Source organism: Lycium ferocissimum, chromosome 11, assembly GCF_029784015.1.
Source record: "Lycium ferocissimum isolate CSIRO_LF1 chromosome 11, AGI_CSIRO_Lferr_CH_V1, whole genome shotgun sequence".
Lineage (NCBI taxonomy): Eukaryota > Viridiplantae > Streptophyta > Magnoliopsida > Solanales > Solanaceae > Lycium > Lycium ferocissimum.
The window spans coordinates 38156082-38228170 of NC_081352.1; the positions used below are offsets into that span (position 1 = coordinate 38156082).

Consider the following 72089-nt stretch of genomic DNA (forward strand, 5'->3'; position numbering starts at 1 on the left):
TTAAATGGTCATAACTTTGCGCTCGGATGTCCGATTTACTCAATTTTTTTTGACTCAGGGTATTTTTTCGAGATCTATGCAGACAAACTGGCAAGGCTGTTTGGCCAAGCCGATTTTCCAAAAATCGCCCATTATCTCATTCAATTTGAATTTTGCTCCAAATTTGTGTAAAAATTTCATGCATCTTTAGTAAAAATCTAATGATAAAAAATCTATTTCGAGATGCTAATCCCGTGGTAATGATGTTTTGAACGTCAATTTCGAGGTTCGAAATTCAATTTATAAAAACGAGTTAGATAGCATTAGTGAACATTATAAAAAATAACAAGTGTCTACTTTATTGCATTCACCAATTTGGCTTGGTGGTTTAGCCTCTCTTTTTTACTTACTTCTTTTTTATGCCAACAACATGGGATCAAACCTTGGTGGGAGCATTGAATGAGATATATTATACCTTGGTTGAACCTCTCGTATTGGATGAATTATTTTTTAATATAATATTTTTATTTCAAAACACTTAAATCAAAATCCTATAAAATATGACACTTAGATCTAAAGTTGACAAGTTTCCAAGCAAACAAAACTTACTTCGGGGCACTTTACAACCCCTAAAACGATGATCCAAACGTTTAGGTATACTTAATGTAATGAGCCGACGTTATTGTGCGCAAAAAAATATATTAAGTTCTATATAAAATATTAATATTTCGGGGTTTTGAAACACGACTAATCTTTGCCCAAAGTATGAAAAAAACGTGATTTTGATAGCTCAAAAAAGAAAAAATACCCTTTCTTTCATGCACAGATACGTATGGTGAAAGGACCAAACTCAAAAGTTACGCTTTGGTCCTTTCACGCATAGATTACAGGCGTAAAGCCTAGTTTGATTCTTTTTTTTTTTAAAGGGTTAGTTTGGTTCCAAAAGTTTTTTTCTTGGATTAAAAAAATTCCGGGTCCGTTTCATGTTTTAAATCGTCCAATTTTCTGACATGTCCAACGAATTACTATATTTTTATGGTTGATTTGACACTCCAACTGGGTGTAGAAGCGAGATTTTTTATCCTCTTTGAATGGAAGAAAATTATTTTTTTAGATTTTTTGTGTATTTTTTTATATTCAAAATTTTTATGTGTAAAAAATAAAAATCTCTTACAATTTTTTTTTTTTTGTAAAGGAATATAAAATCATTTGTCACAAGCCTATCTCTTTTAGCTTCTCTTCATTTCGTTTTTCTTTTTGGGTAACAAACTAACAATGGCTCTTCAAAAATTGACGAAATCTTCCATGTCTTATTCTATGATCTTTACCCACAAGTCCTAAAGGACAGTAATTAGTTTTTCAGTTCTAATTTATATGATATATATTTTACACGACATATAATTTAAAATATTAATTTGACTTATTCAAAGACATGCATTAGTAATAGTAGAAGAAAATATTTAATATTTGTTAAAATTAGTTTGATAGAAAAAGTTTCACATTAAAGTTTAAAATTTATAAGTATTTGAAAAATGAATTGTTATTCATGTAAGTTCTACAAAATTGAAATAGTGTCAAACATTCCATCCCAAAAAGAAAAAAAGAAAAATTGGAATGAGGGAAGTTCTTACTTTGGATATTGTTACCATCCATTAATTAAGGTGGTGAATCTATAGATTTCTTTATTCACTTGAAATGTTTAGATTGTCCATGCAAGTTAATAGTAATGGTTTATGCGAGCCAACCTTTTCACTTAACAAATGTCTTCCATCTTGTCTATACAATTGCTAGATCTCTTACCCAATTTTATGTGATAATACCATTTGATTTTATATCAATTTAATTTATTATGTTGGCTTTAATATCCCATCCCCTAACACCATCCCCCCCCCCTCCTTCTTCCTCCCATCCCATTTGTTTGAGATCATTTGAATCTTGTAAAAATTATAGACTTTTAAGTGGAATTAATTAGTTAAGTGCTCGTAATATAGCATGATCAAAAGCAATGAACTCTTCAAAGGTGTTGAAGTTTTTTACATTTAAATGAAGGTATCGGCATTAACTTACCTAAACAAATAAGCCGTAAGCAGACAGATTTGGCACCTTTCCATTTTCCCAAGTTGTACTTTGGATTAAGGACGCGCAACATGAATTAGAATTAATGGTTAAGATTTAATTGACTAATGCAAAGCTTTAACTATGATTTAGATAATTAATAACATGTTCATAAATGTTAAAAACTTTTCTCTCTATTCCTACTTTTTTGTGTCCTACATAGTATTTATTTGCTTCCTTATCGAATTATTTCTCCCATTTATGTTTTTCCTATGCAGACTCCCTCTAATTGTAATTTGTTTAATATGAATACAAGTGAATAATATAATCATAGTTTTCTTATGATTAAGGCAGGTGGTTATAAAAATACTGAACTGCTTTAATCCCTGCAACAGCTAATTTTAAAGAGAAAGTTCCAAAGAAAAAGTGCAATTAAAAAATTAATAACCCAAAAAGAAATTGGAAGAGAGACAGTAAGTCATCAATTCAAAAATATTGAAAGAGAGATTTTGAACCATGCTATGTGGACAATCGATGTTTATTCACAGTATTTCCGATGATGACTTGTTGGACTTGTGTGTGGCGGATATTATTGACTGGGACACGAGAACTTGGAATACTCACATGTTAGAGACACTCTGCTCCGCTTGGATTTACTCTACGGGATGATCAATGATGTGGAAACTTGATAGGCAAGGACGCTACACCATCAAGAGTGATTATTCAGTATTGCATAACGCTACTGCACCAATCCCGAATAGCCAATTTTGGCTAAACTCTGGAAATTGAAGATGCCTCCTAAGGTGTTGAATTTTGTTTGGAGAGCTTGGAATGGTGTCCTTCCAACTAGCGATAATTTAATGAGTAAGAAGATTCTTCAATCCGGCTTATGTCTTGCATGCCTCCAAGGGACAGAAACAATATTACGCTGTCTAGTCGAGTGCAACGCGGCGAAACAGTTATGACTTAAATCATCTTTAGGTAGGGGGCAATTTGGTCCATCACTTTTGGATTGACTTAATTCGCTGATGGAAATTGTGACTTGATCAATTACATGAAGTCATTATGATTCTTTGGGAACTTTGGAGTGCCAGAAATAGTCTTGTGTGACATGACAAATCTTTGCGACCCGAGGTTGTTATCCAAAAGGCAGCCTGATTTTGGTACGGATTGGACTAAGGCAAGAACGGTAACTTCCAATCATATAGTGACGGGAGACGTTGCAATTAAATTGTTTCCTCCTGATTAAAATATCCTAAATGCAACATTGATGCTTCTTTTGATGTAGCTTCGGGAGTAGCAGGAGTCGTTATGCTAGTCCAGATTCTTATGAAAACTTCATAAGAGGCCATTCTAGTCGGTTAGATAGGCCACATGACTCACCCATGGCCGAGGCTTTGGGTGTTTGAGAAGCACTAAGCTGGCTAAAGGATCACTTTCCATCAACACCTATTATTGTGGAGATTGACAGCCTTTTGGTTAAACAAGCGTTGGAGAAATCTTGCGGCATCAACTCTTATTTTGATGTTATTATTCATAATTATAAAGCACTCATGTGTGACTTAACTTCTATTTCTTTGTCTTTTGTCAAAAGATCAGTGAACCAGTGTGCCCATTTGTAAGCTCGGGCTTCGGGTTTTATGTCTGATGCTATGGAGTGGATACTAGATCCCCATCTTTGATTCATAATGTACTCAACTTTGATTTGATAATAATTGATCAGAATACCTTTAAAAAAAAAAAACGAAAGGGATCTTTATACCCGCTTTCAGAAATATAAAATTAACTCAAGAATTCTCTTCTGTGGCTCTAGTTACCCCGTTGGTGTATAATGCTAGGTTGCTATTGTCATACCCTATTTTAACCAGGGTCAAAATAGTTTACAACATCCGGGTAATTCTGGGGTTGATTAAAGTTAGGAGTCGCCACCTAATTATTTAGGGTGAATTAGGGCACCTAAGGTAATTAAAGTTATTATCTAAAGTTGATTTTAAAGTCTACGAAACCAAAAGATCTAGGTAAGGGTTCAACTAACCTAGAGGGAAGGTATTAGGCATCCTCTAAGTTCCATTAACAATGGTTAACCGACCGGACTTAAATTTAATTAGACTAATAGTGTAAATATGACATTTTAAATGTTTTGGAAAATAACTTATAAATATATTGCTAAAATTTTAAAGTAAGATGTAATGATGTAATAATGTTATTTAAAATAAGATTTGTAAAAATATGATAATTTGCATATAAGTAATAGTTTTTTAGATGAAATTTTAACAGTTTTGAACTTTGGATAAACCATATTACAGCAATGTAGAAAAATCTGGATGTATAAATAGGATTCAAAAAGAAGTGAATTTTCTTTTGTTGACTTTATTTGGTTATTTTAGACTAAAGTATACATAACTGAATAAATCTTAAGAATACTGTTTATAAAGCATACTTGGATTAATACTTATAAATTAGTGACATCTTGAAAGTTTTAAGATAGTAAAAGTGAGTCATAATTCTTTTAGTTCAAAATATGTAGTCATGCTATTTTAAAAATCAATTCTTCTAAGAAAGATAAATATTTGGAACATTATAAATAACTTTAAGAAAGAAGAAAACGGGACTTTATGAAATCACTCATTAGTTTTCCCTTAAATTAACTACCCATTATTAACTAAATCTCACTAATTTGCTAAAGTTCATCTAAATTAACAAACAAAATGCTAATCATGCCATACATGTTAACGCATAAAAATGAAGATAGAAGGAAAGATGTAATGTAAATGGGCTTGGCCCATTTGGACCATAGTGACCCATTTGCGACTTGGGCTTCACCCGCATCAATTCACGCTGTTCTTTCGTCACCTATGGGATTTGGCATAGATTTTAAATCTATTTCGGATCGGGTTGATCGGACAGAGATCGATTCGAGAGAAGTTGCGTTGGGTTTTGGCCCAACGCCGAGTGCGGAAGGAGATGACGAGTCGCTTGGACTCGTATGCGGGATGTCATGCAAAAAGGAAAAGAAAAGGAAGGATTAGTATATAATCGATAAATAAGATTAAACAATGTATAATGTAAGTTGGAAACAAACCCATGGATTATGCATATGTTATGTATATGTAAGTATATTTCATGTTAATCCCAAATGAATACAGGCAGGATAGGAAAGAAAAGAAAGAAAATTCCTACAATAACCCAATCTTTAACCTCACATTTTAGCATACCCATTCTACGTAAATGGACCCAGCTGGTCTAACATATGCTAACGTGATAGAAAACTGATTATTTTCCCAAAATCTATATTTGTTTTCCAATTCGATTTTATGCTAATCTTACAGGCGATATCATAGCATGAATAATTACGTAGTTTGCATTTCCTTATAACCTCCCATGACTTCAAAGAGAACGAGATAAAATCTTCATGTATGGTTACAACCTTTTTAGATCTTCTTTAACGGTGAATATTTAGATTAAGTGATTCTAGTGAAATCTTGATATAAACATGGAAGAGGATGAAGTAGACATGTGTCATGTACAAAGAACACAATGATTATAATAAGGTGTTACAGTACTGAATCAACATTTCACTTTCAATTTCGTAAACCTGCATCAAAACTTGCCAACCAGTAACTAATATTTTACAAGCCTAGTGTCATCAACTGATTTTAAAGAATGAAGGATACTCTGATAAAACATAATAAACGAGAAGAAAACAAAAAGAAGCCACTGCCTTAGTAGAAAAGAGAGAAGGCGTTATGGGAGTATGACATGAAAGATCAACATTTAGGATGTTACAGCTACTAATGTGCACATATAGTCAAGCATGAGTCAAGGTAAAATTGACAAGCGTGATCTGTGATAGGTAACTGAATCAAGCTAGCACATGGGGGCAGGTCTAATCAAGATTAATCACACCGCGGGAACTAAAATTTTACATGTATAACATACTTTGATTTATACTGAACCAAACTAATCTAAGCACACCAAGAAAGAGTAAGGGGGAATACTGATTCGTCCTGCCTACTTGGCAACCGACCAAATCACACAATCTTGTTCATTTGTAACTAAGACTAAGCACAAACATAACCTACACATAAGAACAGACTAGTTTGCACATAGGCATTTCAAACTTCATAGAACATTAAGTAAACTTATATGCATTTCTTTTTACTCCTATTAATGGTGATTTACGAGTAGTTTTGAGTCATGAAAACTGTAGACATGTATTGCACTCCCTAGAGCAAAAATCAAACGGGACATTTCAGATCAAATAGGAATCCGCGCAAGGTTTAAGTGACATATTTATTATAAATTTGCAACTAACACACATAAACACCAAGTCGAGTGAGTTGAATTAACATGAGATGATTCGAGGGGTACATGGATTTTAAAACACAAAGTCATCTCGATATAGAGCTAGCTGGTGGTTAAACTAACCGAACAGGCCTCATCAATGCGAACATGCCAAACTAGAAACCAAACACCTTCGGTTTAATTAATCAAACGCGAACTCATACGAATCTCTAAATACTAACAGAACTGAAATTTAGCTAAGATGTGCGCATACATACTATCAATCATTAAATTGTAACAACCCGAGCCCGATTAAAACATGAACATACCAACATGAACCATTTCGAAACTAAAATTACCCATACAAACATAGAATCGCAAATACAGGTCAAAGTTTCAACGAAGCCACAAGAGATAAAGGGGATGGTACTGACCTATTTTGTGTACAGTGAAGTGGGACGTCGACGTCTCGAATCTAGGCTCGAACCCGACGAAATCTTAAGAATCGAAAATCCAATATAAAACGAAAATTTTGATACTAAAGCTTGAAAAAGGAAATTCTACGTTTGTCTCTGGAATTTCCAAAATGCAAGTCGGGGGTTCGGAAAGAAAACTCAAGACTTTGTTCGTCCCCCGATTGTTGTCCCTCCTTTCGCTAAGAACTTAAGATGTATTTATAGGTAGAAAGACTAGGGTTTCAGTTTTTTTTTTTTTGAACTCCGATTTTGGCTCCAAACAAAACCTAAAAGAACCGTTTGAATCCTGAGCAAATCACGTGCTTTGATTCGGGTGTTACCGAAAATGGTCCGATTTTTCTGTTTCTTTGAGATTTGGTTGTGTTTGTAGTGAGAAAATGAAGGTCCTTTCTCTGTCAACGACAGAGCAAAGCAGATCCGTGGGTCGTTGTTATGCGGAAATGGGGACACAAATCTGGAACGGTAAAAGGGACTAAACTTTTGGCTAAAAATGGATGGAGGAGAGAGGAGATGACAAGGAGGAAGAAGGTATTGCATGAGAATGAGAGAGGATTTGACTCTGCCATGGTCGAAAGAGAGAGAGTGCGAGCTTTGGTTAAAAAATGGAAAGGAAGATGATGAAGTGAGGAGAAAGAGGAACGAAGGGAGAGGTTGCCTTTTTTATTCATTAGGTTTAGAAAATGAAAAGGGCATTAGTTCGATGGGCCGGGTCGGGCAATGGTTGCGGATTGGGCTGAAATGTTGGGTTGGTCCGAAAATGGGCTGCATATAATGTGGGTTGGGTAATAAAATGTGGGTTGTTTATTTGGCTGAAAATTGTTGATCCTTCCTCCGCTAATTATTCTTGGGCTTCTAATTTGATAATTAGTACAAAATATATTATGATAATTAATGATTGATATGTAGAAAATAAAGGACTTGATAAAATATAATTAACTCAACGAAAATAAAATGACGACGAACCACTTTTGAAATTTGCGATAAAGAAGTACTAGTAAAAATAGTGAAAATGAAGGTAACAGTATTAATAATAGTAGAAATAAAAATAGTAGTGAAAGTATTTAGCTCGTCAGTAAATTTAGAAACCCGAGTAAATTAAATAAAGGAGGGACAAAATTGGGTGTCAACAGATGCCCCTCTTCGGGCGGAAACGATGTAAGAGTTTTCGGGCGAAGAAGTTGACGTAGAAGCCGATTTTGATCCGACCAACAAATATGAACTTGAAAGGATTTGAGAGAATCGGTTAGGAGGGAAGGTGGAAAAGATTACAGGTAGAAGGAATGTTGAAAAATTGTGATTTTGAAAAGATATTGGATGAGTTGTGATTTGAGTACTCGAGGAGTAAAGATAGATGATGAGAATGTTCGAGAAAGGAACGTATGTTTATAGCCTCCTAATTATAAATGTGGCGCGCAAAGACACCCATAAGTAGGACTCTACTAAGGTACGATGCATGATTCTCAAAAATTGCCCGGTGTTGAATCATGGTGAGACCGGGATAGAAAAGACTTGCAAGACTATGATGGGAACTAATTGAGTAGAGTTTTAGCAGCGGATATGAAAGAGAATTTAACCTACGTATCACGTGTTTGTGGACGTAGGCGGAGTTGAGTTCGAGAGTAGATCCGTGACCCTTGCTTGTGAGTTTGATATTCCTCTTCAGCAAGTTTGCCCCAGTTCATACGCGTAAGATAAAGTTTCACGTTGTGTTGTGTCTCTGTAGATTGTACTTTCAAAATATGTCAAAGGTGGAAATTCATGTCAAAATTAGTAATAAAATGGAAAGTATAAAATTATAAAGAATGTAACATGATAGTAAATATGAGTGTGAGAATGAGGATGAAGCCGTGTGGCTTATAATGAGGGAAAGGTGTGGCCCAAATGTCGTCTCGGTTGTCTTCAGGGACTCGAGTGAATGCGCGATGCTTATGCTGAATATCTCCAGTTGTATTTGAAGACTTCAATGATGATACGGCCTCCGGCCGTCTTCCGGGACTCGATGATAAATGATGTCTCCGGTTTTCTTCGGGGACTTGATGAAGATTCCTGCAAAGTTCAAGGTAAAATTGTTAAAGTTGGTAAAGTGAATGATAAAGTAGAGAGTAAGGTCGCCAGCGTGCCAAAGTCGGCGAATCGCTTATGCATGTGAGGGTTTGTGTGTGGTAGCCGAATGATGCCCCCCAGTTGTCTTCGGAGACTTGATGATGATCCCTCCGGTTGTCTTCGGAGACTTAATGTTGATTCATGTGAGGGTTTTGTAGCCGAATGATGCCCCCGTTGTCTTCGGAGACTTGATGATGATCCCTCCGGTTGTCTTCGGAGACTTCATGTTGATTCTGCAAAATTCAAGGTAAAGTGGTTAAAATAGGTAAAGTGAATGATAAAGTGGAGAGTAGAGTTATAGTGTAGCCGTACGCTTATGCATGTGAGGTAATCATAAAATCAAGTGTAGCCAAATGATGCCGGTTGTCTTCGGAGACTTGATGATGATCCCTCCGGTTGTCTTCGGAGACTTCATGTTGATTCTGTTGTTCCCTTCCTAAAGTTTGATTAATTAAAGACTTGCAAAAAAATTCGGGGTAAAGTGGTTAAAATAGGTAAAGTGAATGATAAAGTGGAGATTCCTGTAAAAAGAGGGGAAAGTGATAATATAGCCGTTTGGCTGATGATGTTGACGGTATCGTGATAAGCCAAACAGCGACACGTAATCCTGATTTAATTCATCTTCAATCTCGGTAACCTACAAAAAGGTATAATTGTTAATAAAGTCATGAAGTCATTGTAATAAAGAATGAAAGTAAAGATGAAGTTGGAAGTGAAGCCGTTTGGCTTTCAAGGCGAGGCCTCTCGGCCATGTTTGATGGACTTATTTGAATGTTGATCTCGCGATTTTAGGTTCATGCACTCAAAGAAAAATTCTTAGTTTGGGAGGGGAAGTTGATTCGTGTTGACTCGAAGATTGACGTTGTTGGCACTTCATTCGTCTTGTTCGTTTGGATCTTGTGATCTCCGTTCAAGCCTCGGTAGATGAACGATGTGAAACAATTGAAAGAAAGTATTTCATTTGAAAGGTAGGTATGTAAGTATATGTATAAGGAAATGTAACTATATGTATATAAGTTGTAAAATACATATATGCAAATGGATGTATGTAAGGAAAGATATATATGTAAATATATGTATGTAAGTTGTAAAATATTTCTGCCAACCTCAGATTGCGACACAATTGACAAGTCATTTGTCTATACTATTCCTGTCTGGTATTCTTAGTCTTGTCGCTGTCTAACTCTGTTCTCGTCTAATCTTTCAAAATATGCCCCAGTTTGGCTCAGAAGGATGTACTAAACTTATGTTGTGGTGTGACCGAACCTTGTATAGGTTGCCTACGTATCCCGCCAAGGGAATCAGGTCGGAACGTAGTTCGTAAGGTACCTAAAATGGTTTGAAATTGTCTAATAAAGGGACTGAACCCGATGTGGATTGCCTACGTATCCCACCAAGGGAATCAGGTCGGCGTACTTCTGTTACGTAAAAGGCTAAAGGTTTGTCGGGATTTTATCTAAATGTGATTGACTCGTCTAATGATAGTCTGCGAATCCCGCCGAGGGAATCGGGCCATGTATAGTTATTCTTAGGTAATAAGGATTTTGGATTTTTTGTTGTAATGCAACCGAACCCTATGTGGGCTGCCTACGTATCCCACCACGGGAATCAGGTCAGCGTAGTTCGTACAGCGTATTAAAGGAAAGGTTGCAAACTAGGTTGTCTAACCTAATGTCGTATTTTGATTTTCTTGATCACGGCTAGCTTTCGAGCTTATGTCATCACCTATTGGCTTTTTGCTTTCTTCCAAATGGAATCTTGTCCTCTAATTTCTTTATTATTCCTTCGAGGCGTATGTTGTCTATTTGTTTATGTCATAATCATAAGTCGGCGATTTGATAAATAAAGTAGAAAATAATAATAGATGATTAAGGAAAATCAGAAATGCATTCATAGTTTTTGCAATTTAAGCTTCCAAAAGATGAGGCAAAACAACAAAAGTTTAAAGGCACAATTTAAGCCTCAATTTAAAAATTGTGCTGTCTTAAAGGTTCACTACAGTTCAATCTACCAAGACTCCCGGCGAACCAGGGACGGAGTACAAGTCCACTTCTTCAGAGTCTCTCCCCAGTTCGGCACCGGATAGTCGGTGTCTCGGTGTTGTGAGTAGTTGTAGCAACAATCTTCACTGGTGCAACAAAGTTGGAGACATGCCCCTCTCCATCTTTCCAATTGGCGCAATGGCCTCTTTCAAATTCTTGACTTCTTCGATAGTTATCATGTTCACGTTTGCGTTTTCGTGAGTGGGCGAAGGGATTGTTGTTCATATTGGGCTGAGCTCCAGTGAGCTGGATTACTCCTTCCTTAATCAAGGCTTCAATTTTGTTTTTGAGCCCATAGCAATCTTCAGTGTCGTGCCCAGCAACTCCAGAATGATATGCACAACGCTTGGAACCATCAAACCATTTTGGAATAGGATCGGGAATTTTCCCTTCAATAGGTTGTACCACGCCTGTGGCTCTCAGTCTTTCGAACAATTGAGCCAAAGGTTCGGCGAATCGAGTGTAATTACGGGTGTTCTTTATGACAGGGTTTGGACGGGTTTTATGTGTGGTATGTGGTCGATTTTGGTAAGTAGGAGCTTGAGCAATTTGATATGGACGTGGGTTTTGATAGTGAGGGGCTCGGGGTTGGTAGTAATTTGCTTGGGTATTGTAGACATGGTAAGGAGTTAGTGGAGCTTGGTAGAGTTCAGTGTAGTGGTAAGGGTAGAAGGGTTGTTGTGGATAGTTATAGTATGTAACGGCTCGATTTGGTGAGTTTAGAGGAGCAGTTGTAGGTGGTGGCTTAGTGTTGGTGGGTAAAGGAATGTAAGGAGTGTGAACTTGTGATTGATTTGGTGGGTTGACGGGTGGTGGATTTGCAAGAGTGATTGAAGGAAAGTTGTTGTTGGTAGATGCGTTATTTCGGGGAGGAAAATATTAGGAACCATCAAACCATTTTGGAAAATGATGCGGGTTTGGTGCGACGTTCATAGGTTCAGGAGGTGGACTTTGGAGTGTAACGGATAAGTTGGTCATGTTTTTAACTCGATTTAGTTCTCCGCGTAAATCCTCGATCTCTTGAGTCAGGCGGGCGATATGTTCATCCTGTTGAATGGTAGCGCTATGTTCGGAAGTCCCAAGGGGATCACTAGAGACCACGATGTTTTCTGAATCAGTTGAAATAGACGCGGCCGGATCAGACATAGTAATTTTCTTTCCTTGAACCATCCAACTGTGTTGAGGTAACGAAGACGTCTTTGACCTTGTGAGGTAAGGATGGTCAGCCATCTCGAGTGTCAACACGAATCAACTTTTGGGAATAAAAATAAGGAAACATAAACAATGCAAATGATATTAGTTTTGTAATCACATAAAATCAAGCAAGTTATGTAGCAAATAAGTCATCAAACAAATTGACACACAAATATATCAAACAATAACGCGTCCTAATTATGCATGTGACCTCTTTGTGCCAGAGGTAGGCCTAACGTTTGTTTGAAGGGTAAAGTGTGCCATAATACGTCATTCCATTGCTTTTGATTAATTAAACAAATTCTATTTCCCAAAATAAAGTACAAAATGTAATATTTATTACATATTAAATGAATACAACATAAAGTTTTCCTAATCTAAGTAAAGTAAATGCAATTTCCTACGTCTAAACGTAAAGCTCCATTTTGTGGCGTCCTTGATCTCCGTCACTTGTTGTACTCCGATGCAGATCCATACCTGCCATAGAAATGTTAGTTGTTCCCTCCCTCCTAAAGTTTGATTAATTAAAGCAAATAGTCAATATTTAGGCACAGTTATCATTCAAACATGCACACAAAGTATGATTTAGTGTCACTTGGGGTCGTGGACCCACTTGGACGTTTGGGTAAAGTCATCTAATGGATTTAATACGCCAAGGGTATTAAACCTCCTAGGTCATGAAATGTATGCCCCTAATAACGGGTGTTGGTTTAGCTCTATCTTAGGCTGACTAAGAGTTGGCTTCCTATGACACAAGGTTCCCCCCGCGGACAACTTGGGAGTGGAAAGTCCGTGGTCACCGATCGCACCGCCGATCGACTAAATCCACAAGATCAATCCGACTAAAAAGGTGTTTTAGTAGTGCACGGCCGCGAACCGCGAAACCGTTTTAAGTGTGTGAATATGTGTGAATTTTCCAGGAGTGGAGGAAAAGTGATACGGGATGACAGTTGTATCAAAGCAGTAACAATTAAACAGTTTATATCAAACAAACAGTTAATAGCACGTAAAAGCAGTCAATAACAAATAAAGTAATTAAAGTAAACATATAAAGCCTATTTAAACTAAGTCCGTTATGGTTAGAACCTAAGTAGTCCCCAGCAGAGTCGCCAAGCTGTCATACCCTATTTTAACCGGGGTCAAAATAGTTTACAACATCCGGGTAATTCCGGGGTTGATTAAAGTTAGGAGTCGCCACCTAATTATTTAGGGTGAATTAGGGCACCTAAGGTAATTAAAGTTATTATCTAAAGTTGATTTTAAAGTCTACGAAACCAAAAGATCTAGGTAAGGGTTCAACTAACCTAGAGGGAAGGTATTAGGCATCCTCTAAGTTCCATTAACAATGGTTAACCGACCGGACTTAAATTTAATTAGACTAATAGTGTAAATATGACATTTTAAATGTTTTGGAAAATAACTTATAAATATATTGCTAAAATTTTAAAGTAAGATGTAATGATGTAATAATGTTATTTAAAATAAGATTTGTAAAAATATGATAATTTGCATATAAGTAATAGTTTTTTAGATGAAATTTTAACAGTTTTGAACTTTGGATAAACCATATTACGTGAATGTAGAAAAATGTTATGTATAAATAGGATTCAAAAAGAAGTGAATTTTCTTTTGTTGACTTTATTTGGTTATTTTAGACTAAAGTATACATAAAATGAATAAATCTTAAGAATATTCGTTTATAAAGCATACTTGGATTAATACTTATAAATTAGTGACATCTTGAAAGTTTTAAGATAGTAAAAGTGAGTCATAATTCTTTTAGTTCAAAATATGTAGTCATGCTATTTTAAAAATCAATTCTTCTAAGAAAGATAAATATTTGGAACATTATAAATAACTTTAAGAAAGAAGAAAACGGGACTTTATGAAATCACTCATTAGTTTTCCCTTAAATTAACTACCCATTATTAACTAAATCTCACTAATTTGCTAAAGTTCGTCTAAATTAACAAACAAAATGCTAATCATGCCATACATGTTAACGCATAAAAATGAAGATAGAAGGAAAGATGTAATGTAAATGGGCTTGGCCCATTTGGGACTGCCGTGACCCATTTGCGGTAATGGGCTTCGGCCAAAGATCAATTCACGCCCGTTATTCTTTGTCTTTGTCACCTATTGGATTTGGCATAGATTTTAAATCTATTTCGGACTGCGGGCAGGACTGATTCGAGAGAAGTTGCGTTGGGTTTTGGCCCAACGCCGAGTGCGGAAGGAGATGACGAGTCGCTTGGACTCGTATGCGGGATGTCATGCAAAAAGGAAAAGAAAAGGAAGGATTAGTATATAATCGATAAATAAGATTAAACAATGTATAATGTAAGTTGGAAACAAACCAATGGATTATGCATATGTTATGTATATGTAAGTATATCTCATGTTAATCCCAAATGAATACAGGCAGGATAGGAAAGAAAAGAAAGAAAACTCCTACAATAACCCAATCTTTAACCTCACATTTTAGCATGCCCATTCTACGTAAATGGACCCAGCTGGTCTAACATATGCTAAAGTGATAGAAAACTGATTATTTTCCCAAAATCTATATTTGTTTTCCAATTCGATTTTATGCTAATCTTACCTGGGCAGATATCATAGCATGAATAATTACGTAGTTTGCATTTCCTTATAACCTCCCATGACTTCAAAGAGAACAGATAAAATCTTCATGTATGGTTACAACCTTTTTAGATCTTCTTTAACAGGTGAATATTTAGATTAAGTGATTCTAGTGAAATCTTGATATAGACATGGAAGAGGATGAAGTAGACATGTGTCATGTACAAAGAACACAATGATTATAACAAGGTGTTACAGTACTGAATCAACATTTCACTTTCAATTTCGTAAACCTGCATCCAAACTTGCCAACCAGTAACTAATATTTTACAAGCCTAGTGTCATCAATCGATTTTAAAGAATGAAGGATACTCGATAAAACATAATAAACGAAAGAAAACAAAAAGAAGCCAAGTAGAAAAGAGAGAAGGCGTTATGGGAGTATGACATGAAATATCAACATTTAGGATGTTACGACTACTAATGTGCACATATAGTCAAGAGTCAAGGTAAAATTGACAAGCGTGATGCGTGATAGGTAACCAATCAAGCTAGCACATGGGGCGAGTCTAATCAAGATTAATCACACCGCGGGAACTAAAATTTTACATGTATAACATACTTTGATTTATACTGAACCAAACTAATCTAAGCACACCAAGAAAGAGTAAGGGGGAATACTGATTCGTCTGGCCTACTTGGCAACTGACCAAATCACACAATCTTGTTCATTTGTAACTAAGACTAAGCACAAACATAACCTACACATAAGAACAGACTAGTTTGCACATAGGCATTTCAAACTTCATAGAACATTAAGTAAACTTATATGCATTTCTTTTTACTCCTATTAATGGTGATTTACGAGTAGTTTTGAGTCATGAAAACTGTAGACATGTATTGCACTCCCTAGAGCAAAAATCAAACGGGACATTTCAGATCAAATAGGGACTGTCGCAAGGTTTAAGTGACATATTTATTATAAATTTGCAACTAACACACATAAACATCAAGTCGAGTGAGTTGAATTAACATGAGATGATTCGAGGGGTACATGGATTTTAAAACACAAAGTCATCTCGATATAGAGCTAGCTGGTAGTTAAACTAACCGAAACGAGCCTCATCAATGCGAACATGCCAAACTAGAAACCAAACACCTTCGGTTTAATTAATCAAACGCGAACTCATACGAATCTCTAAATACTAACAGAACTGAAATTTAGCTAAGATGTGCGCATACATACTATCAATCATTAAATTGTGCAACCCGAGCCCGATTAAAACATGAACATACCAACATGAACCATTTCGAAACTAAAATTACCTATACAAACATAGAATCGCAAATACAGGTCAAAGTTTCAACGAAGCCACAAGAGATAAAGGGGATGGTACTGACCTATTTTGTGTACAGTGAAGTGGGGCGTCGACGTCTCGAATCTAGGCTCGAACCCGACGAAATCTTAAGAATCGAAAATCCAATATAAAACAGAACAGTATACTAAAGCTTGAAAAAGGGAAATTCTGTTTGTCTCCGGAATTTCCAATGCAAGTCAGGGTTCGGAAAGAAAACTCAAGACTTTGACAGAAAAATCGTCCCCCGATTGTTGTCCCTCCTTCGGCTAAGAACTTAAGATGTATTTATAGGTAGAAAGACTAGGGTTTCAGTTTTTTTTGAACTCACGATTTTGGCTCCAAACAAAACCTAAAAGAACCGTTTGAATCCTGAGCAAATCACGTGCTTTGATTCGGGTGTTACCGAAAATGGTCCGATTTTTCTGTTTCTTTGAGATTTGGTTGTGTTTGTAGTGAGAAAATGAAGGTCCTTTCTCTGTCAACGACAGAGCAAAGCAGATCCGTGGGTCGTTGTTATGCGGAAATGGGGAGACACAAATCTGGAACGGTAAAAGGGACTAAACTTTTGGCTAAAAATGGATGGAGGAGAGAGGAGATGACAAGGAGGGAAGAAGGTATTGCATGAGAATGGGCAGATTTGACTCTGCCATGGTCGAAAGGGAGTGGAGCAGTGGTTAAAAAATGGAAAGGGGAAGATGATGAAGTGAAGGAGAAAGAGGAACGAAGGGAGGCTGCCTTTTTTATTCATTAGGTTTAGAAAATGAAAAGGGGCATTAGTTCGATGGGCCGGGTCGGGCAATGGTTGCGGATTGGGCTGAAATGTTGGGTTGGTCCGAAAATGGGCTGCATATAATGTGGGTTGGGTAATAAAATGTGGGTTGTTTATTTGGCTGAAAATTGTTGATCCTTCCTCCGCTAATTATTCTTGGGCTTCTAATTTGATAATTAGTACAAAATATATTATGATAATTAATGATTGATATGTAGAAAATAAAGGACTTGATAAAATATAATTAACTCAACGAAAATAAAATGACGACGAACCCTTTTGAAATTCGCGATAAAGAAGTACTAGTAAAAATAGTGAAAATGAAGGTAACAGTATTAATAATAGTAGAAATAAAAATAGTAGTGAAAAAAAATAAAGTATTTAGCTCGTCGATGAATTTAGAAACCCGAGTAAATTAAATAAAGGAGGGACAAAATTGGGTGTCAACGAAAATTATTAGAACACTTAATGTCTATTGCATTCTATAAGGTTCATTTGAATGCTTTATATAGCAGTAGATTCACTAATTTAACAATGGGGTCTATATTCGGTAAATTAGTAAGCATCATAATTGGAGAGAAAAAAAAAGGGGGGGGGGGGGGGGAGGGGGGAGGAATATTACCAATTGAATAACGGGGTCTATATTTTGCGTAGGAAAAAATAAATGGGAGAAATAGTCTAATAAGGAAGCAAATAAATACTCGTAGGAAACAAAAAAAGTAGGAAGAGAGAGAAAAGTTTTTATAATATTTATGAACAAGTTATTAATTACCTAAACCATAGGTAGGGCCTTATTTTATTCAATTAAATTTTGACCATTAATTCTAACTCATGCCATGTGTGCCTAATTCAAGCTAGAACTTGGGGGAAAATGAAGAGAAAAGAAATGAAAAGGAGCCCAACAACAACAACGACAATTACACCATACTCCCAAACAAGATAGGATCAGTTAATGTATAAATCATCACTATTCAGTTGATCTTATCGCTCTATTTAAGTTCGTCCCTATTCATGTTATCAGGAAAAGTTTGTTTCACTATCACTAAAATTTCTCTAATAAAATTAAAAGACTCATATATATCGAACACAAATAAGTACATAACACTAGCATGAAACTTAATTCCGGTAAAAAAACTCGAGGAGATCGCTTTTATTACTTTAAAATGGATTGCGAAAGACATCCAATGAAAATCAAATAAAGGAAAAGAAGTTTACAACATGAAAGATGGAGAATAATAGTGAAAGGGTTTAGTAGGCCCAAAAAAAGGCAGTCTGATATACAAAACATCTTATGTTCACATAGGATCCCCGAAGGGTCTTCAAAGGGATATAACGTAGGTAGTTAATTTACCCTGATATAAGTATCAGTAGTTGATCCACTGCTCGAAAGGATAAATCAAGAATGCATGACCTATAACCTATGTCGCTCAGACTCTTTAAAAGTGTGGATGGGTAGGTGTATTTTTGAAGGATCCAATAAAAATACGACAACATTCTTGAAGAATCTGAGCAACAGAACCTATAACTTTCTCAAGATTAAGTGAGCACCACATTGAGGTCGAAGAGTGACCACAAAAGTAGGTGCATGAGTGTAAGATGGAGAAAGTTCAAAAGCAAAACGTTGAAGGATCATAGCTAAGGCAATCTTAGTTTCCATCAATGCAAAATTGTTGCCAATGCAAATACGAGGACCCCAACTGAAAGGCAAGAAACAAAGTCTGTTCTTTGTTGCTTTTGCAATTCCTTCAGAAAATCTCTCTGGCTTGAATTCTTTAACATCATCACCCCATAGTTCTTTATTATGATGAACAAAAATTGTTGGTATCACCAAGTTTACTTCAGGAGGAATATTCATTTTTCCTAGCTTTGTCTCGTGGTTTGCTTTTCGTATGAAGTATGGGGCAGGTGGATATAACCTTAGTACCTCATTCAGAATCATAGTAACCTGTATATCATAATGGAAATGAATATTAGTTAGTGGTAGTGTAGTTGGTTAAGTCCATAAATATATTTACTAGGATTTAAAATAAATATAGTATATGCTGAATTAAAAATATTTACGTTACAATTATAGTTAACCTGTTTAAGTTCAATATTTACATAATCAGATCACTTAAAAGGTAATTATATTGTACATAACTTTATTTAATAGCATCAATTAGTAGGATAAGTAATTTGCTATAACAAGTTAAATTACACTGATAGTATAATAATATAATTTTACTATTGGTTTAGATGACTTAAATCTACCTTGTTATAACGTGTTATTTACTCTTTTTTGCTAGTTACCAAATTTAATTTGTTATATCAGTTACTATAAGTCAATTTACCTTGATAGTATATAAATTTATATGCTCTCAATGCACATAACTTAAATTATAGTATTAAAAAGGTCGCCATTTAACTTCATAAATTCTTGTTATATACAACTATTGACAGTTAAATTGAAGTGCATTATCTATAATATACTTCCCAAGTACAGTTTTAGTGTATTTAGAAAAGAATGAACATTTTTATATTTTTTTTTTTTCCATTTTACACTTTTCATCTTACCCGTTAAACATTTGGCCGCAGAAATATGATGATATGTTTAAGAGTATAAATTCTAATCTAAGTATCCTTTTGGCGTGTGGAAATATCTTTCTTTCTTTAAATTTTAAAATCCTTAATCAAATGCCCTATAGAATGAGAGGGGTTGGGAGTGACCATTTTGACCTAAACATCAGATTTTGATAACTTTAAACTCGATCTTTCTTATTCTTGAAGCACCCTCAACCCAAAAAGAGAGTAAAATTAAAGTATCGAAAGATAGGAAATCAGCTCGCTAAGACTTAATTTTTACTCACAATTTTGAGACGATTTAACCCTTCAAAATCTAGTTTATTGTTCTGGAAGACTTGTTGAATTTCTTCTCTAGCACGAGCTTGCCAATTTTGGTGCACACTTAATAAAACCATAGTCCAAACTAGCAGGTTTGAAGAGCTCTCTTGGCCAGCAAAATAGAAAACTTTGCATTCTTCTAACACCTCATCTGTTGTCATACCAAATTTGCTCCCATGTTCTTGGATTTCCTTCAAATTGGACCTTAGCAAAATTCCCAACAAGTCCTCCTGATGATCATTTGCTTCTCCCAAATTCATGGATCTTTCTCTCTTGTTGACAATCTTCCTTAGTGTATCTTTGAGTTCATTGTCAATTGCTTTCATTCTTCTATTTGTTCTTGTTGGTAAAAACCTGCGTAAATGATCACATTAACATATGTATACTAACAGTCAAGTCATCTAATTGATAACTGCGTGTAGTTGACCATAACTAATGAGATTTAAGTTATATACACCAGCCCAACCCATGACTATTCACTGTTCTATAATAAATAATGTACAACTTGAAAGACACAACCTCTTTTGGATTTGTATATTCACCATTTTATGTTAGAGATATTGACAATGTAAATAGTTTCTACACCATCAGTATGATTTAACTTGTTAGAATAGGTTACCTGCCTTATTTTCCAAATAACTAGTTTTATTTATTATCCGACACTTACTTGAGTTATCTTTCAGGTTATTGAAGTTAATTAAACTCTAATAGTAATTGAAAGAGTTTAAGTTATATACGTCGTCTATGCATGTAAATTTTTTTACGCTATTAGGTTAACTTTACCTGTAGTAGTTAATGTGTCTTACCTCAAGATTACAAATCCCGCATTTTAAGGAGACTTACATATAGATATTTTTTGAATGACCTGATAGTATAAAAGAACTTTAAGGGAACTTAATAACCTAAAAAATGGGACAGATAATTAACCTGCATGCTAGCATGTGTTAAAATATACATTGTTAGTGTAAAAATTATTTAGACCGTTCACGGTTTATGTATAATTTGTGTCCATAGTATATATACCTCCACCCAGGAATGTAAACAGATTGGAAAGCTTGGCGGGTCAGTTCAGCAAGTTCTTTTTGAAGATGAAATATTCTTGTTCCTTCAGCATAGCTACTTCCAAATGCTGTTCTTGATATCACATTACTCGTTAAATCTTCAAAATATGGATGCACGTCTATTTCGCATGATTTGTTTTTGGAAAGTAGAATTTCCCATTTGTTGACCATATCGTCACAGCTTTTGTGCATTGCTGGCACCATACACTATATTGATCAAGTACCATTAAAGGAAAGAAGAAAAAAGGTTAGAAGATTGATTCCCTTAGAAATGACACCACATGCACGAGCCATTCTTCAGTCACTCACAGACGGATTCAAAATTTTAAATCAGCAAATGTATTGTAATAGTGCGATTCAATTAAAAAAAAAAAAAAAAGCATAGTACCGTTCCACTCACTATGAGTACAAACTTAAGGCATGTTTGGTTTGGACGTTTTGATTGGTCAAAATGTTATGAAATTTCATTTTTTGGGGCAAATAAGTTCTGCAACAATCAGGAAAGTGACTTGTCTGATGAAAGCAATGGAAATAAGTTCCAAAAGTGACATTTCATGTTAGTTCTATCTCCCTCGCCCCTAATACTCCACCCCGCTTGTAGGGACACTCCATCCACCCACCCCTCGCTCTCCCCTCAACTCATCGCTTGCAACCCAACCCCTTACCCCACCTCTGACCCCTACTCCAACTCCCACCCCAAGCCCCTCCTCCAACCCCCCCTCCGCCCATTATGTTGCACGTAAAATATATATACATATTTTTGGGATAACAACTTTTATTTACTCACCAACTATTAGAAAACAAATAAGAAGTCTTCTTAATTTTTTAAAAACATTCTCCATCATATCAAACACAACCTAGTATAAATATATATAACTATTATGTAGTTTAATCGATTTAATGGAAATAGTAAACAGAAAATATTTCACCTTCAACTTCTCGGCATAAAATGCTGTATTAAGAATTTTTCTGTGCTTAGCCCATTTCTGATCCTCATAACTTGTGATGCCACTAACAAGTAGCTGGACAAGTGGCGCTGGTTTTGGTTTTTTAAAGATGTTATTGGTCGTTACTATTTCCTTTATTAATTCTGGTTCCATTACGAAAATTCTTGGTTCTGGACCGATCCATGCGAAACAGTAGTTACCTGCAAAGAATCAGTTTAATTAATATTAGTGGTGAGTAATTAATGAATAAACATAATTCTGGAAATTCAAAATTAGATTACAAATTGACTCTGATCAAATAATTTACAGCTTATTCACACGTGAGTAAGATTTGGACGCAAAATGTATAATTCAACTTGGTATTCATAACTAAATTAGTAGAAAAGAACCTTGTACTATTTCTCTTGGACACCCCAAAATTTTGCTGATAGTATTGTTACCATAAATCTAGATTTCATAGTATCAAGACCCTTTACATATACTCCTTCAACTACTTTCTCTTCTTCTACTAGTTCACAAATATAAGCTCCAATATTTCCAATTACTTTAGTACATTATTTTCCCTCATTTTAATTTGTAGAAAATAAACATTTTTCAGAGTGGGATCGACCTGGTAAAAACTTATCTGCACCCACCAATAGATGCATGTCATATATTTGCTAGTAGATTATTATAACTTAATCATGGTTAATTAATACATGTTTCTCATACTATTAGATCACTTAGCCATGCTAAATTGGTACGGTTTGGTATAAATACTGAATAAGTATTTATAACCGACCTTGTGCGCGGTACTTCCAGGGGGTTCAACCATTTGAAAAAAGAAAAAAAAAAAACTAGCTAGATTTTTGCTAAAGCACTAAGGTCAAGAACCAAGAATTAAACCCTAACCATTTAAAAAAAACACAAATTAAATGGACCACAAACAAAGATAGTCGATGATTCGATGAAATTATATAGGACCACAGATCATAGTCACGACAAAACAGTAACACAGATCTCATTTCCTACCGGGAAACACGCACAAATTACAAATTATCTATTCGACGTATAAATTAGAAAGAAGCAAGTTCCCTATTTTCATTACACGATAATGCAATTCTCCCTCTAATACATACATTTTTTTCCTCGAGCAAATAACCTTATTATCATGGATTTAATTTAAATATATACCTGACATAGTGTGTAAAGATTTTTGTACACCGTCAATGAATTTAATATGTAATAATGAGTTAGTTATCATTTTTACGCGGTTACTAATTAATATTTATTAAGAGAATTTGTAGGTAACTAAAGAGAATAAAATAAAAAAGAATTTACTATCTTCCTTATACATTCTAAACTAAAAGGAAAATAAATATTTTATAATTAATGTAGATTGTAAACTTGAGTGAAAGCCATAATCTTCAATTATTATAGTATATTTCAAGCTGAAAGGAAAATAAATATTTTGCAATTAATGTAGATTCTCAGCTAGAAGAAAATTAATACTATGTAGTATATAATATCTCTAAATATACTTTAGAACAAGTTGGTCCTTTGTCTATTCTCCAGATATTTTTAGCTGAACAAGCAGCTTCATATCTCATGCTCTTTTCCAAATTGGTCATCTCCAGCTATCTTGAACTAAATGAATGCTCCTAAAGTAATTAATTAGTAGAAGATAAGGACCTCGATGTACACAGATTAATCAGTCCCATTCTCAAGTTGGTACTTGCAAGAATCACCTCTTCGCATCACCATGTTATTTCTTAAAATTATATATTGATTTTCCAAATGAAACCCTCTTATATTTTCCACTTAATTGCATACATCCCAGTTGAAGAGAAAAAATCTTTTTTTTTTTTTGGTAACAAATCTGATTTTCACTTTTTTATTTTCTAAAATAAAGGATTTAAGTACTAAGATATACACTAATAAGTGTAAAAAAAATAACCTCAATGTATCTAACCTGCTAGTTGTTATTATAGTAAGTTGATTTCCATTTTTATAAGATAATCAGGTAATGCCTATCATGGATTTACCAGTAATTAGTGTAACTTAATAGTTAATGAAGTGGGTTGAGAACAATGAGGTCTCAAGTTCAAATATCAGAGGGGGCAAAAACAATAGGTGGTTTATCCTCATATGTCCAAGCCTTGATGGACAGAGAAACTCGATACCTATGCTAGTGGGAGGTAGCAGGTATCCCTGTAACATGTGATTGTGTAAATATCTTTTTACACCACGTCGATGCGTACGACTTAAACTCTCCGAACAATTGCACAAATAGGGAATATGTAAATTTGCGAAGAGGAAAAACTCAAGGAAAAAAAAAAAACATGGATCTTACCATACTTATTGAGAGTGTGATGGTGGAAAGGGAGGACTCGAGGAAGAATATCATCAGTTAGCTTAATTGGTTTAAGCTTTGCTTGTTTGGTCAACTCAGCCATCTCCTTTGTATCTCCATATAGTATTCTGTAAGTATGTCCATTCAGCCCTTGCTTCCTAAAGAACTTCTCTAGTTTTCTTGGTCTAATCCATATCCAATTTACCATTCTCCACACCCATATCATTAACAAAGCTGAAAGCAAGATTGCAATAATAACCACTTTCATTTATATAAAGAGAATGAGACAAGGGGCAAGCCTTGTTGAAGATAAGAAAAGGCAACTAACCGAGAAGGAGAAGATGAGTTTATGTAATGTCAATCTATAAGCCATGTTATATAGGAGTTGTTGGCTACGCAAATAAAATCTCACATTTATTAATAGTTGAAAAGAAAAAGAAGTTACAACTGTAAAGGTACTCTAATGATTGATGTGAGTCCTTTTGGGAAACCGTGCAGAATTTGGACCAAAGCAGATAGTATTACACCATGTTAATTAAGAGTATTTTCCTATTAAAATAGCCCATCAATTGGTATATTTAGAGCTAGAACAACCAATAGGAATAATAATGTGGAACTTTTTTTGTACTCCCAAGAGGAATAACATGATTTATATTTTATAGGGAAGATGAAGAAGAAGAAGGGCAAGCTTAAATTAGTGTAGCTAGGCGCTAGCTAGAGCTTAAATTAGCGTAGCTAGGCGCTAGCTAGTCACGTTCTATTGCTTGCACTGTAGTGATTCTGGGAATCTCTTTCAATCTATGGACCACTAATTAAGTGTTTAGACAAACTAATTGTCTATATGCTTGTAGCAACGCTAGTTAGCTAGCCCTTAATTTATCACAAAATTAATATGAGTACTAGGTAGTAAGTGTGATTAATCCTAACCTCCACTTTAGTAGTACTATTCTGAGGCTAGGGTTGAGCTTTGTCAAGGAGAGCGTATTTTATACGCTGCCAAAGTAATAATATTGCATTCATCTCATTTTATGTGATGGTTTAATTGGATTGTACACAACGTTTGAAAATTAATACAGTACTTCTTTCGTCCCAATGTATATGATACTCTTTCTTTTTTAGTCAGTCTCAAAAAGAATACTAATACATTTCTATAATTTAACAACAATTTAACTCTAAAATTCTCATTTTACCATTAATAAAATGATTTCTAGCCACAAAAATTTCTTTGGTTTGTTTTAGACCACAAGATTCAAAAGTTTTCATTTCTTTCTTAAACTCCATATCCAGTCAAACACCCTCATATAAATTAGGACGGAGGAAATAAAAAATGACTTCTAAAATAGATGCTAAATATATGTAAATTACCTGCTCGGTCTACCAACATTTAAATGAATAGTACTAAGAGCGTCGCATGATATTTACAAACAAATTTAAGAGGTTATCAACATATTCCGCATTAGATTTATTTGTATGCTAGCGCCTGAGAAAACATGGTGCGGTAGTTAAAAACAAAGGCTACGAGTAGTTTTATATGGCGCTGTTTTTTGCAGCCTAGCTGGCTGTAAATTTGTGGTTTACTGTTTTTTAAATATTATTTTCGTATTTAAGTTTAAAAATTCTTTCATTTCCTGTTTTCAATCAACTATACTAATTTAATTTGCATGGCTGTCTATTTGCAAGTTCAAGTTGATGAGTGTTTTAGCATCACATTACAAATTAAAGCAAATCACATGCGTTTAATTTTTATTTTATTTTTAATTTTCATCCATAGGGTTTGACTTAGCTTAGATCTGCTGGTCGTTGAGAGGCATCACAAATAAAATGGTTTATAATTATTTTAATAAGTTGACTTCCTATGAAATTAAATACCAGCTGGTTGCATGCAGCGCATGTCATTCTAGCTACACTATCGGGTTATTTAAAAAATAATTACACATATGACTTGTAACCTAATTAATTAAGAGAGATAACCTGCTTACAATAGATCAAAATACATGACTAATTATATTTAAAAATTACCCAATGAGCAGAAGGGACTATTGAGAGAACAGAAAGGTCGATTTTACAAGGGAAGAATGTGATTCTCTTCTTCCCCTTCTTAATTTGTCACTTTATGGGTTGACTTTTTTGATCTCCTCTTCTATTTGGTCTCATAGTATATTTAATTACTAATATCTTTAATTTATCTTGATCAGTAGGTGAACAAATTAAAATGAAGTAGGGCTGAGGTAGGATCAATCTTTTACATGGGTTCACCATGTGCATTCTTGTGACATTTTTCTATATAATATTGGAGTAGATTTCACCTAACCCCCTTTGATCTCGAAAGAATACTAAACTTGAAAATGTCTACATATATCCATGATTTTCACTTTTTCAAAGAAAATAAAATTGCTTCGTAGTCTTAGTTTCGTTTTCTTTTTAATTTCTTATTTCCCTTTCTCAATTAAAATGAATAGGAGAAGCAATTCACATACCTCTTTGTTATTTTGAATATGATCTGCCTTTCTTGTCCGTCCTTACACATGTAGATTATAATGTACATAACATTTATCCTCTATATACTTCTGTACACACTTGAAGTTTGGCACCTAATTAAACTGAATGGCATTATTATAAACTAGTATTCGATTAATTTCGACCACAAAATGGGGGGGACAATGGAAATTGAAGAAGAATACAATTCCATCGATCTAATAGTGTTCCTTTTTCATTTGTTGACTAAAACTTAAGAGTATAAATGTGTTCAAAGATATTATTGTTTACCTAAATTTAACGTTTAGCATCCTATTCCTAAAAAATATATTATATATTACCATCACAATTATTGATTTATTTCACAGCTATATATACTTTTATTTGGAATATGCTTTCAGCTAATCAATGCAACAACGTTAAAGCATCATGTTATGCCTAAGGACTATAGGATGGGGACCATTAATTCGTATAAAATTTTATTACACCTAATGAAATAAAATTATATATTCTACAGTCTAGGAAGTAAAATCAATGTGGAATATATTCTCACTTATACCACAAATTTCGGAGTTTATAAATTGTGGTTAATTTTTTGTTGTCGAAAGAAGGTTAATTTGAAATAACACAATTGCAATAGTGGGGGTTAAGCTGGACCATGCATTAAAAAATGCTGAATAGTACAATTAAATTATAATGTAAGGTGTGGTGATCGATCATATGTATATCTATCTTTATTTACTATGCTTTTAGAACGCCGCTCGATGTTTTTGGGGTTCTAGATATGCTTTTAAGGATGCTTCCTCGTAATGAAAGTTTCAAAGGGGATGTCTAGGTATCTTCGAACACGTTCAATGGAGTTGTATTACATGCATGCAATTGTTACTACCTAAGGCTAGTAATAAATGGACAGAAAAAATACAAAAAATTATGTTTATATATGTGTTTATACCTTGAGAAATTAGTATATATTTAATTGTGCACTCTAACAAATAAAAGTGTCTTTGGGACACGTCGATTGTAACTACTGCTTCCCTTTCATGTCACCCCGGGTCAAACCCAAATGTCACTTTTAATTATTTTTTAGCCTATTTTTAGGAAAACAATAAGCGTTAAATGAATACCAGGGATTCGAGCACCTGTTGTATGACATATTTACTTGACCTTTGCCATTGAGCTATCTACATCATTTGCTTCACTATGTTAAATTTTATTTATTACACATATTTGACCTATATACTTGTATTTTCGTAAATCATTTTCTTTTATTAGTGACCGGTCAGAACACGATCTTCATTAAAAAAATTGTTGGCGTTTATGTTAAGATAATAGTCTTGCCTTTAAAAATTAAAATCGCACTGAGTCCTATACATTGCGAATGACGATGTTGTTTCCCGTCCAAGATATTTGTGTTGGTATTTCAAAAGTGGTTGCGCCTTAAATGGGGTCCATGATAGTACCCGAACACCCTCCGCACCCCTAGATCCGCCCCTGCATGATAGCAAGACTGATCATCAGCATCCTAAACATTGCCAAACTTCAAATGCGATTTTTTGCAACTCCAACTTAACCTCGTATACCTGAAATTATATATTCCTGAACCGGTTAAACTTACAAAAAATTGTAAATTTTGGCCAGTGACTAATGGTGGTCCCTAAATGGGCTCTGTGCACTTTCCCCATACAAACAGGTGGTAATTGGCCCAATTATGCAGTGGCTTGATGAGTAATTGGATAACTAGCTATATGGTGATTTCTATGAGCTGATCTGGATTTCAAGTACCAAAGGAAACTGGCCAATATAGATGATAACACATTTTTCAATCTTCCTCACCACGAGGGCAATCTTCTCATAATGATCATTACCTTGACCTCATTGTCTTGCTATAACCTAATCTGTCTTTTTCATTTATTTAACGAAAAAGGGCCAAAATTACGTATGGAAAATGGCTCATAATACGCTCTATCCACCTATCGATCTAAAAATACACCTAAAATATTTTTTTGGGTCAAGAATACCCCTCAAACTAACACTCTTTAACTTGATGACTTTTTTCAATTTAAAAAAGCCACGCTGCTTAATATGATTGGCCGCATATATTATTTAATTTAACAATAAATCCACCCACTTTTATATCCAAACCCGTTGAGCCGACCCGTTTCTTTAATTTCTGGAAAAACTTAACGGGTTACTCTTTTTTCCGCAGAAACTCCTCTTCTTCCTCGTCCCACCTTCATCTTCCTCTGCACTCCCACTGTCATTATCATTTTCACTATCAAACTCCTCTTCAAACTCATTGTCACTGTTCAAATCACTTGCATTTGCCAAAGCAGAAACATCAAAATCAACAGGTTTTGAATGAAATTTTAGTTACTGGACCAATGGTCATGTCATGTGTGTAAACTAAGTGATAGACACCTAAGAAAGAAAACAGAGTACTATAAGAAAAAGGAAAAAAGGTCAATCTATCTTTTTTGGACAAAAGAACAAGGAAGATTACAATGATATGCTCTCTCTCTCTCTCTGTTAATAGGCTGCTGATGGTAACAGGCAAAAAGGGGAGAACAAAAGAAGAGGTCGCTCGTATTATTTCTTTTGCTTATATTATTTAGAGAATATCTCACAATAAAAGTGGGTGGATTTATTTTTAAATTAAATAATATATGCGGTCAATCATATTAAGTCACGTGGCTTTTTTAAATTGAAAAAAGCCATCAAGTTAAAGGGTGTTAGTTTGAGGGTATTCTTGAACCAAAAAAAATAATTTAGGGATATTTTTAGACCAATAGGTGGATGGAGGGTGTTTCTGAGCCATTTTCCATACGTTAAGAATACTTCTTCTTTTTTTTTTTTTTTTTTTTTATAAATTCAATTTCAAAATCAAAACTTGATAATAAAGCTTGCCATCTGGCAAAAATTTATTTAGAAACAAGATTTTTGACATCTTTTTGTAAACTCTCTTTTACTGATTTGCAATCAACTCTCAATAAAAAATTCAGCACTCTAACCCAGATCCCTCTACCAGGCTCTTGATATCTGTTTCTTGCTTAGACTTTTTATCCCCATCCATCTGGTCCAACTCATCAGCAACATCCACGCTTTCAACAGAAGCTATTCCACAACTTGGAGCTGTTTTATAGGTCTCATCTCTGAAACACTTGAATCTTTTACTGCTTTGTAACTCTTGAATTCTTCAAGATTTCCTTCTTTGCTGGCAAAATCTTTTACTGTTTTACCCCGACATCGAGCTGACACTTTATTTTTAATATCAACGGTAAATGCCGTAATATCTGCTGGGGCGACAAATGCTATTTCCTCTGTACCATAGAACTGGACAAAATACTTTTTAGGATCAGGAGCTCGATCCCAATTTTCTGGTTTGCTAATCTTAGCGGGCCAAGGAGGGAAGCCTTTGACCCTAGCAAGGACAAGATCACCTAGACTTAGGAATACTTTTGGCCCTTTTCCGTTTATTTAATTTATCCATCCCGGCTTTCACCTCCCGGTGGTGAAGGATTGGCCTAAACCCCTACCTTATATTTCTTCTATATATTATAAGTGTTGGTTTCAACATGTCAGTTTTTTGACATTAAATGAAAATTTATGGGTATTTTAGTCCTTGAATCATTTTGCAATATTAGCTTGCTTTAGATGGTAATTGTCTTCTATGCCTTATTTTTTGGATGATATCAATAACTTCAGAAAAAACCGATCCTTTTCCGTTAATTTACATATCATACGCTACGATGAAATGTCACTTCATAAATATGGTGGGACCATTGAACTTGAAAACCGACACGTATGATTTAGTCTAATTTCCTCCATACATTTCCATTTAAATCTCATGAAGGATAAATACATAACTATACTCAGGTTTATATAAAAAATTGAATCTTATGAAGGCTAAATACATATCTATACTCAGGTTTATATCAAATTTGTAAATTTATTATAGTTAAGTAATTTAATAAGGTGATAATTCATATTAATTAATTGTGATTAAATATTAAAAGTTTATATATAAATACATGTTGTATACACCCTCTTTTCCTTTTTTATTTGACCTTATACTAAAAGTAGAATTTTCTTTTATTTGTCTATTTTAGAAGGTGATAATTCATATTAATTAATTGTGATTAAATATTAAAAGTTTATGTATAAATACATGTTGTATACACCCTCTTTTCCTTTTTTTATTTGACCTTATACTAAAAGTAGAATTTTCTTTTATTTGTCTATTTTAGCAAATCAAGAGAGATTTTTATATTGCTTTCAATAGTATTCTTATTATTAAGTAACTACATGAAGTATTAATAGTTAAACTTAGATTTGCAAAACATAATTAATAAGGTTAATTTAGTAAAATAAACCCCTAATAATACTTTTTGACAAATCAACATCGGCCAGGTAAAAAGGAACTAAGGAAGTATTTATTCACTTGATATAAACGTTCAATACGGATAAAATTTTACCTTTATGTGGGTTAAATATAATTCATTATTAAATAATGTGTAATAATTAGCTATTCTTTCTATATATTCATGTCAAATATAATGTTTTTTTTTGTCCCAATTTATGTGAAGTGGTTTGACTTGTTACAGAATTTAAGAATAAAAGGAAGACTTCAAGTTTTGATTACTTTACCAAAAAGAAAAAGTAAAAAAAGGAAGACTTCATCTCATTAAGGGTAAAAGGAAAGTCTGAATTCACATTGCTACTAAATATAGAAATGTATCATTCTTTTTTAGGCCCAATTAAAAAGGAAAATGCGTCACATAAATTGAGAAAGAAATATCAATAAACAGCCAATTAAACTTTCACAGTAGCACGGGCCATCGTATAATATATAAACAAAGAGTACAACGGAGGTTGCTAAATACCTAACCACCTAATACAGACAGACACGAGTTACAAAAGGGGAAGAAAAAGGGGGACTAAACCAGCTAATCTGACAAAAGAGAGTCCATTAACCATATAAGGATTCTAGCATTCACATAGAATCCTTCTATGTTCAAGTACCTTACTCTTCCTTCCCCTTGCTAATTTGTTTTTTTTTATTTTATTAAAAATTGAATTTACGCGATAGTCCTCATTTTGGAAACCGTCAGTGCTAAAGTTACTAAATGGTTAAGTCACCAATTCCTAGACCATGAAATGCACTTAAGAGATGCACCGATGCTGTAATACATGTAAGAAATTATTCCCCCGAACATACTCTCCTTTGAATGCAGGAATGGCAACATGGACTAAATGCCCTATCCAGCCATGGAACTTACCCCATATTGGTCTGCCACGACTCTTGTTAGCCCCAGGAATCCCTTGTTATAACTTAAGGGCATGTCATGTTCATGATATATACATCCAACTGTACCATAAACACATCGAAGCACACTATGCCTTTAACCTTCTAAGGATATTCTAGAGTACTCTACAATGCTTCCATAAAACCTCCGGTGTTTGCTGTCACGATGGTTCCGCAAACCTCCGCATTAATGTGCTGCAAATTGATTGCAGTGATGGTTACTGCAGGGTTTACTCAACTGTCATGACAGCAAATAGCGGAAGTTTTTAACCTCTGCAAATTGCAATATTTATCATTTTTTTTGTAATGAGTAGAATGGTAATTTAGAATCTTACAATTGGTACTTCTAGTTAGTTTTCCTTCCTAGAGTTACAGAAGACAGCGTAGATAAAAAGAAACTTTTCTGCCTTTTCGCGCAATATACAACAACTGTTACTTGATTTCTCCCAGGACAAATGCATACTATTCCCATGTTTAAAGCAGTCACTCTCATAAGCAAATCTTACACAAACAATATGAGTTTTGGATGGTTTCATCAAATATAGGAAGCATATATCTAAAACAGGCAATTTTTGTACAGACATCTTCTGAATAAATGCGCATTAATCAAGCCACCTAGCGGGCACACATATGAGTATTCCACACAGATTGATCACCACTTGCTGATTAAATCTTTGTTAAACCAAATACGATAGCAATTGTAGCGAGAACAGCCTGCAAACACGCAACAGTATTAGATATAAAAAAACATATCTCAAAAAGTTTTTCATATTAGTCTATTAGATGATGGCATTCTGATTAATCAGCATGATACCAGCAGCGTGCCATTTCATTGACAAAATTCTTAAATGAATCTTGAATTTATGCGAAAACACACTTATTTTAACTCTAAGCAGTGATCATAATTCAGTAAGCTTGGACATGCTCAGAGTGTAATGGTCTTTCTTTTGTCTCAGCACATGGAATGTACTGATCTTAAAATTCTGTACCTATAACATGTCTTACTGTAATTGAACTTGTTTATTTCCTGCTATGAACTCTAGAAGAGGAATGATGATTATTTTCAATTCACATCTCCAATTACTAAGCTATGAATCATTGTTGTCCCCTTAACAATCTAGTGATAGTTATAAATCAGGATAACCCATAACAGTAAAACATTAGAGCACACAGAATTTCAACAATAACCCGCAAAGTTATGCAATTAACCATGACCTTATAGGCAGAGGCGAATCCAGGATTTCAAGAGGATGGGTTCACCTATTGAGATAAGCTACAAGCGCAACACGCATATGTATAATAAAAAATCATGATTGAGATCATACAAAAATACACACGTGACACGCGTATTACTAATAGCATGTTTGACAAAGCTTTTGGGAAGTCAAATGATTTTTTTTTTTTAATATTTTTTTTTTAAAAAAAAGTGCTAATTTTAGATAATCAAGGTGTTTGGTCAAGCTTTAAGAAAAAATTTAAGAGCTTTTGAGTAGTAGCAGAAACTATTTTTCCAGAAGCTGAAAAAAGTAGTTTTACCCCATAAACACTTTTGGAACCGTGGACAAACTAAAAATGATTGCTCTAATATTAACAACTGTACTTTTCAAATTGTTTAGCCAAACACAAATTAAAAATGTCAAAAACTAATTTTTGACAAGAGATACTTTTCAAAATAAACCAATTTAAAAAATTTGGCCAAACAAGCTACAAATTTGGTTGGGATAATATATTTGGGTTATGAACGATAAAAGAAATAATATTATAATTTAGGTACCCTGGGAATAGAGCATTTTATAGTAAAACCCTGCATTTTGATTTCGTAATAGATAAAATAGTAATATTACTTCTAATTCAACTTCCATTGTTCGTGTGTGAATTTAAGCATAATTTTTTAAGTGTCCCTCTAATAATATTAGTAGTTGTTTAAGTATAATGATCGTCAATGATTTAGTTTGAAAGATGATTTATCTAAATATTTTAATTGCAGTAAATTGACCTCCTCCAATATCGTTTACACTACCATGTATTTGTTTAATTTTAATATCATATATCTTCATTTAGATTCTTACTATGCAACCAACGAAATAAGAGTCAAATGCCTACCATTTCTAAGTAAGAGTCAAATGCCTACCATGAAAGATCGTTTTTAGACATTAAGAATGCAGGATGCTTATAAATAAAACGAAAAAACTAATAAGTGCAGCAGGTCGGGTTCGATCCCCCAACCTTAGGGAATTAAACTCGTCCTTTAACCAGTGCTCCACTCAGTCTGATTTGACCATGTGTTCCTTTAGTTAATATTAGATATCTTTTCAGAATTATACACATAATATATCGAGTTTAGTCGAGTGATCATGGGTTCACGTGACCCAATTTTACTACATAAATTCGCCTCTGCTTATAGGCCTGTTCATTCCATGAGGAACAACTTGTTAGAAATGAAAGACAAGTTGAGAACACCACCAAAAAGAAAGAAAAGAAAGAGATCACTTACAGCAATGGTGCATAAAACATATCCTGGTTTCTCTCGATTATCAACTGTTCTGGTGGCAAGCAGGATAAATGCAGCAACATACCAAGGGATGGCAGCAAGAAAGAAACCAGTAATGAACCTTCAAGAAAAAAAAAAAAAAAGAATTCTCACTTCATTGTATTCCAGGCATCCTTTAAAAGCATAAGGTCAAACTGCAGCATGACAGGTATCATAAATATATAGTACTTCATAAGTTAATCAAGTAACACCTGAAAGACGAACCTTTTCCCTAACCTCCATCTAAGAAACTTTTGCTAAACTTCAACATTTTTGACTAAGAAGTTTAACAGAAGTCTTTGAGTCAATCATCATTATGCCCGAGTAATTTTTGTTTTTGTCCTTCCTATAGATGAAACAGCTTTCAACAAAATCTTTGTTCAGAAGTATCTTTTTTCTTTTGTTCCTTTTTTTTCCTGGTGGGATGCAAAGGTGTAATCGAAGAATACCAAGTTCACTGGTGATTAGTGAGGCTTTAGAGAAAATAGAAGAAAAGAGGAAAATTAAGCCCCGTTATAGCTTTTTTACCACTAGATAATTTCAAGCCACCTACAACTTGTGATGATATTCAACTGGATTTAGTGCTCCCTCAATTATGTTATCCTTGAATAAACATTGGTACAAAGCATCACAAGTTTAAAGCAAGTGTTAGCAAAAGTGAATTTTATTGAATTTTAGCCTCAACATGTGGACACTTAGTCTTTGAGGGTAAAGAAAATAGGGAACTTACATGAACCAGCCAAGACCAATACCGCAGCAAGGAAGGGGAGGCTCTATCACAGCTCCACTCTCATCAATATAACCTAAAATACAAGACAATGAGCCAACAAAATTTGAAGTGCCAACAATTCTAACGAACGATTAACAATTTATGACCCAAATGCCAGAACTTAGTAAACGACCAAACAGAACAATTATAATCCCGAAAATTTAAACTTTGTACATGTTGCACACAATTCTCATCACTATAATTTTCAGGACAAAAATGACAAAACGGTAACTTAGGGAGGCTAATGCATTTATTCAAAGGCGGATGTATTGTACAATTAACGGCTTCAACTCAACCAGCACTTCTTACACGAAGCATAAATATAGATGTGTAAAATCACTCAAATCTCAACAAATATTATAATGTCAATTCATAATTGAAAAAGTGCATTGCATTTAATGGTGAGAATGTAAAGGTTGAACCTATCAAGTTTAAATCCTCGATCTAATATGGAAGAATGTGAAGAAGAGTGCAGAGAGTGCCACTTATCGAGAATTCTGAAATTTGGAACACTACTAGAAACAAAGGTATTTCCCACAGATATTCAGTGGGAAATTTGTGCTATAAATTATGATTTTTCCACATTATTCCCAGCAAACCAGCTCACTGGGAAAACGCATGGTGGGAAACAAGTTCCCGTTGAAATGCTGAGAAACTTCCTAATTTATCCGTGTGAAAACACTACTATTTAGGTTTTTCTCACAGACATTTAGTGGGAATAGCCACCGAACATTTTCAGTGGAAAATTCAATGGGAAAATAGTGATTTTTTAGTAGCAGAAGTCATAGAACAAATCAATAATCCAACTTATCCAGCTAAATCTAAAAAAGACTTCCAATTACTAATTGATATATTTAACATAATTCAACTGAATGTTGCAAACGATACGAATTTTTCAACACAATTCAGCTGAATGTTGCAAAAGACACAAAACTTTTCAACATAATTCAACTGAAATCTTGCAAAAAGACACAAACTTTTCAGCAAATCAACTTAATGTTGCGCGAGGTACAAACTTTTCGACATAATTCAACTGAATGTTGCAAAAGACACAAACTTCTCGGCACAATTCAACAGAATGTTGCAAAAAGACACAAACTTTTCAACACAACTCAACTAAATATTGCAAAAAGACACAAACTTTTCATCCAAAATCAAATCAAATGCATTTCAAGAAATTAATTAAGCCAACTATTCATTGTGAATTACTATGAGATGAGGACAAAAGGGGCTACCTGGAACAGCTTGATAACCACGAGCATAGTATTCAGCAGGTTCAAGTGCCCCTGGTGGAGGAACTGGTTGCGGGAAACCGGCTACCGGCAAAGGAGGTTGTCCAAAAGTACCATATTCAGTTGCTGGTGGTGGTGGTGATTGGTGTACCTCATGGTGATGATGGCCATGGTGACCATGATGGTGATGATGACTATCCTTCCCTTCTTCACTCATAATTGAAACTTGGAGTTTTCAACTGAAAAGTAGTTGAACTTTTGTTAGAGAAGAAGCAAAAGCAAATGACTTTTTGTCTATGACATGTGTTGTTATCTATGTAACTATGTTTATGATTTGCTTAATGGATAGTACTCTAGTCATTGGCTCCTCACTTTCTTGTTTGACTAATTATTTGCACCCACGTGGTGTCTTGGCCCCTAAGATATTTCATGTGCACTAACGGTTAAACTAATATTTACCCAATCAAGATACTTACAAATAAATATCAATTACTGTAGTATCTTAGTAAAAATGATAATTAGGGGTGAAGATTGACCGATAATGTAAAAATCTTTACACTATCCGTGCATGTAACTTAAGTCCATCTTTATATTTTGGTACCAAGCTATGGTTGATTTCAATTTAAAAATTGTCCTTATTTATTTCCCACCTAATTATTGCAATACTTAGTTGTCAAGTCTTCTATTCTCTTTCTACAATTATTTTATTTTGGCATGGAACATGGCCATGGGAATTGGGACCTCCTATTTTTTGTCTTCCAAATATTCCTTGCATTGAAGTGCATTCAATGATCGCTCAAAGAAGCAAAAAGGAGTATGTGGCACCAATTTCTCAATTCCAAACAATAAAAGAAACATTATGAAGATAAATTGTTAATAAAAGGGGCTTCAGGCTGTAATTTTCCTTCGCATTAACAAATTCTCCTTCCATTGTTCAAATAATATAGCAGCTGATAAATTTCACTTTCAATATTCCCATCTGCAATCTCACAAATCAAGTTCCATACATATATGCAAGATTCATTGACTTGTCTTTGTCACATATATTCAAAGATCAATTAAAACTACATAGCTTCTCGAAACTTTATTCGTATATCTTATTCAACCTTTCCAGCTAAATATTCTTCACTTATCTTTCACTTCAAACGTGTATACCCTGCTTCCCATTTACATTTGCAGCGACCATGAACTGATTAGAAAACCAAAGAAAATTTAGCATGCTTCAGATTTTGTCTCTTGTAATCCGCAAACCATGTTAGCTGGAACTGCAACGTCCATCATTTTCGGATATGACAAACTCAAATCTGTTAAAAAAGATGGTATCATCAGCAAGTAAAGACAAAAGGTAAAAAGGAAATAAGGAGAAAGAATACATAAGAAAGGGAAAAGGAAGAGGTAGAATGGCTTTACTCACTTTGCATAATGTTTTTGAATGTTTCCTGTGAAGAACATTTCATAAAAACATGAGTACTTAAAACTACTTTCAAAAGAAAAAGATAAAGAAGCAACAGATTCTCTTAGCTTATATGCAAAAGTTTGTGGAACTCAGTTTTGGCAATGATGCATATAGAATAAACTCGATGCCTCTTCACAGCAAGATAATTCCAAAATTGAACAATAAATAAGCGAAAACAAAATTACACTATCGTTAAGTGTGCTTTCGTTGATTACTATTAGGCAAACACGTGGAACTTTTTTCTTTTCAGAATTTTCAACTGCAGATTGTTGTAGATTCAGCAAGTATTCCCACTACTTAACCACAAAGAGCTAAACTTAGCCCTATCTTCAAACTAGGTAGAAATTTCTTGCTGGAAAAGTACCTTATCTTTTGATAGGCGTGGATTGTATAGCATCTCCTCTCCCACTGTGCTGACCTGAAGATGAAATATACACACTGGTAAACAAGCAACTGAAATATGCAAATTAATAGTGAAAAAGTAACAGATTTATCCTTACAGTGAATCCTTTGTAGTCATGAGCAGGATAAACCAATGTGTCCATGGGCAATGTGAAAATCTGCTCTCACAAAACAATGATGAATCAGAAAGATAAGAAGGAACATTCAGCATCATAGTACTCGGGTATTTTTCCTTGTAGAGTTAAAAATTCATAGAACAGTTTTTATGTCCTTGCCTGTGAATGAACTGAATCATACAATATCTCTGAACTTCCACCCTGTCATAAAGTAAGAAGAATAAGTATTGATATTAAAAGGAAGAACATTTCAAATCCCAATATCCACCTCTAACCCTAACAAATAAAACCTTCTAAGTTCGCAACACAATATTATTCCTTGATAAACAAGATGAGAAGAAAATAAGAAAAGTTGATGAATTAAGACTTAATATTGTTTACAACACATATGCTTCAGCCCCTGGCTTAATTGAGCTACAAAATCAAAATCTAAGAGTTCACCAGACAAATAAAATGAGTGGTACACATTATCGAACTTTTTCCTTAAGTGAAAGGTCCACTAAAAGTCAACAAAAAGCATGGCATATTGCATAGAAAGGATGCACCTGAAAGTCTGTCCTTCCACACCCACGTATCAAAAGGGCATCACCAGTAAAAGCCATCCTTGGCTGAGGTTGATTGGGTCCATCTCCTGTGACATAGGTAACACAGCCTAGTGTATGACCAGGAGTTGCACGAACCTGCAATGAAAGCACTATTGCATTAGAAAACGGCTCAAAGATGTAGGTAACTGCCAGCCACTATTCCTGCACCAAAGCCTAGTTTAGTTGATTTTTCAGCTTGTATTCACTTCATACAATTCTATTTGATTCAATATGACTAGCACGGAAACGGGGAAAAAGAAATGTTGATAGTTTTAGAGAAGTCGAAAATGACAGTTATAGAATGGTTCAATGCTGAGATGAACAAGAAAAAGTGCAGTTGAACGAAAGTTCTAAGGAGAATGTATTAATCACGTCAGCAATGTCTTACTGAGATGACATGTCACTAAGCCATGCATAGCAGTGACTAAAGACTAAACAGGATTCAACTAATAAGATCATAAACATTTCTCTCAAAGAGATTTGTACCACGAGTTTGAAATTGAGTATCTTAATTATTTCTACTATGAAATGGAAATGAAAGTTAAACAAATTAAATTTGCCATAATGCTTGAATTCCATGTAGCACTAATGATGTTAAACATAGATCAAAAGAATGCAGCGATACAGTTGGTGCATACATCGGTTCTTGTTTATTCACAGAATCGAGAATTTAAAGTGCTAGTGCTTATCAAAGAAAACTGACTAACCCACCTAAGTGCCTATCAAGTAATTACAAAAAAAAATCAAGCTCATTCTATATCTTAATGTGATAGCAACTAGGCCCACAATAACGAAGAGCTCTCAGAACAAAATCACATGTTCTTCATGATTACTGATGACTAGAGCATAATAAGCAAAGGTACAATGATCCTGAATTTGCAAGTTGTTCAAGAACCATTAGGGACAGCCCCAAAATGTTCTTGTAGTACAGTATAAATGTTCAAACATTTTGACCATGGTGATTTTCCTAGCATTGAACTAACTTTTCTTCTTCTTTTTTTTTTTTTTTTGGATGAAGTAAATAAATTGCATTAGAAATGAACATTGAACTAATTTTTTTTTGCAAAGGAAACGTTTTAGAGCCATAATCATTGTCATAACTTTTCTACCTCTAAATCCATTTGGAAAATTTTAAAGTTAAATCACTTCTGATGTATGCATACCTCCAGAAAAATATCACCAAAGTAGATCTTATCACCAGGTTCAACAAAAAGATCAGCTTTTGCATTGCTTACTTTGGAAATGATTGATTTCACACCAGGGAGCTTTGTCTGCGAGATTGAGAATTATAATGAACCTTCGTAAAATCAGCAGGGAAATATAAAAGCTGTATCAAGCAAATAATCATTTATAAAAAGACTAATCAGTTACCAAATTCAAGAAGATTAAACCCAACCTTGATCAAGCCAGAGCCAGTGACATGATCAGCATGTACATGTGTGTTTATAGCATATATAAGTTTCAAACCCAGTTCTTTAACAAGTGCAACATCACGATCTGCTGTTTTATCCACTGGGTCAATCAGCTGCAGTTGGATTACTTTCAGCGGTTAATTTGAAATCACAATGTTTAACATAAAGCAATTAGCACAGAATGAGAGGTGTTTACAGTTAATTTGAACCAAATCAATATTAGTTCCTTCCATTTACAAGACATATGCAGTGCTAATTGAAAGTTCAACTTATAGAATAACATAATTATGGACACAATGCAGCCTAATGAATTCTGTGCTACAGCTTACACAAAACAATGAAAAACCTATAAATAAGCTGCACTACGATCACCATCTTTTTGTTTGACTTTTCAATCCATCATTGTCTGGGATTTAAATTCCATTCTGTATGCTCTTAGCTTAACATCCACTTTGTTCTACTAAAACACCATTAAATGATTAACTCGTGAGATTTCAAATGTTGATCTAGTTATCAATAGGAAACATGATATCAACTAAAGGCTGATACGATTAAAACAGTGCACCTTAGTTTACCTTCCTATTTCCACCTTTATGTATTTATATAAGAACATTATCACGTATTTTCATTTACATGACCCCAGTGGCCTTGTCAGAGTAGAACAAAAAAAGCTACAATCTTTTCATCAAAGTTCGGATTTATTACAAAAAAGCAGCTTCAATATTAGCATGATAGCATCAGTAGCCGAGGATCTACTGAAAACAGTCTCTACCCCAACAAAGATACGAGTAAGGTTTGCTAGCATCCTACCCTCGCCAGACCCCACTTTTGGGATTACACCGGGTATGTTGCTGTTGTTGTTAATATTAGTATCAGTAAACTAAACTAGCAAAGGCATGAATTATAGTAACATTTAAGCATGGCAGAAAATTTGTTAGCTAATTACATCCCTCATAACCCAATAACCCCATATTGCACACACCAAAAAAAAAAAAAAAAAAGATTATTACAAGATATTAACAGAATCATAAAACAAATAAATAAATTTACCAGAGCTGGCTTTTGGGGGTGTAAAGCATCCGCAAGAAGGTAAGTATATGTCGATGATTCCTTCTCAAATAGCTGACGAAAAACAAGTTTAGGACTATGATTAGCAGAATACGATGTTGTCGAATACGAACCCATTTGAGCGCTAATTAGAGAAGCTAATTGGGGTTTAAATGATTGAATAAAAGGGGCATCGAACAATCTATAACTTTGGAATCTTAGCATCATCTTATATTACTGTCCGATTATATCAATGATTAAAATTCAAGAACCTTAATAAAGAAGACACAACACTTGTTTAAGGTTGTTGATTTCGATGATGATTATTGTCTTTGGGATTTCAGTTACAAGAAGAGTGACGTCATTAATTGAGGGCTGGTTTTCACAGTGTTTAGTATCACTCATTGGCCTCCATTTTTAGCAAAGCTTAGAGCCTTAATCACACTGCTAATTAAGTCTGAAATCCTACTTAACTTGGGATTTAAGCTTAATGACTAAAGGATACTCGCAAATACTTGCATAATTAGTGATAAATATTTATCAAAATTATTATTTCCTCCATTCACTTTTAGTTTTGACATTTCGTTTTTTCGAGGAGTCAAACTAACATGACTTTGACCAATATTTTTAGATATATTTTTCATCATCTTAATATGAAAAGAATTGCGACTTATAGTATTTTTCGTATATTTTTTGGATATCTAATTTTAATTCTAAAATATAAAATTAATTTAATTCAATTTATAGGCGGATTTAATTCTAAAATATTAAATTAATTTATTCAAATTGAGGAGTCATCATCATCTTAATATGAAAAGAATTGCTTATAGTATTTTTCGTATATTTTTTGGATAGAGAATACATAATTGATAACCTAATTAAAAGAACCAGCTTGTTATAATAGCTGGTTAAATTTATAGGCGGATCTAGAATTTTAAATTTATGAATTGGACGATAATTCTTTTGTTCAATGAGTTATGAATAAATTATTTAAATTTCTTAACACAAAAACTGTATGTGGGCCAAAGTTGTTGAGTTTTGTTGAACCCGTAACCTTAATTGTAGCTCCGCTGATTAAAATATACTAAATGAACAAAGATTTACATTGTTAGTATGTACTCCATCCGTCCCATCAGTAGATATAATACTAACAATAAATTTCTCATTTACTTGTTCACTTTGACAAATCGAGCAACTAAGGAAAAGGAATGGAAAGAGTAACTTAAAATCTATCTTTAACTAATACTAGTACTACATAGCAATGGTCCTTTTGCAACATCACTTCGCAGTTTATTTGATAAGTTTACTCTTGTGGTTCTTCTATTGGATAAGATTCCCCTTGGGAAACGTAATTTTATCAATTTGTCTTTGATTTTCTAGAACAGTTTAATATCTAACAAAACAGGACGAGAGACGATAATGACTAGTAGTAGTAAATTTCATTTGCATGTTTGTTGCCCAATGAACAGAATCGATCCTACTAAAGAATAAGAGTAAATTCTCTAAAAGTTGATTCAAAGAATTGCCTGCTAATATAAATTTTGAATCTTTTAGGACTGAAATATCACTCAACTATCACTATTTTCCTCAAAATATACTAAACGTACAAAACTCTCATTCTCTCCTAGTTGGCATGCGATAAGAGATTTCAAAATATGAAGAATTAAACACACAAAGAAGTCCAAGGGGTTCAACATCTACTACCTATACATAAAAAATAATTTTAACTATGTATAAACAGTATAATTTTTCGCCGAAGGGGGTTCATCGAACCCACTTAGCCGTATGTGGCTTCGCCCCTGATGCCACGCCACATACAATTCTATCTTTTTTAATAATAAATTTATTTAACTCAACCCAACCTAAACCCATTTAACTAACCCACCCATATTTTATACCCATTTAACCCTCTCAAAATCTCGCAAAAGTCATCATTTTCAGAAAGTAATGGGAGGCTTAAAGTATCTACTAAGTCATGTACTAATCTAGCTAAAGTTGGGTAACCTCAGTATAGTTACCCTAATGTAATCTCGCTTTAATAAATATAATAGTGTTTTATTCAGTGCAAAAAAAAAAAAAAGGGAGGCTTAAAGACATCTCGCATTCTCCAAAATCTTTTCAATTTAATTAATTTCAACAGAAACATCCGATACCACCTCCTTAGAACTTGTCCACTCTAAATCCGAAAGTAAGATTTCAATTCATTAGTTTACGTACCAAAAGAAACAAATTGGTTTTTGTTGTAAAATAATAATCTCACACAAGAGTAATATTCATGTTAAATAACAAGAACAAGAGAATAATCCACAATTTTCTCTTTGAAATGAGAACCCAAAAAAAAGTCGAACGTCTAAAAAATTATTTAATTTACACTATCACTGTATAAAAGTTACTCTAAAAGTATCGTGAAACTTTCAGAAAGTAATGCGAGATTTTCACCCAAAAACTCTTACCTTAAAGACATATCCCACCGGTGAACTCCTCACGGTGATGAAAGAAATGAGAGGCTTTTTATTTCAATTTTTATTGTCTGGTAGCTACTATTTACGTGTGAATAAAATCGGGTATAAAAGTTACTCTTGCTAATCGGGTTAAATGAGTATAAGATATGGGTTGGTTGGTTGAATGAGTTTGGGTTGGGTTGAGTTAAATGGATTGGATGAGTTAAATAAATTTATTATTAAAAAAATAAAATTTTATTTGACGTGACATGCTAACTTATAGAAGGAGGGTTTTGTGTGTGTAGTATTTTTTTAAGGAAAATAGTGATAGTTGAATGATATTGTAGTCCTAAAAGAAACATAAGTGATATTAATAGGCAATTCTCAAAACATGAGTGACTTTTTAGGGAATTTACTCAAAGAATAAAGATATAGAAGTGGTGTTTTAATTTCTATGGATCGACCTATTACTAACATGCTCTAATCTAATCTAAGAATAAGAAAGGGAAAAGGACATATATGGTCAGTCGGGTGAAACTAATTCCACCCGGTGACCAAAGTCCTTCTAAACCCAAATTATACCCACTAAACTAATTCTATCCATTAGCCAAAACTTAAATAAGATAATTTTTAAATAAAAACCCAAATACAAAAATGTTTGAGACGATTTTTATAAATAATATGTGTCATTTGTGTATAAAATATGTATCAGTACCTATCTGTAATGTATAGAAACTGTATAAAATATGAATCACTAAGGTATGTATCATTTTTGTATATAATATGTATCATTTGTGTATAAAATATGTATCAGTACCTATCTGTAATGTATAGAAACTGTATAAAATATGAATCACTTAGGTATGTATCATTTTTGTATATAATATGTATCATTTGTGTATATATGTGTATCAGGCGGTACAGTGCTGTATACATGTCGAAATAGAAAATCGTATCATTTTTTGTATATAATATGTATCATTTTTGTATAGCAAGTGTATATATATAATCCGGCATGTGTATATAAATTGTATCGGTCTTGTATAGAAAGTGTATCATACGTACAAAAAATGTATTATAGAAACCGTATCATTGCGGTATATAATATGTATCACTATTGTATATGTAAAAAAAAAAAATATATATATATCATATCATTATTGCATAATATGTGTATAATAAATGTATAATTAACGTATAATTTATGTATAATAAATGTGTGATTAATTCCAGCATATGTATATAAACTGTATAATTCTTGTATATAAAATGTATATATAATTCCAACATATGTATATATGCTGTAGCAGCCCTTTAGTGGCGACTTTTTGTGGCTACTAAGTTAGTCACCACAAAAAGTCTTTTTTTTTTTTAAGCGCCTGGGCTATTAGGCCAGCCATCCTTGGCATTATTTTGGGCCGACCGGTCATTTTTTGGCATTAATTTGGGCCGACCGGACACCTAGTAGGATTAAGCTCAAACAATGATTAAATGTGGGATTAGTTTGACTGAGTGGACACACAATGTCCTTTTCCCAATAAGAAATTGCATACTCAAATAGGACATCATAACGAATGGTATTAAACTTTTAACCTTACTTAACAAAGTATTTAAAACATGACCCCAGCTTAAAAAAATTGTTGGATAAACTTTTATGTTGTCCTTAGGCCACAAGTTCTAGTTGTAATGTGTATATAAGTTAGTTTTGCTTATAAGATAAAACTTATGGACATTTCAATATATTATAGACTGTGAAAATAGTGTAACGTGTTGCCTATTGGCAGAAAATTCGATTGTATTAACTAACTTATTTTTTATAAAAGATACTAGTTAACAAATCATGATCATACTCAAATGTATTTTCCCACAATATTTAACATACTTTTTTAATTGAGAAACACATGAAGCTTTTAAATTTATGAACAGGTTTATCATCTCTAGCCTAATAGAATATTTCGAACTCCTGCCTCATAGTTATGTCCACAACTTATAACGAAACATAAAGTTTTGGACAGGGAATTTTCTTTAGATGAAGTTATTTTTTACAGATTTTTAAAGTGAGGCTAAAAGTACAATGATGTCCCACTTCTGTAATTCACGCGCTCTAATCCGGTGCCCTCAACCTGGGCCCAACAAAATCCAAAAGGTCTTTTAATGGGCCTTGCAAAGTGCAAACAGTTTGTCTTCTCTATTTTTTTCTTCTGATTTCCTCCCTTCTTTTCCCTTTTTTATTTATTTATTTATTATTATTTGTTTTTTTCTAATAGCATCATGATATTCACTTTCAGGTAACTCTTTCCTGATTCAAAATGAGTTTGAGGTTAAATCCACGATTTTGTAAGGAAACCGCTTAAAATTAGACACATTTTATCGTCTAATCGAAGTAGCATTTATGAGAGAATCAAAGTGAAAGTGAAAAGTGGGAAGGAAGAATGTCATGTTAAACATAGGAATTCATTAGGTTTAGTTGATTAAAAGTAGCTGATAAGCGAGCAACAAATGTTGAGCATATTACACCTGAGCGGTTTCTCATCTTCCTTATATTTAAAATACACGATTAAGTCTTGTTTATGAAATTATCTTCTAGAAAGCATATGAGTTGTGTAAACAACTATATAAAATCAACCCCAAATATTAGGGACTACTTTTGTCATTTCTCCTACATAGGCACTACATTAGTAGAATATCGCAACCACAAATACATTGTAGTAACGCGTTTAAAATCCTCATAATATCGCCCTTGTCAATACATAACATATATTCATGGACTAAAATGACAACACCAATAAAGTATAACTCAGCTATTCAAACATAGTATATACACAGACCTATCTAATATCTCTGTATATATATAGAATGACTATCTATTGATTTTTATTCTTTTCGTGACATTCTAGCTAATAGTCACTACTAAAGTTCCGATACATAATATGTTACTCAACGTGCATAATGTGGCCAATTTGTTTGTTTGTTTTTTTTTTTTTTTTTTATATTTTTGTAACAAAAAATTTGACATTTACATATAAGAAATGTGAAAATAACATTCAACAGATTTTTGCAATATTGTTTTTCCTATTCAAATTCTACTTACTAATAAAAGGGCATAAGCAAGCAGCAGATCGACATGCCTGCTTGGTGTTTTGGGCGCATTTCAGTCAAAATGGAGCAATATGATTGGGCTAGAGGTATCTTACTGTAGCTTCTGTATACATTTTTGCTGCTTCGACTAAAACGCCTTCGCTTATGTCACCCCACGTCCCAGCCCAACTTGCAATTTTTTTCATTTACTGTTGCACAGTGACCAATCTTAGCTTTTATACATGAGATATTTACGGCCCAATACCATTCGGGCGTCTAATTTACCAAATTTGGTCTAACTATCTTATTCTTACCGGTTGTAGCCTAATTTCTCGATTTGTGCATGTTATTCTTGGGTAGGAGCCACGCTACACGCTCGCCCTCTCTTCAATCGTTAGTCGCCCCCCGCCCTCCCTTGGCGGATTCAGAATTTTCATTCAGGGTGTTCGGAATAAAGAAGAAGCTAAATATACACTGTAATTTTTTGCCGAGGGTGTTCAAAAGTTAATATATGCACATAAACACAGAAAAATTTACCCTATATATACTGTATTTTTTTATGAGGTGTTACCGAAACACCCTAGCCCCCAAGTAGATCCGTCCTCCCCCCCCCCCCCCCGATCTCTCTCTCTAAGGGGTCGTTTGGTAGATAGTCGAAATTATCCCGAATTATAATCCGGGACTAATTTATCCCATCTATTAGATTATTTTATACCATCTTTTAGATGGTATAAAATAATCCCGATATAAGTGGGATAAGAAGGTATAAAATTTGATATCCCAAGACTAATTTTTGTACCATGTTTGATACAGGTATAAATTTATCACAGATAAATTTATCCCAGATAAATTTATACCTTCTATCAAATATGGTATAAAAATTAATCTTGATATCCCAAACATACCTTCTACCAAACGACCCCTAAAAGTCTACACGTCAAAGTTCATGAAAACTTTCAGAATGCCAGGGGATCAATTAGCTCTTGTCTGGGTCATAAAATCTCACTCTTCCATTGATGTCTGAATGTTTACTAGAAAACAAACATTTATGAACCAAATCAGTGGCGCTTCAGTGCTTTTTTTTTTTATTGTGTTCAATTCACAACATATCTCTCTATTTATGTTCCATCTTCTAATTTCGGGTTAGCAAACCGTTGTTGTATCCTTCGAAGAATCTGGGTCTGCCCGCATATGATTTTTTTTTTTTTTTTTAAAGCCTTGAATTAGTGTTGCCTTATTTTGTTGGAAATAGCTTAAGAAAGTCAATTCTAAAATGTGAGTTCGATTGAGTTGGGTTTACTGACTATTGAGGAAGAAAATTCATAAATCTAAAGGCCATCGTTATTGGGGTCTCAAAGCTTTGAGTTATTCCAGATATGAGAATCTAGCTTTGAGAAATATATTGGTGACAATTGGAATTGGTCTGAATAGATTCGAGTATCTAAAAATTTGATGAAGAAGACGACCCGTTCACCTTTGATTTTGTGTAACAGTGTGAATACATTATTTATGCATTGTTACATATTATTTATACATAGTCAACAGAATAAATACATCATTTATACATTATGTATGGTAGTGTTTGAGAGGAATTTTTTAGTCTCCAAGAAAATACATGTTTATATATAGTTATACAATGTTTATACATTGTTATACAAAACATATATGTTATTTATATATTAATGTAATGTGTAATAGTGTATAAGGATGTAATATGTAAAGTTACAAACAAAGTTGAGCAACTTAAATATAGATATACCTAAGAGATGCATTATCTATACGCCATTGATACAGTGGGCTACATGGGCTGCAAACTAGACATATGAGTTATTTTCCTTTTATACATTGGTTTTGTAATAAATATCTTATGTGGCTATTATTTTTATTTTTTATTTTTGCACGGATTGTCCTTCATTTAGGGTGGTCTTTAAGTTTTGCCCTTCAAATTAGTGGTCTTTAAGTTTTGGCCCTCAAATTGGTGGTCTTTAACTTTTTTCCTCTGCCTTTGCAAACACTATTTACTTTTCATACTATAGAATTTTTTAATACTCTTATGTCTTGCTATTGAAGTATTTTTTTTTAAATTTGTGTTGCATTTTAGCTTCAAGGTAATAATTAAAACGGAAAAGGCTCAAAAATGTCTTTAACCTATTGGAAATGGTTCAATAATGATCTGCTTCCACCTATTAGGTTAAAAATGTCCTAAACTTTTCTTTAGGTTCAAAAACGCCCTTCAGTTAACAGAAAAATGACGTGAAATTTCATTAAACAAGTGCTTTTTTTTTGTTATACTCCACATTTCCAGAGCCTGAGCGTGACACATGCTTCCTCAAACATTGACAATCACGTTGTTACTACATAATTTAAACTCACGTTGACGTATTATATTTCGTATTTTTGTGCGCCGGATTATTTGCAAGCCGAGGTGGGGCCCACACATTGAGATTTTTTTGGGACATGTGACAATTTATACGAATCACATATGAGAGTTAAACATAATCACAAAGGACCCTCGAGCCAAATCAAAGTGAAGTCCTCCAAACAAATATTTTTAAGTAACGTTTTCGGGTGATCCGACTTCGAGGCAGTAAACGGTATTATAAGTTTAGAATTTGGAAACATAACAAATACGAGAAGTTGTAGATAATTGAATTAGCTTTCCAACCATAGGTCGTGGTCCACAAAGTGATGTCGGGACAATGAGATATGGACATTTTAAGGCGGAAAGGTCGGTGGGGCCAAACCAAACCGCCCAACCGGTTAGGCCCATGACCCATGTTTATTTAAGTGATAAATCAGCCTTTTCTCCTCATTTTTCAGAACAAAACACCCAGAAAATTCTGGAGAAAAAGAGAGAAGAGAGCTTAGAGAAAAGATCAATTTTGACCAAAATCTGAGCCCCGAATCCCGAAGCCCGTGAAGAGAAAAGTGTTCTACGTTGCGTTGCCTCCAATTTGAGCTAAAAATCAACCAAAAAGAAGGGGGTGGACGTGGTGGCTGCACACTTGAGGTAATATTAAGGTTCCTTTTCATTGCTAATAAGTTTATTTAGAGTTCTACCGAACTAGAACGGAGAAAATAGTGTGATAAATTCATTTGTTGGCGTTGGAATCATGGAACGAGATTTGAAGAGAATTTTGAATGAAAATGAATGTATTCAACTTGTAGAATGTGGAGGATGTTTCTATTGATGTTGTTAGTATTAATTTCGACTTCGTTACGGAAATAAAAAAAATTATGAAATAGTTATATCGCGAATTGGTTGGTTGGAAAATTTGGAAAATAATGTGTGGGCTATTACATGGAATATTTTGGGAGGTCGAAATATTATGTTTGTTGGTATTGTTGATAATGATTTGTGAGTTAAATTCTCGAGTGATGTCCAATTTATAGGGGAGGTGCCGTAAATTTCGTAGAAAAAAGTAATGGCTTGGAATTGGGTTCTTCGATGTTTATGGCTAATGTTCGATGCCTACCGATGTTATTGTAGATCGTGAGAAGTCGAGGCTTGAGTTGGATTAGCTTAGGAAGCGATCGAGGTATGTAAGGCTTACTTTTTCCTCTTGGCATGTCTTAGACGTACTAAGGTACGACACGACTTGTGCTTTGGGGTAATTCCGCTCTTACGTTAAAGTATGTGTATGATCCTTAATTGCTCATAATGTGACACACTCATATAGTCCTTAAGTCTTATGTATGTTTGGGTTTCGAATAGTGAATAAAGGATTTTGTTCCTAAAAGATTTTAAGTCTAAAAACGTCCCTAACTTTTGCAAACAAAATCGGATTACCTCGATATGCTTGAAATGATCCTCTAACGTACAATGACTTAAGTTTACATAGGCGGACTCGGAATGATTTGATATACGACTATGGCCTCTATTATACTTTGATATACTTATGATATAAGATGTGTTTCCGAGTACCGTCCGAAAGCTTATTTGATATGACTATTGTCCGGATTTTTAAATGATGATTCGTTTGACTACTTCGTTAGTCTTTGAAAATATTTTATGTGCGTATAGTTTCTCATTACTTGCTCGTGCAGCCTCAATGTATCACCCGGCATGCGTCCGGGCAGGGCGTGTATTCGAGCACCTCGTTGCACGTTGTTCACCGCGTCCCTCGCACGGTAGGGGCGGGCACGTTATATTTACCGCGTCCGCCGCGGGCGGGGCATGTTATATGATATGATGATATGGGAGAGGTGGCCGGATGGCATATGATGATTCCTTTGCCGCGTCCCTCACTCGGGGCGGGGGCGCGGTCGCACGTACGCATATGTTGTATGATTTTGATTTACCGCGTCCCCTCGTTAGAGGGGGGTCGGGCACGTTACATGAACGGTTTATATATGTGTGTTATGATTTTACTTTACGTCCCTCCTCGGAGGGCGGGGACGTTGTATGTTCATATGATGATTTTATGACATTGATATGCGTGTACGTGTTTGCAAAGGCAAGTTTTATGATTTTCTGTCTCGTACTCATTACTTCGGTATGATCCCGCTACTACGTGTCATGCTTTACACATCTCGGTACGTATTCCGTGTGACCCCGCTTCTTCGGGGTCGCGTTTCGTACCGGAAATACTGCCCCCGATAAGACAAGACTTTAGTAGGAGACATTCCGGCGGGATCGGCGAGCTCCGGTTCTCTCGGAGCCGCTACCGAGTCGAAGGGAAGCATTATGTTATGATGAGTTTGTATATGTTAGAGAGACTTTGCGACGGTGTTGTGGGTATAAGACGTCGGTTATGTAAGCGGCTATACGGTTCATTTGTTACGCATTGTATTATAAGTCTATATTGTTTTATATGTTCAGTTTTCATTGATTAGAAAGGAAAAAATGTACACTATTCTCCAAAATTTTCATTATGTATTTGTGTCATAATCGAGGGCCAGTGTGATTATAAGAACTATGTGAGTCAGCAGGTTCGCTCGGCCCTAAATAAGGGTCGGGTGCCCATCACGCCCTAACGGAAATTAGGGTGTGACATTTTTAATTCAGAAAAGGGTCATAGTTGCCTATGTACTCTTAAAAGAAAGTTATATTTGCCCTTCGTTATACTTTTTTAATATATTTTCCCCTACCATTCTACTTTGGAGTCATATTTACCCTTGAACCGTTAAATCCCCTTGTCCCCACCTTATTATCCTACGTTGCGCATCCGTGGATATTATTTTGGGAATTTTACACTGTATGCCAGTTATGGCAAAATATTTACCCGTTTTAGACCATCTTTTTTTAATTACCCGCCATAACCATTTTTTTCCTCTTCAATTTTTTACTAGTCTTATACATTATTATACACTTTTATACAAAGTTTATACATTGTCTACGATATATGTATAAAATTATATATTGTTGTATAATATTGTATACTAGTCTTATACATTATTATACACTTTTATACAAGTGATATATTATCTAATAGGTGTATAAAGTTGTATAAAGGTGAATATTCAAGTTGGGCCATGAAATGTTGTGCTGTAGGTTTATTATTTAAAATATGGGTTATGAATATGTAATTTTGACATATAAATTGTTTATAAGTCCTATTATTTTCTCCAACTTAAATCTATCAAATTAAATCTGACCCAACTCAAATAAAACCGACCCAACCCAAAATAAAACTGACCCACTTGAGCTCTCCTCCGATGAAGTGGATCAACACCCATTGCTCAAATTCATCTTTTCTTGATTTTCCGGCGAGAGCAGAAACACCATTAAACCACCACACAGCTCCGCCACCATTAACTACAATCTAATGCCAAGACCCCCAATTAAAAAAACTAATACACCCCAGCTATGCTAGCCTTGAAATTATCCAAACTACAATTGTTACACATTGTCGAAATGGGAAGGGATTGACCAATCAAAAAGGTTCTCATTGGGTTTTGGTTTTCCAATCATCGATTAATTTTCAGTTCAAGGCTTTAGATTAATGATGAGGTTGCTGCTCATAATTTCCGAACATCCATTTGTCTCTGTCCATGTATCAATAATATAAAGATAGACTTTTATTTTTGTGGTTCTGAATTAGAAATGTGTATAATATAATAAAATATCTTTTGAATCTTGTGATTATAAACTTAACACGTAGAGAATATTTGAATTGTCAACTTACTAAATATAAAAAGAGGCGGACATAATCAAAATAAGATAAATTTTAACAAAAATTGAGAACTCAGGGGGGAAAATAAGAGGAAAAGAAACAAAATACTGCTTGGTGGTTCATATAGTTGGTACTTTGAATTTGAGATTTTCTTTTAATTTTTTCTGTTTAAATTAGAGTTTTGCTATTGATGAGTTTATTCTATAAATTTCTTTGTTAATTAGATCTAACGCAGTGTCTCAATTGTCTTTTCATTTGGCATATACTCCCTCTGTCTCAATTTAAGTGTCTAAGTTTAGCCCAGACGATTTAAGTTTGAAATAAAGATAGACTTTTGAATCTCGTAGTTCTAAATTAAAAATGTGTATAATATAATAAAAAATCCTTTAAATCTTGTTATTATAAACTTGACATGTAGGATATTTGAATTGTCAATTTATTAAATATAAAAAGAGAAGGGACGTAATTAAGATAAATTTTAACAATAATTGAGAAATTAAAGAGAAAATAAGAGGAAAAGAAACAAAATATGGAGATATTTAAAACAAGTGGTTCATATAGTTAGACTCGAATTTGAGATTTTGTTGTTTTAATTTTTCCGTTTAAATTAGAGTTTTGCTATTAATTTTAGTGAGTTTATTTTACATATTTCTTTGTTAATTAGATCTAACGCAGTGTCTCAATTATCGTTTCATTTCCTTCATTTGGTATATATTCGCTCTGTCTCAATTTAAGTGTCTAAGTTTGACTAGACACGGAGTTTAAGAAATAAAGATAGACTTTTGAATCTTGTGGTTTTAAATTAAAAATGTGTATAATCTAATAAAATATCCTTTGAATCTTGTGATTATAAACTTGATATATAGGATATTTAAATTGTCAATTTACTAAATATAAACAGAGGCAGATTTAACCAAAATAAGATAAATTTTAACAATAATTGAGAAATTAAGGGGAAAATAAGAGGAAAAAAAATAAAATACGGAGATTCACTAAGGAGAATTGCGGTATTCTTTACAAAATATACAAACCATAAAGACTAATAAAATGCATTTTTTATTTTTCCCCAAAAGAAAGTTTATTTTAAAAAAAGTGAGGTGTTTGAAAGAAAGGAGAAAATAAGATCTTTTGAGAAGATATGACAGCTTTTTCGGTAAAAAAAAAAATTTTTAATTTGCCCAAAACACTTTTTGAAAAATCTTTTGAGAAAAATACACATAAATACTTTTTAAAAGTTTGGCTAAACACTAATTGTTCTTTTCAATTTTTCCTTAATTGGCCAAACACAAACTATTTTTAATTATTCTTTTGAAAATTTTTTGAAAAAATACTTTTTAAATAAGTTATTTTCAAAGTTTGACCAAATTAGATAACTAAAGTAAGTAACAAAAGTTTGCTAGTTGTAATATAAAAGGCTATGCTCACCCAATTCTTCATTTTAAATTACACATTTTTATTTTTGACTACCAAACGCAATATTCCATTGTCAACTGGATGAGATTCATTGACACGGTTTAAAATAGTGAAGGAAGGTGGGAAATCATGACAAAGAAAGTAAGGTGGGAAATCATGACAAAGAAAGTAAGGTGGGAAATCATATGGAAACTAAAAAGCTTAGCAGAGGGGCTGTTTAATAATTTTTCTTTTTTTAAAGTACGATAGTGAAAGTTCAGAAGAGACGTCCAAGTGAATGGAGACTCAACTCTTAATCAACTACTAATAGTATTTAATTTAATTTATTTTACGTTACAAATAGGACAACATTGTTAAGACAAAAGATCAGGTGAAGTGTAAATCTTGAGAAATTTCCTGCTAGAGAGATTGTCGAACTTACTAAAAGGGTATAAAAATACACAAATACCAAAAACTCGTAATAAGCTCAAAATCAAAAATAACGTGCACAATACCCCAATTTTTTTTTTTTTTTCGTGACAGTTTTCAGCGCAAAAAAAAAAAATATTTTTTAATAAAACGTGGATCCCTCCACGTTTTACAAATTATATTTGTAAAACGTGGAGGGATCCACGTTTTGCAAACATAAATTTTTTTGTTTTTGTGTGCTGAGATTGCTACATTTGTCCCTCTATGAAAAATATGTATATTTTTGCTTGAAATTTCTTGTTACGCTGGTCCATTTTGGATGCACTAAAGTATTGAAAATTTCCTTTTTTTTTTTTTTTTTTGCAAGCAACTTTCTCTGTTCTCACTTTGGAGAAAAGATATTTCCATTTGATATTAACTCGAGACTCTATATTAAAAGGTTGATCTAGAATTTTAAATTAATTACACGAAATTCAAAAGTCACAAAACCAAAAGAATTTCTAATATCCTTTTGTTAAATTTGTTGTAACTTTGTAAAATCTATGTCTAGGAGAATACGTTTTAAACCTATCATAGTAGTCCTTAACAAATTTTAAGTACAATATTCTCAACTTTTGGTTTGTAAAACGTATGTTTGTAAAACGTGGAGGGGAAACGGACTAAACATAATTTGTGAAAAATTAATAAAATAACTCAACCTAAGAATGTTTTTCTCTTTATAAAATCACTCAACCAAATTTATCACAAGAAAATCTTGACACAAAATAAATTAATTTTTATGCCATATGACTACCACATATAAAACAAAATTAAAGAAGATCCATATCTTACACCCAACTCACCCACCAACAAATCAAAATGGATCTTCATCTAAAAGCGAGTATTATTTTGTGTAAGAAATCTCATGATTATTCAATTTGGATCCACGTTTTGCAAACATACGTTTTACAAACCAAAAGTTGGGAATATTGTACTTAAAATTTGTTAAGGACTACTATGATAGGTTTAAAACGTATTCTCCTAGACATAGATTTTACAAAGTTACAACAAATTTAACAAAAGGATATTAGAAATTCTTTTGGTTTTGTGACTTTTGAACTTGGTGCTCGTGTAATTAATTTAAAATTCTAGATCAACCTTTTAATATAGAGTCTCGAGTTAATATCAAATGGAAATATCTTTTCTCCAAAGTGAGAACAGAGAAAGTTGCTTGCAAAAAAAAAAAAAAAAAAAATTTTCAATACTTTAGTGCATCCAAAATGGACCAATGCGTAACATGAAATTTCAAGCAAAAATATACATATTTTTCATAGAGGGACAAATGTAGCAATCTCAGACACAAAAACAAAAAAAATTTATGTTTGCAAAATCCACGTTTTGCAACATACTTTGCAAAACGTGGATCCCTCCACGTTTTATTAAAATTTTTTTTTTTTTTGCGTTCAAATCACGAATTAAAAAAAAAAAATTTGGAGTATAACGATCAAAATATGATAAATTTTTGAATGTGAAGTTTTTATTTATACTGGAGATTTTTATACCCTTTTGGCCCGTACTAGAGATTGTCATTCATTTCCGCAGATACATTAAGAAATAAGAAATCATTAATTAATAGTAGTATATAATAAGACAGTGAAGTTTTTTTTTTTGGTTAATATAAGACAGTGAAGTTGATGGAATGATCAATATTAATTTTAATTACCTCACATGACTAATCTCTATGCCCGACAATAGTTTGTCTCACTAGAAATGAATCAAATGATACACTATCAATTTACCTGTCCTCAGACTCATTTCCATTCAATGCATCAGTCAAAGGCTAATTTTTTCTTCTTATCTTGCAAAACTTATTTTTTGGGGATTGGTCTTGAATACTAAAGTGGGTGGTAGTAGCGAACACATTTGTGAGATTTAAACATTAATCCAGCAATGCAAGTCGCAAGATAAACTTGTAACTACAGTATTAAGCTTTTATAGAGTAAGTTTTTAGTTTGAATTATGATTGATCATAAAAACTTATTTACGCGTAAATGAATTTTTTGAAAAGAAAAGAAAAACATTGATCTGTTTCCAGAAGGGGAAAAATGAACGAAGTGACTTTAAACCACAACGTGCCACGTCGCAGGAACCAAGAGCATTGTCGGCGGAACATGATATTACAGGAATTATGTCATGTCACATGTGCGGTCACACATTGTGTAAAGAACAAAATACAATGAATCCCACTTTACCCCCTTAATATTTAAGGGTTGGGAAATGATACCCCCTCACATATTGAATGGAAATAATAATCCCCTATCAAATATTTTTCGATGAGAATCTTTTATTTTTTAATAAAGTTTTTCTTTTTCTTTCTAGAATTAAATACAAAAATATATATATCTTATTATTGTCCATTCACCTATTCCGAATAAAAATAATATATAATAGCTTTACTTGAAAAAATCTGTTAAAAAATATCTTTCTTAAAAGCGTAAAAATGATTTTCACCCCCAACTTTGCTTTAAAAATCAAACTCCCCTCAACTTTGAAAAATGTATATTCTCCCCCATTTATTCTATGCAATGACTATTTCATCCTTTTTTTTTCAATCCTCCATTTATGTAATACATTTTTATATTATATATAATAATTATTTTTTAATGTAGGTATTTATAGATTCTTATTTAAGTTCATTATAAGTAGAATAATACTTTTATGAATTTGTAACAAAATCTAATGCTATTTTTTATGATTGTTCAATATTATATGCAGTAAGTATATATATGTATGTACATGCATGTGTGTACATTTAAGTTTCACTTCTCTCTTATTCTCTATTATTTGTCTAATAAAATTTATTTACAGTATAAATAAATCATTTTTAAAAATTTACCTCTATTTTTTAATTGTTTTTGCATTACCTGCATATAAATATATTTATAAAGTTATGACGAACCATTTTTCACTTTTATAAATAAATATTAAAGTTTTTATTATTTTTAATAAAATTAATTTTTTATTTATTCTGCTAATTTATTTTATTATAAAACATCATTAACTTATATACTCAACTAGTATTCTCACTTTTTTCTTCGACTGTAAGATAATATTTATTTGTTATAATACTAAAAAAATGAAAAATATCATGATTTTAAAGAAGTAAAAAAAAGAAGACAAAAGTTGATAATGTAAAGGGTGAAATAGGCATTTAAAAAAGTCAATTAGGATAAAGGGGGAAGAATGTCTATTATTCAAAGTTGAGGGGGGGGGGGGCGGGGGGTTGATTTTTAAAGCATAGTTGGGGGAGTAATGATTTTCACCCTTATTGAAAACAAAAGATTCTCACCGGAAAATATTAAATAGGGGGTTATTGTTCCCATTCAACATATGAGGGGGTATCATTTTCCAACCCTTAAATGTTAGGGGGGGTAAAGTGGAATTCATTCTTAAATGAATATACATTTACCGAACATCCGATTCTGTATATTGGTGAGACATGCAACAAATTTTATGTTACAATTATCTGTTTTTCTCTCTTGGAAAGAGTCACATAACTAAAAGTAATATTCATATTGGGATTATTTAATTAAAACTAATCTTCAAAAATAATAGGAGGTACTTAACTACTTTTACAATTAATATATTCATTTACTATGGTTATGATTAGAAAATTTTTATTACATGCCTCATACAACTGAAACTATATGAGACACTTTTTTTATATAACAAAAATGTAGACTCAAAATTTGTCAAGATGTCCAAATAAGAACATTCATGCTCAAAATGATAAACTATTCATACAAAAGGATTATATCCATTGAAAAGTTTTGAAGAGTTTAACTATAAACAAAAATTATTCTTCTCAAAAGGGTTATATACATTGATAAATTGTGAAGAGTTTAACCATAAATAATCTCTTAACCAACTCATCAAATAAATGGAAGATTCATTAAATTGTGACATGTTACCATTCCATAATGTGATGTGACTTTAATGCCTATAAAAAGTACTACCTCCATCTCATACTACTTGACAATTTTCCCTTTTACACTCGTACATAAAAGATGTGTTTTACTACCTTACCCCTATTCCTCTCCAATAAATATATTTTAATCAATGTTGACTATTTTCAAGAATATTTAATACTAAGGGTAAGATGAGAAAGATTTAATTAATTTTATCTTAATTTTGTAAATGAACAAGTAATTTGGGACATATATTTTTAGTAATGTGGCCAAGTAATATGGAACGGAGAGAGTAACCTTTCCAATACTCCCTCCATTTTAATTTGTTTGTCTGGTTTTAACTTGGCACGAAATTCAAAAAAATAAAGAATTTTTTTTAATCTTGTCGTTTTAAACTAAAGATATGTGGAATGTAGCATTATTTCCTTTAATCTTGTGGTCTTAAACATACCATGTGAAAAATTAATATTGAAGAGTTGCCAAAAAAAAAAAAGTAAGACAAACAAATTAAAACAGAGGAAGCAGTATTTAACAACTACAAAAACTGCCAAAAGAACGTGGACTCAAATGTGTAAAATTTGTGTCCATATTTTTGTGAGATAAAAGGTGCCGCACATAATTAGTGTTAGTTGTGTATGACACAGAGTAAAAATTTTTGTTAGTTTATACTCCCTCCCGTCCAGTTTACTTGTCATGTTTTTTCATGTCCCTTAAGAAATATTAATTAAAAGAGTGATTTTGACTAAAATATTCCGATTTATTTTTTTTATCTCAATTTAATTCTATTTTTTTTTTCCACCATATTATTCTCTCTCCATATTTACTGTGTAAGGATAGAGGTGACAATTAATTAACTAATTATATTTTAATTTTCTAAACTGACAATTATTTTAGACCATCTATTTTTTAATAAGACAACTAAATTGGACAAGAGGGAGTATGCGAGCTTACTTTAATAACACTACTAAAAAAATAAGGAATTAGCGACGGATAAAATTTCGTAGCCAACAAAAATAGCCCATGCTAATCCCATTTAGCTACGGATCATAAGAAATCTAATTAGTGAGGAGCTATTTAGCGATAGATTAGCTGAGAATTACCATAAAATACCGTAACTATTTCCACGTTCTCTTGTAGTGTCTTAGTTTCTTAATTTGTGATTAAATTATTATCCTTCTTAACAGACATTTACAGAAGATGGAACCCACAATTGCTAAAATTCTGCCAGTCAAAACATGAAACAGAAAACACCAGAACACAGACACTCACCCCACTATAGCAACACGGACTCTAAAAGGAAATTCTTTTGCCGATTTGCTTGACCTTGTCTCAGTTTCGTTGTCGTGAAACTTAATTACCAACTCCAAAGTCCATATTCAAATTTTAAACCCGATTTGAACACCCCCAGTCTGTTGTTTTTACATCAGTTTCATTAAGTATACAAGTCCATACTTACTCGTTAAGACACGAATTAAATGTCTTTAATACCTATTCAATTCATTGGATTAACGTAAAATAATGGACTTTGATGTTCGTGTAATTACTCCTTGTGCTTTAATCACAATTTTGGGTTAACCCATTCTTGAAGAGTTGGGTCAAGTGTTTATGCTAGTGGGTCTTTGTTATTTTTGGATCAAGAACTGTGTATAGAAAGAAAAATTTTCTTTTTCTTTTGAGGTGACGAGTATAACAGATCGAATAAATGAAGATCTCTTGGTTTCTTACAATTTGAATAGAAGAAAATGACTTTTTTAGATCTCTTATGTGTAAAAAATGAATATCTCTTGTAAAAGGGTCATAATTTTTTTTTTTTTTTATATATAAATGACCCAATAACCATTCCATGCAATTTGATGTGAGACGCTTTGGAGTATGAAAATCAAATTATTTAGTTTTTGCTGTTAATTCGAATATGGAATTTTTATTTTTGTTAAATAACTTTTACATATTTAAAAGGTACATAAAATATTATACGTCACAATATAATTGTGTAAAATACTTAAAGGATTTATGAAAAAATTGCAGTTAAAACTTCTTTACCTCTTCAAATAGTAACTGCATCATTAAAGTCCTACTCCGCTGGTTTGCTTCTCTAATTGAAACTTGTTAAACTTACGGCTAATATAATAATCCTAAATCCTCCTTTTTTGACTTTCTCAACAAAACGATGCCCAACTAATTGTACATCCAATGACAAACTGAAAAAGATAAACACCCCATTTGAGGTATTTTTAAATGGAAGAAAAGGAAAAAGACAAAAAGAAGAGAATCCATATGACGTGAAAGAACTTTATTAGTGTTACGCTATAACCCTCAAAACTTTACAATTTCGTTTCAGCACAATTGTAACGTAAGATGAGACTGGTTTTATGTATAAATATTCTTTTAGTTAAATGATTCATTTCACAGGAAATCAATATAATATAAAACAAAAATATAATGAATAAACACAAAAGATTTTTATAAAGTTATTTCCTAAATTCATGTTTATATTATAACTTGGGACAAATTTAGATTGTTCCTTTTATGACACGCGAACTCGCAATTTTTGTCTATATTATTTGATCTCTCTCTCTCTCTCTCTCTCTCTCTCTCTCTCTCTCTATATATATATATATATATATATATATATATATATATATATATATATCATGAAGTATCTCTTGATATTTGATTATAAATTCAATTACTATTGTATATCAACTTAAGATCCCTATAAAAGTTGTAATTTTTAAATCTTGAATTTCAATTAATTGTAAAAAATTATTTACGTGTATGTAAATGAAACAAAAATGGAAAAGAAAAAAAAAAGAATTTACTCGAATACGGAAAAGGAGCAAAGTGAGTATTGAGCACAACATGCCACGTCTCTGGAACCAGTCTACAATACATTGTCTACAATATATGTATAAAATTATATCTTGTTGTATAATATTGTATCTAGTCTTATACATTATTATACACTTTTATACAAAGATATACATTATCTATAATAGGTGTATAAGATATTGTTATATAAAAGTGAATATTGAGTTGGCGGCAAGTAAATGTTGTGCTGTAGGTTTATAATTTAAAATATGGGCTATGAATATGTAATTTTGACACATAAATTGTTTATAAGTCCTATTATTTTCTCCAACTTAAATCTATCAAATTAAATCTGACCCAACTCAAATAAAACCGACCCAACACAAAATAAAACTGACCCACTGGAGCTCTCCGCCGCTGAAGCGGATCAACACCCATTGCTCAAATTCAGCTTTTCTTGATTTTCCGGCGAGGGCAGGAACACCATTAAACCACCACACAGCTCTGCCACCATTAACTACAATCTAATGCCAAGACCGCCCAATTAAAAAAACTAATACAACCCAGCTAGCCTTGAAAGTATCCAAACTACATTTTTTACACATTGTCGAAATGGAAAGGGATTGACCAATCAAAAAGGTTCTCATTGGGTTTTGGTTTTCCAATCATCGATTAATTTTCAGTTCAAGGCTTTAGACTAATGGTGAGGTTGCTGCTCACAATTTCCGAACATCCATTTATCTTGTACATGTACCAATAATATAAACAAAGAATTTTGAATCTTGTGATTCTAAATTAAAAATGTGTATAATATAATAAAAAATTCTTTGAATCTTGTTATTATAAATTTGACATGTAGGATATTTGAATTGTCAATTTATTAAATATAAAAAGAGGCGGACATAATCAAAATAAGATAAATTTTAATAACAATTGAGAAATTAAGAGAAAAAATAAAAAGAAAAGAAATAAAATACTGCTTGGTGGTTCATATAGTTGGTACTTTGAATTTGATATTTTCTTTTAATTTTTCCTGTTTAAATTAGAGTTTATTCTATAAATTTCTTTGTTAATTAGATCTAACATTCTCAATTGTCCTTTCGTTTGGCATATACTCCTCTCTTCTCAATTTAGTGTGTAAGTTTGTATACGGAGTTTAAGAAATAAAGATAGATTTTTTAATCTCGTATTCTAAATTAAAAATGTGTATAATATAATAAAAAATCCTTTGAATCTTGTTATTATAAACTTGACATGTAGGATATTTGAATTGTCAATTTATTAAATATAAAAAGAGGTGGACGTAACCAAAATAAGATAAATTTTAACAATAATTGAGAAATTAATGGGAAAATAAGAGGAAAAGAAATAAAATATAGAGACTCGCTAAGAAGAGCTGCTTGGTGGTTCATATAGTTGGTACTCTGAATTTGAGATTTTGTTATTTTAATTTTTCCTGTTTAAATTAGAGTTTTGCTATTAATTTTAGTGAGTTTATTTTACATATTTCTTTGTTATAATTAGATCTAACGCAGTGTCTCAATTATCCTTTCATTTCCTTCATTTGGTATATACTCGCTCTGTCTCAATTTAAGTGTCTAAGTTTGACTAGACACGGAGTTTAAGAAATAAAGATAAACTTTTGAATCTTGTGGTTTTAAATTAAAAATGTGTATAATCTAATAAAATATCCTTTGAATCTTGTGATTATAAACTTGATATGTAGGATATTTAAATTGTCAATTTACTAAATATAAACAGAGGCAGACTTAACCAAAATAAGACAAATTTTACCAACAATTGAGAAATTAAAGGAAAAATAAGAGGAAAAAAAATAAAATATGGAGATTCACTAAGGAGAATTGCGGTATCCTTTACAAAATATACAAACCATAAAGAATCTAAATTAGTGATAAAAAGTTTGCTAGTTGTAATATAAAAGGCTATGCTCACCCAATTTTTCATTTTAAATTACACATTTTTATTTTTGACTACCAGACGCAATATTCCATTGTCAACTGGATGAGATTCATTGACACGGTTTAAAATAGTGAAGGAAGGTGGGAAATCATGACAAAGAAAGTAAAGTGGGAAATCATATCGAAACTAAAAAGCTTAGCAGAGGGGCTGTTTAATAATTTTTCTTTTTTTAAAGTACGATAGTGAAAGTTCAGAAGAGACGTCCAAGTGAATGGAGACTCAACTCTTAATCAACTACTAGTAGTATTTAATTTAATTTAATTTATTTTACGTTACAAATAGGACAACATTGTTAAGACAAAAGATTAGGTGAAGTGTAAATCTTGAGAAATTTCCTGCTAGGAGATTGTCATCCATTTCCGCAGATACATTAAGAAATAAGAAATCATTAATTAATAGTAGTATATGATAAGACAGTGAATTTTTTTTGGGTAATATAAGATTGTGAAGTTGATGGAATGATCAATATTAATTTCAATTACCTTACATGATTAATATCTATGCCCGACAATAGTTTGTCTCACTAGAAATGAATCAAATGATACACTATCAATTTACATGTCCTCATACTCATTTCCATTCAATGCATCAGTCAAAGGCTAATTTTTTCTTCTTATCTTGCAAAACTTATTTTTTGGGGATTGGTCTTGAATAGTAAAGTGGGCGGTAGTAGTAGATAAGATAAGCGAACACATTTGTGAGATTTAAACATTAATCCAGCAATGCAAGTCGCAAGATAAACTTGTAACTACAGTATTAAGCTTTTATAGAGTAAGTTTTTAGTTTGAATTATGATTGATCATAAAAACTTATTTACGCGTAAATGAATTTTTGAAAAGAAAAGAAAACATTGATCTGTTTCCAGAAGGGGAAAAATGAACGAAGTGACTTTAAACCACCACGTGCCACGTCGCAGGAACCAAGAGCATTGTCGGCGGAACATGATATTACAGGAATTATGTCATGTCACATGTGCGGTCACACATTGTGTAAAGAACAAAGTACAATTAAGTTAAATGAAGAGCGAATCTCACTTTACCCCCTTAATATTTAAGAGTTGGGAAATGATACCCCTTTATGTATTGAATGGGAACGATAATCCCTTATTAAATATTTTTGGTGAGAATCTTTTGTTTTTTAATAAAGATTTTTTTTCATTCTAGAATTAAATACAAAAATATATATCTCTTATTATAGTTCCATTCACTTATTCCGCTAAAAATAATGTATAATAGCTACTTGAAAAAATCTGTTAAAAAATACCTTTCTTAAAAGGGTGAAAATGATTTTCACCCCCAATTTTACTTTAAAAATCAAACTCCCCCCTCAACTTTGAAAAATAGACATTCTCCCCCATTTATTCAATGCAATGACTATTTCATCCTTTTTTTTTTTCAATCCTCCATTTATGTAATATATTTTTATATTATATATAATAATTATTTTTTAATGTAGGTATTTATAGATTCTTATTTAAGTTCATTATAAGTAGAATAATACTTTTATGAATTTGTAACAAAATCTAATGCTATTTTTTATGATTGTTCAATATTATATGCAGTAAGTATATATATGTATGTACATGCATGTGTGTACATTTAAGTTTCACTTCTCTCTTATTCTCTATTATTTGTCTAATAAAATTCATTTACGATAAATAAATCATTTTTAAAAATTTACCTCTATTTTTTAATTGTTTTTGCATTACTCGATATAAATATATTTATAAAGTTATGACGAACTATTTTTCACTTTTATAAATAAATATTAAAGTTTTTATTATTTTTAATAAAATTAATTTTTTATTTATTCGTTAATTTATTTTATTATAAAACATCATTAACTTATATACTCAATTAGTATTCTCACTTTTTTCTTCGACTGCAAGATAATATTTATTTGTTATAATACTAAAAAAATGAGAAATATCATGATTTTAAAGAAGTAAAAAAAAAAAAAAAGACAAAAGTTGATAATGTAAAGGGTGAAATAGGCATTTAAAAAAGTCAATTAGGATAAAGGGGGAAGAATGTCTATTGTTCAAAGTTGAGGGGGGGGTTGATTTTTAAAGCATAGTTGGGGGGAGTAATGATTTTCACCCTTATTGAAAACAAAAGGTTCTCACCGGAAAATATTAAATAGGGAGGTTATTGTTCCCATTTAACATATGAGGGGGGTATCGTTTCCCAACCCTTAAATGTTAAGGGGGTAAGTGGAATTCATTCTTAAATGAATATACATTTACCGAACATCCGATTCTGTATATTGGCGAGACATGCAACAAATTTTATGTTACAATTATCTTTTTTTCTCTCTTGAAAAGAGTCACATAATTAAAAGTAATATTCATATTGGGATTATTTAATTAAAACTAATCTTCAAAAATAATAGGAGGTACTTAACTACTTTTACAATTAATATATTCATTTACTATGGTTACGATTAGAAATTTTTTATTACGTGCCTCATAAAACTGAAACTATATGAGACACTTTTTTTATATAACAAAAATGTAGACTCAAAATTTGTCAAGATGTCCAAATAAGAACATTCATGCTCAAAATGATAAACTATTCATACAAAAGGATTATATCCATTGATAAGTTTTGAAGAGTTTAACTATAAACAAAAATCATTCTTCCCAAAAGGGTTATATGCATTGATAAATTGTGAAGAGTTTAACCATAAATAATCTCTTAACCAACTCATCAAATAAATGGAAGATTCATTAAATTGTGACATGTTACCATTCCATAATGTGATGTGACTTTAATGCCTATAAAAAGTACTCCCTCCATCTCATACTACTTGACAATTTTCCCTTTTACACTCGTAAATAAAAGATGTGTTTACTACCATACCCTTATTCCTCTCCAATAAATATATTTTAATCAATGTTGACTATTTTCAAGAATATTTAATACTAAGGGTAAGATGAGAAAGATTTAATTAATTTTATCTTGATTTTGTAAATGAATAACTAATTTGGGACTTATATTTTTAGTAATGTGGCCAAGTAATATGGAACGGAGAGAGTAACCTTTCCAATACTCCCTCCATTTTAATTTGTTTGTCTGGTTTTAACTTGGCACGAAATTTAAAAAAGTAAAGAATTTTTTTTAATCTTGTCGTTTTAAACTAAAGATATGTGGAATGTAGCATTATTCCCTTTAATCTTGTGGTCTTAAACATACTATGTGAAAAATTAATATTGAAGAGTTGCCAAAAAAAAAAGTAAGACAAATAAATTAAAACAGAGGAAGCAGTATTTAACAACTACAAAAACGTGGACTCAAATGTGTAAAATTTGTGTCCATATTTTTGTGAGATAAAAGGTGCCGCACATAATTAGTGTTAGTTGTGTATGACACAGAGTAAAATTTTTCGTTAGTTTATACTCCCTCCAGTCCAGTTTACTTGTCATGTTTTTTCATGCCCCTTAAGAAATATTAATTAAAAGAGTGATTTTGACTAAAATATTCTGATTTATTTTTTTATCTCAATTCAATTCTATTTTTTTTTCCACCATATTATTCTCTCTCCATATTTACTGTGTAAGGATAAAGGTGACAATTAATTAACTAATTATATTTTAATTTTCTAAACTGACAATTATTTTAGACCATCTATTTTTTAATAAGACAACTAAATTGGACAAGAAGGAGTATGCGAGCTTACTTTAATAACACTACTAAAAAAACAAGGAATTAGCGACGGATAAAATTTCGTAGCCAACAAAAATATCCCATGCTAATCCCATTTAGCTACGGATCATAAGAAATCTAATTAGTGAGGAGTTATTTAGCGATGGATTAGCTGGGAATTACCAAAAAAATACCTAACTATTTCCACGTTCTCTTGTAGTGTCTTAGTTTCTTAATTTGTGATTAAATTATTATCCTTCTTAACAGACATTTACAGAAGATGGAACCCACAATTGCTAAAATTCTGCCAGTCAAAACATGAAACAGAAAACACCAGAACACAGACACTCACCCCACTATAGCAACACGGACTCTAAAAGGAAATTCTTTTGCCGATTTGCTTGACCTTGTCTCAGTTTCGTTGTCGTGAAACTTAATTACCAACTCCAAAGTCCATATTCAAATTTTAAACCCGATTTGAACACCCCCAGTCTGTTGTTTTTACATCAGTTTCATTAAGTATACAAGTCCATACTTACTCGTTAAGACACGAATTAAATGTCTTTAATACCTATTCAATTCATTGGATTAACGTAAAATAATGGACTTTGATGTTCGTGTAATTACTCCTTGTGCTTTAATCACAATTTTGGGTTAACCCATTCTTGAAGAGTTGGGTTAAGTGTTTATGCTAGTGGGTCTTAGTTATTTTTGGATCAAGAACTGTGTATAGAAAGAAAAAATTTCTTTTTCTTTTGAGGCGATTGAAACATAACATATTTGATAAATGAAGATCTCTGCTTTTACAATTAATAGAAGAAAATGATTTTTTCAGATCTCTTATGTATTTTTTTTAAATCTCTTATGTGTAAAAAATGAAGATCTCTTGTAAAAGGGTCATATTTTTTTTATATTTTTTTTTATATCAAATAATTATGAAAATCAAATTATTTAGTTTTTGCTGTTAATTCGAATATGGAATTTTTTTTTTATTAAATATCTTTTACATATTTAAAAGGTACATAAAATATTATACGTCACAATAATTGATAATTGTGTAAAATACTTAAAGGATTTATGAAAAAATTACAGTTAAAACTTCTTTGCCTCTTCAAATAGTAACTGCATCATTAAAGTCCTACTCCGCTGGTTTGCTTCTCTAATTGAAACTTGTTAAACTTACGGCTAATATAATAATCCTAAATCCTCCTTTTTTGACTTTCTCAACAAAACGATGCCCAACTAATTGTACATCCAATGACAAACTGAAAAAGATAAACACCCCATTTGAGGTATTTTTAAATGGAAGAAAAGGAAAAAGACAAAAAGAAGAGAATCCATATGACGTGAAAGAACTTTATTAGTGTTACTAGGCTATAACCCTCAAACTTTACAATTTCGTTTCAGCACAATTGTAACGTAAGATGAGACTGGTTTTATGTATAAATATTCTTTTAGTTAAATGATTCATTTCACAGGAAATCAATATAATATAAAACAGAAATATAATGAATAAACACAAAAGATTTTTATAAAGTTATTTCCTAAATTCATGTTTATATTATAACTTGGGACGAATTTAGATTGTTCCTTTTATGACACGTGAACTCAGTATTTTTTACCTATATTATTTGATCTCTCTCTCTCTCTCTCTCTCTCTATATATATATATATATATATATATATATATATATATATATATATCATGAAGTATCTCCTGATATTTGATTATAAATTCAATTACTATTGTATATCAACTTAAGATCCCTATAAAAATTGTAATTTTTAAATCTTGAATTTCAATTAATTGTAAAAAATTATTTACGTGTATGTAAATGAAACAAAAATGGAAAAGAAAAAAAAGGAATTTACTCGAATACGGAAAAGGAGCAAAGTGAGTATTGAGCACAACATGCCACGTCTCTGGAACCAGTCGCTTTGTCGGCGTAACATGGATATTTCAGGAATTCCATCCTGTTCAAACGTACTTTTTGTCGCACATTGCGTGAAGGATAAAGCACGACTGAATTGAATATACCTTTTACCTAATACTATATGATATTGACGACACATGCAAAGTATTCTTCGAGGAAATGGTCGAACATAACACTATTAACACCTTAATACAATTTTTCTAAATAAAAATATACTATTAATTTGTAATAGACTAACAAATTTAATTTCTGTAAATGAATTGTCTTGTATATAAATTACTCTACTACTTAACTACTTTTACCATTAACATAGTCATTTCACTATAGTTAAGATCATGTATGTTTTATTTTAATTTTAAAACTTCATGATTAAATTGTAATTTGCAATAAATATTAAAAGCGAATAGATAATGTTTTCCAATTAATTTATGAATCAAACACATAGCAGCTAAGTTCAATCAACATTTTAAGGTTCTTCGTGCTTTTGATATAGTATAGATTAACTGTATGTTTGTGAGTTCAAACTTTAATACAACAACAACATAATCGAACCTTAATACAACAACAACATGCCCGGTGTAATCTTACAAGTCAAGTTTGGGGAGAGTAGAGTGTATGCAGACCTTAATCCTATCTTGACAGATAGAGATTGTTCCGACTGACACTCGGCTCAAGTAAAGCAGAAACTAGGTTCGAATCTTAATAATAAAAATAACAATGTTACAAAATATTTCTTTGAATCTTTTCATGTATATTTAAAATAGTCGGAGCTCCAAATATTTATTTATATTATATATAAGCATGGGTTGGAGGTGGTTTCGTCGTCCACCTCCAACTCATGTAAAAAAAAAAAAAACGTGAACCTTTTGAAAAAATCAAGCAATATAAAAAACCGTGGATCCCATATTAAAAAAAAGCAATATATATATATATATATATATATATATATAAAAAATCAAAAAAATCATCCACGCAATTATCAAAGTATCCCCCATTAAGTCAATAATGATGATTAATTTTTCAAAAGTAATTACGAATATGTTATTATCAAGCTTCATTTTTTAAAAGTTACTATTACAATCGATTACATTTTGTAGTTCCACGGGTGATATCTTACCTCACCAACTATAATTTTATAATCAAATTAATTGATTATTGTTATAACTGAAAATAAAATAAAATGTGGACTCCATATTAAAAAATCAAGCAATATCTATGTAATTCTCAAAGTATCCCCTATTAAGTCAATAATGGTGATTAATTTTTTAAAAGTAGTTCTAAATATATTATTATCAAGCTTCATTTTTGAAAAGTTACTATTACAACTTATTACATTTTGTAGTTCCATGGGTGAAATCTTACCTCACCAACTGTAATTCTATAATCAAATTAATTGAATATTATTACAACTGATAAAATAAATTACTTGGATGTTTATTGCAGTACTGTTTAATATCCTAAAAAGAAATTAAGATGGGTATTACATTCTCAAAAGACATTTTCCAATGTCTTAAAGTTTCTAATTATATATAGACCACCATAATAGCCAAAATAATTTATTAGTACATACTTATGATAGGTTAAGTTAAAAAAAAAAAGGATAGAAATCTTATACCTCATCTTTGCCCAATGTTATATGACACAATATACATAATAACCATATATATAAAAAGTTTCAAGTTTTAGCCTATGGGAACGGTAGTTCAAATGATGTTTCCGTATTTAGAAGTAGTTAAAAATTTAATAAGTTTTGAAATTCTGGTTCAAATTTAATTAACGCGTAGTTTAAAAAGTGTCTCTTAGCCTTTTTCTTAAATAAAGTCATATAAACTGAAACAAAAAAAATAACATCATGGCACAAATTATTAAACTCATGCTCTCAAAATTTCTATCTTTACATACGTAACTTTCAAGACATGTTATAAATTTTTTTTTTTTTTTTATAATTGCATAAAATTAAAATTATAAATATATGTTGGGCACGAGCTGTGGTATCTAGTATTACATGAAAAACCAAATTATCCTTGCTGACAGACATCTATCGAAGGTGGAGCCCAGAATTGTGAAAATTCTACCAGTCAAAGCATGAAAACAGAAAACTCCAAAACACACACCACTTGCAACCATGGAGTTCCTCGTCAACCTTAATTACCAACTCTCTAAGCCCGTTTTCAAATCTTAAACCCAAATTGAACACCCCCCTCTGTTGTTTTTACATCAGTTTCATTACTTTTACAAGTCTACACTCACGCGTTATGACACGAAATAAATGTCTTTAATACCCATGCTATTAATGGGATTCAAGTAAAATGGACTTTCATGTTCTGTAATTACTCCTTGTTCTTTAATCACAATTTTGAGTTAACCCATTCTTGAAGATTTGGGTCAAGTGTTTATTCTTAGTGGGTCTTTGTCATTTTTAAATCAAGAACTGTGTGTAGAAAGAACAATTTTTTTTTTTCATTTGGTGTGGATAAAAAAATGACAAGTATAACAGAGGCTACAATAATTCATCATGTGGGCATTGTGTTACTTGTACTATGGTTGCTTAATTCGTTCAATTGTTGCCACCCTTTTGCTTACTTCCTTTCTCTTATATATCTCTATATGGTAAGTTGCAAAAAGATTGTGTTTTTATTTCTGTTTTGTACTCTTTTCTGTATTGTTTTTTCAAATTTTTGCATTTGATGTGGATTTATCAAGTTATGTTCTTAATTTTTGAAGGTTCATGAGCAGTATGTGACTAAATTAAGGAGGAAGTTACAGTTTGAGGAAAAAAGACAGTCTTCCCAACGGCGAGTAAGCATTTTTGTTCTTAAATTTTGAAGGTTCATTTTTCCCTTTTTGTCTGTTGAAGTTAATATGATAAATTTGGAAAGTTTATTGTAGTATCTTTTTGTTGTTAGATTTGACAGGCAAAAGAAAAGATTTTGAA

General features: G+C 32.5%; 4 protein-coding genes across 4 annotated transcripts in view; 1 reads left to right on the top strand and 3 right to left on the bottom strand.

Annotated features, from left to right (window-relative positions):
* Window positions 1–17992: 17992 nt before the first annotated feature.
* LOC132036406 (cytochrome P450 72A397-like) lies at window positions 17993–24417 on the bottom strand. The gene is made up of 5 exons (XM_059426748.1): window positions 24061–24417; window positions 21711–21928; window positions 20744–20988; window positions 19687–20074; window positions 17993–18785 (listed from the first exon to the last, which is right to left on the bottom strand). Exons 1-5 carry the CDS (start codon window positions 24326–24328, stop codon window positions 18360–18362), a joined length of 1545 nt encoding a protein of 514 aa, XP_059282731.1. The 5' UTR covers window positions 24329–24417; the 3' UTR covers window positions 17993–18359.
* Window positions 24418–32267: 7850 nt separating this feature from the next.
* Window positions 32268–36687, bottom strand: LOC132036365 (large ribosomal subunit protein eL20z-like). Its single transcript, XM_059426690.1, has 4 exons — window positions 36372–36687; window positions 35098–35170; window positions 34332–34449; window positions 32268–32551 (listed from the first exon to the last, which is right to left on the bottom strand). The coding sequence occupies exons 1-4, from the start codon at window positions 36583–36585 to the stop codon at window positions 32504–32506; spliced, it is 453 nt and encodes a 150-aa protein (XP_059282673.1). The 5' UTR covers window positions 36586–36687; the 3' UTR covers window positions 32268–32503.
* A 568-nt stretch (window positions 36688–37255) lies between these two features.
* Window positions 37256–41874, bottom strand: LOC132036428 (persulfide dioxygenase ETHE1 homolog, mitochondrial). The gene is made up of 9 exons (XM_059426768.1): window positions 41389–41874; window positions 40323–40451; window positions 40090–40197; window positions 38888–39022; window positions 38502–38543; window positions 38325–38384; window positions 38189–38242; window positions 37783–37807; window positions 37256–37672 (listed from the first exon to the last, which is right to left on the bottom strand). Exons 1-9 carry the CDS (start codon window positions 41611–41613, stop codon window positions 37581–37583), a joined length of 870 nt encoding a protein of 289 aa, XP_059282751.1. The 5' UTR covers window positions 41614–41874; the 3' UTR covers window positions 37256–37580.
* A 29345-nt stretch (window positions 41875–71219) lies between these two features.
* The window catches only part of LOC132038599 (C2 domain-containing protein At1g53590), an 8079-nt gene continuing 7209 nt past the window's right edge, over window positions 71220–72089 (top strand). The window contains exons 1-2 of the mRNA XM_059429255.1: window positions 71220–71764; window positions 71879–71953. Of these exons, the coding sequence (XP_059285238.1) occupies window positions 71636–71764; window positions 71879–71953 (204 nt within the window). The 5' untranslated portion in view covers window positions 71220–71635. The remainder of the gene's footprint in view (window positions 71765–71878; window positions 71954–72089) is intronic.

What these genes read in the sequence shown, in the direction of transcription:
- LOC132036428 (XM_059426768.1), bottom strand. Translation starts at nt 41,613, where the DNA reads ATGATGCTAAGATTCCAAAGTTATAGATTGTTCGATGCCCCTTTTATT. An exon ending in CTGGCTCTGGCTTGATCAAG is followed by an intron (nt 40,198 to 40,322) that starts GTTGGGTTTAAT and finishes TCAATCTCGCAG; the next exon opens with ACAAAGCTCCCTGGTGTGAA. An exon ending in ATTCAAAAACATTATGCAAA is followed by an intron (nt 37,673 to 37,782) that starts GTGAGTAAAGCC and finishes CTTTTTTAACAG; the next exon opens with ATTTGAGTTTGTCATATCCG.
- LOC132036365 (XM_059426690.1), bottom strand. Translation starts at nt 36,585, where the DNA reads ATGAGTGAAGAAGGGAAGGATAGTCATCATCACCATCATGGTCACCAT. An exon ending in TGGTTATCAAGCTGTTCCAG is followed by an intron (nt 35,171 to 36,371) that starts GTAGCCCCTTTT and finishes CTTGTATTTTAG; the next exon opens with GTTATATTGATGAGAGTGGA. An exon ending in ATGTTTTATGCACCATTGCT is followed by an intron (nt 32,552 to 34,331) that starts GTAAGTGATCTC and finishes GCGTGTTTGCAG; the next exon opens with GCTGTTCTCGCTACAATTGC.
- LOC132036406 (XM_059426748.1), bottom strand. Translation starts at nt 24,328, where the DNA reads ATGAAAGTGGTTATTATTGCAATCTTGCTTTCAGCTTTGTTAATGATA. An exon ending in TTTATGCCGAGAAGTTGAAG is followed by an intron (nt 20,989 to 21,710) that starts GTGAAATATTTT and finishes TGATCAATATAG; the next exon opens with TGTATGGTGCCAGCAATGCA. An exon ending in GTTTACATTCCTGGGTGGAG is followed by an intron (nt 20,075 to 20,743) that starts GTATATATACTA and finishes TCATTTACGCAG; the next exon opens with GTTTTTACCAACAAGAACAA.